This window comes from Saccoglossus kowalevskii, chromosome 12, assembly GCF_978046115.1.
Source record: "Saccoglossus kowalevskii chromosome 12, keSacKowa6.1, whole genome shotgun sequence".
Lineage (NCBI taxonomy): Eukaryota > Metazoa > Hemichordata > Enteropneusta > Harrimaniidae > Saccoglossus > Saccoglossus kowalevskii.
This window is the reverse complement of record NC_140652.1, coordinates 4,196,867-4,268,955: the sequence shown is the minus strand read 5'-3', so window position 1 is coordinate 4,268,955 and position 72,089 is coordinate 4,196,867. Positions and strand designations below refer to the sequence as shown.

General features: G+C 39.1%; 2 protein-coding genes across 5 annotated transcripts; both read right to left on the bottom strand.

Annotated features, from left to right (window-relative positions):
- Positions 1-22,274: 22,274 nt before the first annotated feature.
- LOC144344192 (uncharacterized) lies at positions 22,275-44,832 on the bottom strand. 2 transcript variants are annotated; one of them, XM_085506355.1, is made up of 2 exons: positions 44,223-44,832; positions 22,275-24,569 (listed from the first exon to the last, which is right to left on the bottom strand). In XM_085506355.1, exon 2 carries the CDS (start codon positions 24,536-24,538, stop codon positions 22,748-22,750), a length of 1,791 nt encoding a protein of 596 aa, XP_085362481.1. In that variant the 5' UTR covers positions 24,539-24,569; positions 44,223-44,832; the 3' UTR covers positions 22,275-22,747. The 2 variants fall into 2 exon arrangements, with proteins under 2 accessions (XP_085362481.1, XP_085362482.1); XM_085506356.1 differs by lacking the exon at positions 44,223-44,832 and adding an exon at positions 32,506-32,545.
- Positions 44,833-46,717: 1,885 nt separating this feature from the next.
- On the bottom strand, positions 46,718-66,009 carry LOC102807170 (calcium-responsive transcription factor-like). 3 transcript variants are annotated; one of them, XM_085506353.1, is made up of 14 exons: positions 65,953-66,009; positions 64,536-64,597; positions 62,353-62,511; positions 61,578-61,722; positions 60,763-60,944; positions 59,643-59,832; positions 58,221-58,326; positions 57,829-57,972; positions 56,891-57,094; positions 55,303-55,459; positions 53,126-53,279; positions 52,280-52,419; positions 50,961-51,174; positions 46,718-49,947 (listed from the first exon to the last, which is right to left on the bottom strand). In XM_085506353.1, the coding sequence occupies exons 3-14, from the start codon at positions 62,470-62,472 to the stop codon at positions 49,901-49,903; spliced, it is 1,803 nt and encodes a 600-aa protein (XP_085362479.1). In that variant the 5' UTR covers positions 62,473-62,511; positions 64,536-64,597; positions 65,953-66,009; the 3' UTR covers positions 46,718-49,900. The 3 variants fall into 3 exon arrangements, with proteins under 3 accessions (XP_085362479.1, XP_085362478.1, XP_085362480.1); XM_085506352.1 differs by lacking the exon at positions 64,536-64,597; XM_085506354.1 differs by lacking the exon at positions 64,536-64,597 and having other exon boundaries at positions 62,359-62,511.
- Positions 66,010-72,089: the final 6,080 nt, after the last annotated feature.

The following is a 72,089-nucleotide window of genomic DNA, read 5'->3' as shown; positions in this document are numbered from 1 at the left end:
TTTCTCGTTGCCCGGTGAGAGATTCTTGGTGCGGGCAACGGCGAGGTGATATCGAACTCAGATCTCGTCGGGCCATAGTCTAAGCTATCGTAAAAACGTTTTAAATTGATGTTTCTGTAGTTGATAGCTTCGCTCCCGGTTGAGTGTTGAGTGGCACGCATCACATCCGACGATTCCCTGCTCTCTTTTCTGGTTCCCAATTTCACATTGCTCGCACTGACCGTGAGACGTGACTCTCTGGGGTGAAGCGTATATGTACTGTAAGCTCGTTTTGAAAGAGCTTCAAACCCGTTTCGGCTCCGAGCTTCCTCTATGTCCTGCATTGTAGCGAGGTGTCTTTGGTACTGCGAAACAAAGCCTTTGGGTCGAAGGGTCCCATTCGCTGTGTTTGGTGGTATAACTTTCCTCACTTCTTTCGTCATGTGGTGGGGGTAAACCTCGCACGGCATTGGACCCACCGGGTTCAAAGGGGTACTGGTGGGCGCTAATGCTAGCGTCGACGGGTGTGAGGCAGCACTATTAGTCGGCGGTGCTAGGGGTGCGGGTGTATTGGTCGGGGACAGTGGTAACATACTGTTTTCCTCGAGTCGCTGTTGCCGCTCGGTGTGTCTTATATTCCGTGCCGACGCTTGCTTGAGCTTTATTTCGTTCTCACGAGTCACTGAGGCGTCGGGTCTCCAGTCTCCTATGTGCGGCACGATCAGCGGTACCTGGGATACTTTGGTCGCTGGTTGTTGCGGGGTCTTCCGTGTTGTCACCACAGCTGACGCGACGGTTTCTATGTCGGCCATCTTGGTCATAAACTTTGATGTGCCCACTGGTCCGTGGGTATTGTACACAGCAATTGTTCAACGAGTCGAGTATTCTGAGTAGAAAAACTAGTTATCAACACACAATAAGAATCTTTAAAGGTGGAAATTGAAAGAAAACAATTGCTGTTTCGGTAGAGAGGTCAAGCACAAAACTGTAAAAAAATATCAGCGTTGGTGGGGAAAATAAGCAACAACAGTCAAACAGCACTCGAAGCCGTCAACACAAATGACAGCCGTGTTTAAGTAATAGACCACGACAACGTGTTCAAGTCAGACATTCGAGCCGTAGTCGTATGCACTATTAAAACAATTAACGAGTCATGCGTCCATTGTTCCGATTGGTAGGTAGTTGAATGCCAAACTCGTAAAACGTGCGTTCGGTACTATTTTACAGGTACAGTACTTGACATGGTGACAGCACACATGGCATATCACGGGGGATACAAGTGTTGCTTGGAAGCCTTATCTATGACTAGCGGTTACGCGTCGTGTAATACCCACAATCACGCGGTGCAAAGTACTCAATCCATCGAGTCCGTAGTTTCCTGACTGCGAATAGTGTAGAATAACAACAGACAAACATGTCTGAAATGTTCAATGGTAATGCCACAGGACGTTCACCTCGTCAACGCTGTCATATACACGCACATAAAAGTCGTTTACGTAATTGGCAAAGCAGGTGTCCTTCATCAGTGATCCTTACGTAGGCGTCACTCGTGTCACTTCCACGAAGCTGTCTGACAACACCTAACATTGAACGCGGCGACTGAACGTAGCAATTCTGAACTCAGATGTGCAGAAATTAATTTCTTAATTCATAAACATCGCACACAGATTTTGAAGTAATTTTTGATATGAACTCCTCCCCCGGCCCGTCCATTCGCGCTCAATAAGACTTGCTGCTAGGTGCTTTGCCAAACCAAACCGACAATGTCCCCGACACGACTCAGGTAAATATCCCTGGCTACAAGCAACGAACAATCATGCTTGGCAACTTTTGTCCTTGGTTGGAATGAGCCTTGTTATTTTATCAATAGAGGCGATATAAAGGAGCATGCGAGACAAATCAACAAGGCTTTAACCATTTCTTATTTTTGTCCACTTCAATAATCGTTTTTTTTTTTTCATTGTTTTGTTCTATTGAGCAAAAGGAATAAAACATTATTGTTTTTTTAGGTCAGCGTCCACAAAGAGTTTTACCTCTCTTTACAAGGGTCGTTTTCGTCGTTGTATTTGTCCAAGAAGGGAGTGACAAAGACGTCACGGAGTTCGGTATTAATATAACTGTATATAGCACAATTAACACGCTGTGTTGCCGACAATAATGTGGTGTGACTTTGGGTCAACAAATTCACGCTTTGCCAGTAATTGGTGGTAAGATTTAATTTAGGGAATTTGTGTGAGGGTAGTGGGGCACAGGACGTGTACATACGCACTTGAGTACTGGTCTGTACTTGGCAACTCGTGCAACTGTTATTTGTCAATCAATCGATCAGGTCGCATTATAAGGGACACTCCTTGTTCTCAATATGAACGGTGTCAATCTAGAGACGCTTTCCAATCGCTGTCATTTCTGAGCCTACCAAAACTAGTGTAGTGCATTAAAACGCCCCAACATCACAGTCTTGACCACGCGCCGTGTACGTTGCGTACACATATATCAGATATACAACATAAATAACTGATATTTGTACACGCTTAGTATCACCCAAACAGTTATAGGCTCCTAACACACGTCGCAGACGTCGCTGTTATGACGTCACTCAGTTCTGAATACTTTCTCTTCGAAAAATTGATTCATTGACAAAACTATTAAATTGGCATCTATTAAACAATTATCAAAAGTCATCACGATTTCGTTCTAGAAAATGAATGACCGGGGTGGGGGTTGCGCTGTATGTGTTCGTTTCAACGATTCCTTCTGACGAGTCCCTGTACAAACATAGCAAACATAGCATCCACTTGTTTGGATCAAGAACTGACTTGAATTATTTGTCAGAAAAGGTCTACTTAAGAACACGACAGTCTTTTAATCCTATTCTGCGGAGGAGAAAAAAACTCAAACAAGAACAAACTTTTAAAGTGTTCGAGCCATACGTGACAAACGAACGCACCCAGTGTTTACCGGCAACAAGTAAATAGACCTGTTTTCTGTTGTTGCTTTATTGGTGAGAGCATAGGTGTGTCCACAACACAACTAAACCAAATTAGAATATCTTTGGAAACATACAACAAGCCATACTTTACAGAACTATGCTGTTTTCTTTTAGCAGCACTGACTTGTGGAAACATGTATACGTGGATTGAGCACTCCATGCATCAAGCTGGAGTCCAATGTTAATATACCTGAATTTGTGTTAACTAGATAAAGTCACGTGATTTGTATGGTCATTGGGATGCATGTATGTGTATGCATGACATCATCGTCATGGCAACTACTAAACCATCGTCGTTATAATCTATACCGGTATTTTATTTCAAATATGCACTATATAATAATAGTTTGTCTTATTAGTTGGCTTCGATTTTTTATTTGCTGCGCGTCGGTCGATACTCCCGCTGTACTGTCTTCGTGCATACTTTTCGGTATCCTCGTAATAACCTCATAATATGTAAATAATATAATTGTTTAATGAATTCCACCACATCCATTCACGTGTACATCATTTTATAGTTATATTCTAATTTATAATTCACGACGAGTGAACGATTGTAAGTAGTCTTGAGCAGTATTTCCGATAGTCATGTTGTGATATTAGACTAACTTCTCCGAGAACTACTCTGTTATGATGCTTAACGGCCATGCATTCATCAGAATAATATATATACATGACGTAACTGTGCTCTCCCGAGAAGGTACTTACTTTATAGCCTTAGTTAAATCACCGATGCTGGCAACTGATGAATTACGGCGCCGTGAAAGGAACTGACCAACCGTAGCTAACTCAATCTTCGTTTTCACTAAAATCGTTTTTCTACCTGGGGAGATCGTAAATAAAATAACAGCGCTGTAATTTCAAATCGATGAAATAGTCTAAACATCCCATTGTTGGTATGGATGGCGGTGTAAATCGACTGTAACATGTTATATTTAACAGGGTGTGGTGTTTTCATTTATCACACCCAAAATTACGATTTAATCTTTAAGTTATTTTATTTGTAAAGGGAATTTTCTTCGTCTAGCCTGCCTGGGGTCATTTTGGGAGTGATTGTACTGCCGTACACACGCAACGTTTAACATAAAACGACCAGAAAGAGTCGAGACAGCTTGGCATGGCGATGCAGTCAATTAGTGTTGTCAAGGCAACCATGACTATTGTATTAAAATTACAGACAGCAAACGCTCGGTTCTTGCATGTTCTTCACAATATTGTCGGACTGCACCGCGACGGCTTGTACGACGGCTACCACGACGGTTACCACGACGGCTACCGCGACGGCTACCACGACGTCTACCACGACGTCTACCACGACAGTTACCACAACGGCTACCGCAACGGCTTCCACGACGGAAATCTTGAAATATATTCTGTGAAATGTAATGCACGAGGGAAGTGCATTCGTTCGCATAACTGGTCTCCTCATGGGACTAGCGCCCTCGTGATAAATATGTGAACGGCACGAGTACATTATCTGACTCAAATATGACACAAGGAATTTTTTACTGGCCAATCACGTTCAACTGATTTTGTGGGTTATAAATGTGTACACGTGTTTCAGCCTTCGTTTCGATTATTCACAGTAATTTACATTTTAAAATAGCACAGGCTGAGTACGTTATACTGTATAATCAAATTATTCAAAATTTGGTATTTTCTATAAATATATGAAGTCATAGATAGTCGTGGTCTTTAAAATTGACACGAGTGTTGACTTTGCATCTATCCTGCAGGAAGGGCACCACCTAGATAATGTCCCACACCGTGACTGGAACAATCGGTCAGACAATACTCGCGAGAATAAAGAGGGAGGAATTCCACGTGCTATTTTCATTTTCTACATATTTTCACATGAAGAAAAACCACGCCTTGCACTTCATGATTTCTCCAAAAAAGAATCTTGAAAAAAATCAATCACCACATATTTACTGAACCTAGGAACAAAATGTGTTTACTTATCTGACTCAAATATGACACAAGGAATTTTTTACTGGCCAATCACGTTCAACTGATTTTGTGGGTTATAAATGTGTACACGTGTTTCAGCCTTCGTTTCGATTATTCACAGTAATTTACATTTTAAAATAGCACAGGCTGAGTACGTTATACTGCATAATCAAATTGTTCAAAATTTGGTATTTTCTATAAATATATGAAGTCATAGATAGTCGTGGTCTTTAAAATTGACACGAGTGTTGACTTTGCATCTATCCTGCAGGAAGGGCACCACCTAGATAATGTCCCACACTGGGACAATCGGTCAGACAATGCTCGCGAGAATAAAGAGGGAGGAATTCCACGTGCTATTTTCATTTTCTACATATTTTCACATGAAGAAAAACCACGCCTTGCACTTCATGATTTCTCCAAAAAAGAATCTTGAAAAAAATCAATCACCACATATTTACTGAACCTAGGAACAAAATGTGTTTACTTAACCCCGGGCCCAACACGCTTTCGTCAGCGATAAAATGAAGAATAAAAGTCATGACATAATACACATATACATGTATTAAAACAATCTAATTGGACTTCACACAATTATACGCACATCATCATCTGATAAATACTACTATTGACCAATGACATCATAGTGAAGGTAGAGTACCCACTTGTCAATTCATTGACGTAACGAATAGTTAGCCATTACACGCCACTCTGCGAATCGCATATCACCTCATTTACAAGCCAGCACAACAGCGCCCTCAGTGGGATTAACATACTAGTACGTTTTTGTTTTATTCCATACGCTGGTTCCCATCGTGCCATGATATTTGAGGCGGGAACAATGGAGCCAATGAATTCAAGTGCTTCTAGTTTTGGATTATGAATTTTCAAAGTGTATATCTTCTTCAGGACATTACTTCCAGTCGTGGAAGAAATTAAATCTTGCAGCGCGTGTTGGCACACAATAAAGTTTCTCGTGTGATTATAGTTACTATGCGTTATACTGTAAATACATTAATTATTCACTGGTTTGTAATTTCTCTATTTTCGCTGATAAGTAAAATCCGCTAAATTAGATTCATGTTAACATAGAATAACAATAGAACTCATCGTTTCTCTGCCAAGTTTGTGAACTCAAAACCCAGTGAAATTGCTAAAAACATCAAAATAGTGAAATGTTAAAATAAATGGTTTTACAGTTTTTAGATTAGAAGGTGTACATGTAGATTTTTTAAAATATATTATTGCAGTTTTTCTTTTATTTACTAGTATGAATTTATTTTCCTGCCAGGTAACAGCTCACAGTAGTATTATTGTTGTCACGTGACTCCAAGCGTTGTTTTTGATTGCAGTTCATTTTTCCAGGTAAAAATATGAATATAAACTTAGCTGTAAGTAAGGTACACATTTGTCAACCAGGAGAGGGCGCTATTTCATGTACGAGAACAAAGCAAGTATATTCAGATCAATTTATAGCATACAAATATCGATGGTTTTAAAATTGATTTGGTGTTTCAGATTTTAAACTATTTCGTGTTTTCTAGTTGCTTAGTTACATTGCGCATGAAAGGGATTGGATTGACATTGGTTCACTTTCGTTCATATGCGGCTTTGGACAGATATTTAATATACCTGCTTCAGTCGCGGGTTTTTTCTAACTTGTTCAATTTTAAATGTATGCATTTAGATCACCCTTTATATTCGAAGCCTACTCATAATTTGTAAGAAAATTGGACAGAAATCAGAGGACAATGTTCATTGGTTTATTTTGTACAATCATGGAGCTGTTGTTCCATGGCACAATGAGTTTTACAGCGAAGAAAAATGCATGTTTTGTCATTTTTTAAAACCGGAACTTTGAAATAATTCAAGACAACATAAAGTACCCCATCAATATATTGTGTTTTTTCAACTAGTATGGTACCAGCTTACAATTTGATATATGGCATAATACCTACTGCCCAAATGACAACTATCCACTCAAATACAACCATCTTTTTCTCGAATTAATATAACATTGTATTCTTATATTGTCTTAGATTGGGCGCGTGGTCTGAACGTAGTAAGCAGGTAACTGAAATAGTTTAAGTACAAGCCACCCGGCTGATGTTGTACGAGTTTCACTGCATACCTGAACAATAATCTAGGCATATTCTGAAGTACCATGAAGTACCATGTTCATATAAACCGAAAAATAAAAATCCTATACTTTTTACAGTTCAGAACAGAATTAGGTCTAAGTTGGAATGTGTTCACTATAACCAAGTATCAGGTTGGAATGTTTGCGAATATCGTGAACAAATGCAAAACTAAGATTGTCTTGGCAACTTGTTTGTCTGTGCATTCAATTTGGTTTCTGCTTTGAGAAAATAAAAAAAAAATCAGATACTATAGGGTAGGCTTTATGGTAAAAGTCACGTTGAATCCTTAGGTTGCGTGTATACTCACAGGATATTCGAGTGTCACATTGGAAGTTTGCACAAAACATCAAAACATAGAAAACAAACTTGAAAAATGAAACTCGATCGCGCCCCCTATCGATAGCTACACAAACCCAAAACGTTGAACTGATCACATTCGAATTACACTGTATTGCGAAAAAGGTGTGAACTTGTCCACTGACGTAAGCTGGTGCGCATGCGCATATGAGTGGGCACCTATATTATATACACACGTTCCTTAATGTTTCAATAGTAAGGATACTCATAAATGAAAATACCCGTGATTTATTCATTTTGTAAGAAATTATATAAATTATATTTATTTATAAATGCGTGTCAAGTTACCATAGAAACATAGCTCCATGATTGTATATAATACAAATATGAACATTGCATTGCGATTTATGACCAACTTTTCCAAAAATTATGAGTAGGTGTCTAGCTGAAAACTTTCTAACCGATGATCTGTATCATATCTCTAGACTATTAATAAATATAAATAATTCAAGACCTACCGAAATTCCTGTCTGAAATCAGAGTGTAAACAGGCCCTAACGATGGTGTTTGCATTACGACTAGAAAGTGAAATACATGGTAGACAAAGATATCAAGAATGATATGGTTATTAGACGTTCATACATTACAGGTACATCGAAATTAAACATCATGTACGCCAGCCATTGCTACACTGCGATATATTTCTTGAAAGGCAGTGCCAGGGAACTACGTACATCAAGGTGAAATAATGCCCTCTACCGACCTATTTCATGCATGACCCATCTCTACAACCCTCTACCGACCTATTCCATGCATGACCCATCTCTACAACCCTCTACCGACCTATTTCATGCATGACCCATCTCTACAACCCTCTACCGACCTATTCCATGCATGACCCATCTCTACATGCCTCTACCGACCTATTTCATGCATGACCCATCTCTACAACCCTCTACCGACCTATTTCATGCATGACCCATCTCAACAACCCTCTACCGAACTATTTCATGCATGACCCATCTCTACAACCCTCTACCGACCTATTTCATGCATGACCCAACTCTACAACCCTCTACCGACCTATTTCATGCATGACCCATCTCTACAACCCTCTACCGACCTACTTCATGCATGACCCATCTCTACAACCCTCTACCGACCTATTTCATGCATGACCCATCTCTACAACCCTCTACCAAACTATTCCATGCATGACCAATATCTACAACCCTCTACCGACCTATTTCATGCATGACCCATCTCTACAACCCTCTACCGACCTATGCCATGCATGACCCATCTCTACAACCCTCTACCGACCTATTTCATGCATGACCCATCTCTACAACCCTCTACCAACCTATTTCATGCATGACCCATCTCTACAACCCTCTACCGACCTATTCCATGCATAATCCATCTCTACAACCCTCTACCGACCTATTTCATGCATGACCCATCTCTACAACCCTCTACCGACCTATTTCATGCATGACCCATCTCTACAACCCTCTACCGACCTATTCCATGCTTGACCCATCTCTACAAGCCTCTACCGACCTATTACATGCATGACCAATCTCTACAACCCTCTACCGACCTATTTCAAGCATGACCCATCTCTACAACCCTCTACCGACCTATTTCATGAATGACCCATCTCTACAACCCTCTACCGACCTATTTCATGCATGACCCATCTCTACAACCCTCTACTGACCTATTACATGAATGACCCATCTCTACAACCCTCTACAGACCTATTTCATGCATGACCCATCTCTACAACACTCTACCGACCTATTTCATGAATGACCCATCTCTACAACCCTCTACCGACCTATTTCATGCATGACCCATCTCTACAACCCTCTACCTTCCTATTCCATGCATGACCGATCTCGACAACCCTCTACCTTCCTATTCCATGAATGACCCATCTCTACAACCCTCTACCGACCTACTTCATGAATGACCCATCTCTACAACCCTCTACCGACCTATTTCATGCATGACCCATCTCTATAACCCTCTACCGACCTATTTCATGAATGACCCATCTCTACAACCCTCTACCGACCTATTTCATGAATGACCCATCTCTACAACCCTCTACCGACCGATTCCATGCATGACCCATTTGTACAACGCTCTACCGACCTATTTCATGAATGACCCATCTCTACAACCCTCTACCGACCTATTTCATGCATGACCCATATCTACAACCATATACCGACCTATTCCATGCATGACCCATCTCTACAACGCTCTACCAACCTATTTCATGAATGACCCATCTCTACAACCCTCTACCGACCAATTTCATGCACGACCCACTGCTGCAACCCTCTACCGACCTATAACATGAATGACCCACCTCTGCAACCCTCTACCGACCTATTTCATGAATGACCCATCTCTACAGCCCTCTGCCGACCTATTTCATAAATGACCCATCTCTACAACCCTCTACTGACCAATTTCATGCACGACCCACCGCTGCAACCCTCTACCGACCTATTACATGAATGACCCACCTCTGCAACCCTCTACCGACCTATTTCAAGAATGACCCATCTCTACAACCCTCTACCGACCAAATTCATGCACGACCCACCTCTACAACCCTCTACCGAACTATTTCATGCATGACCCACCGCTACAACCCTCTACCGACCTATTTCATGAATGACCCACCTCTGCAACCCTATACCGACCTATTACATGAATGACCCATCTCTACAACCCTCTACCGACCAATTTCATGCACGACCCACCTCTGCAACGCTCTACCGACCTATTACATGAATGACCCACCTCTGCAACCCTCTACCGAACTATTTCATGAATGACCCATCTCTACAACCCTCTACGGACCAAATTCATGCACGACCGACCTCTACAACCCTCTACCGACCTATTTCATGCATGACCCACCTCTACAACCCTCTACCGACCTATTTCATGCATGACCCACCTCTACAACCCTCTACCGACCTATTTCATGCATGACCCACCTCTACAACCTTCTACCGACCAATTTCATGCATGACCCACCTCTACAACCCTCTACCGACCTATTTCATGAATGACCCACCTCTGCAACCCTATACCGACCTATTACATGAATGACCCACCTCTGCAACCCTCTACTGACCAATTTCATGAATGACCCATCTCTACAACCCTCTACCGACAAAATTCATGCACGACCCACCTCTACAACCCTCTACCGACCTATTTCATGCATGACCCACCTCTACAACTCTCTACCGACCTATTTCATGCATGACCCACCTCTACAACCCTCTACCGACCTACTTCATGCATGACCCATCTCTACAACCCTCTACCGACCTATTCCATGCATGATCCATCTCTACAACCCTCTACCGAACTATTTCATGCATGACCAATCTCTACAACCCTCTACCGACCTATTTCATGCATGACCCATCTCTACAACCCTCTACCGAACTATTCCATGCATGACCAATCTCTACTACCCTCTACCGACCTATTTCATGCATGACCCATCTCTACAACCCTCTACCGACCTATTCCATGCATGACCAATCTCTACAACCCTCTACCGACCTATTTCATGCATGACCCATCTTTACAACCTCTACCGACCTATTCCATGCATGATCCATCTCTACAACCCTCTACCGACCTATTTCATGCATGACCCATCTCTACAACCCTCTACCGACCTATTTCATGCATGACCCATCTCTACAACCCTCTACCGACCTATTCCATGCATGACCCATCTCTACAACCCTCTACCAACCTATTCCATGCATGACCAATCTCTACAACCCTCTACCGACCTATTTCATGCATGACCCATCTCTACAACCTCTACCGACCTATTCCATGCATGACCCATCTCTACAACCCTCTACCAACCTATTCCATGCATGACCAATCTCTACAACCCTCTACCGACCTATTTCATGCATGACCCATCTCTACAACCCTCTACCGACCTATTTCATGCATGACCCATCTCTACAACCCTCTACCGACCTATTCCATGCATGATCCATCTCTACAACCCTCTACCGACCTATTTCATGCATGACCCATCTCTACAACCCTCTACCGACCTATTTCATGCATGACCCATCTCTACAACCCTCTACCGACCTATTCCATGCTTGACCCATCTCTACAAGCCTCTACCGACCTATTACATGCATGACCAATCTCTACAACCCTCTACCGACCTATTTCATGCATGACCCATCTCTACAACCCTCTACCGACCTATTTCATGAATGACCCATCTCTACAACCCTCTACCGACCTATTTCATGCATGACCCATCTCTACAACCCTCTACTGACCTATTACATGAATGACCCATCTCTACAACCCTCTACCGACCTATTTCATGCATGACCCATCTCTACAACACTCTACCGACCTATTTCATGAATGACCCATCTCTACAACCCTCTACCGACCTTTTTCATGCATGACCCATCTCTACAACCCTCTACCTTCCTATTCCATGCATGACCGATCTCTACAACCCTCTACCTTCCTATTCCATGAATGACACATCTCTACAACCCTCTACCGACCTACTTCATGAATGACCCATCTCTACAACCCTCTACCGACCTATTTCATGCATGACCCATCTCTACAACCCTCTACCGACCTATTTCATGAATGACCCATCTCTACAACCCTCTACCGACCTATTTCATGAATGACCCATCTCTACAACCCTCTACCGACCGATTCCATGCATGACCCATTTGTACAACGCTCTACCGACCTATTTCATGAATGATCCATCTCTACAACCCTCTACCGACCTATTTCATGCATGACCCATATCTACAACCATATACCGACCTATTCCATGCATGACCCATCTCTACAACGCTCTACCAACCTATTTCATGAATGACCCATCTCTACAACCCTCTACCGACCAATTTCATGTGCGACCCACCGCTGCAACCCTCTACCGACCTATTACATGAATGACCCACCTCTGCAACCCTCTACCGACCTATTTCATGAATGACCCATCTCTACAGCCCTCTGCCGACCTATTTCATAAATGACCCATCTCTACAACCCTCTACTGACCAATTTCATGCACGACCCACCGCTGCAACCCTCTACCGACCTATTACATGAATGACCCACCTCTGCAACCCTCTACCGACCTATTTCATGAATGACCCATGTCTACAACCCTCTACCGACCAAATTCATGCACGACCCACCTCTACAACCCTCTACCGACCTATTTCATGCATGACCCACCGCTACAACCCTCTACCGACCTATTTCATGAATGACCCACCTCTGCAACCCTATACCGACCTATTACATGAATGACCCATCTCTACAACCCTCTACCGACCAATTTCATGCACGACCCACCTCTGCAGCGCTCTACCGACCTATTACATGAATGACCCACCTCTGCAACCCTCTACCGACCTATTTCATGAATGACCCATCTCTACAACCCTCTACCGACCAAATTCATGCACGACCCACCTCTACAACCCTCTACCGACCTATTTCATGCATGACCCAACTCTACAACACTCTACCGACATATTTCATGCACGACCCACCTCTACAACCCTCTACCGACCTATTTCATGCATGACCCACCTCTACAACCCTCTACCGACCTATTTCATGCATGACCCACCTCTACAACCTTCTACCGACCAATTTCATGCATGACCCACCTCTACAACCCACTACCGACCTATTTCATGAGTGACCCACCTCTGCAACCCTATACCGACCTATTACATGAATGACCCACCTCTGCAACCCTCTACCGACCAATTTCATGAATGACCCATCTCTACAACCCTCTACCGACAAAATTCATGCACGACCCACCTCTACAACCCTCTACCGACCTATTTCATGCATGACCCACCTCTACAACCCTCTACCGACCTATTTCATGCATGACCCACCTCTACAACCCTCTACCGAACTCTTTCATGAATGACCCACCTCTGCAACCCTATACCGACCTATTACATGAATGACCCACCTCTGCAACCCTCTACCGACCTATTTCATGAATGACCCATCTCTACAACCCTCTACCAACCTATTTCATGCATGACCCATCTCTACAACCCTCTACCGACCTATTTCATGAATGACCCACCTCTACAACCCTCTACCGACCTATATCATGCATGACCCACCTCTACAACCCTCTACCGACCTATTTCATGAATGACCCACCTCTGCAACCCTATACCGACCTATTACATGAATGACCCACCTCTGCAACCCTATACCGACCTATTTCATGAATGACCCATCTCTACAACCCTCTACCGACCAATTTCATGCACGACCCATCTCTACAACCCTCTACCGACCTATTACATGAATGACCCACCTCTGCAACCGTCTACAGACCTATTTCATGAATGACCCATCTCTACAACCCTCTACCGACCAAATTCATGCACGACCCACCTCTACAACCCTCTACCGACCTATTTCATGAATGACCCACCTCTGCAACCCTATACCGACCTATTACATGAATGACCCACCTCTGCAACCGTCTACCGACCTATTTCATGAACGACCCACCTCTGCATCCCTCTACATACCTATTTCATTAATGACCCACCTTTACCAACCTATTTCATGAATGACCCACCTCTGCAACCCTCTACCACTCTATTTTATGATTGACCGATCTCTACAACCCTCTACCGACCTATTTCACGAATACCCACCTCTACAACCCTCTACCTACCTGTTTCATGAATGACCCACCTCTACCGACCTATTTCATGAATGACCCACCTCTGCAACCCTCTACCACTCTATTTTATGATTGACCGATCTCTACAACACTCTACCGACCTATTTCACGAATACCCACCTCTACAACCCTCTACCTACCTGTTTCATGAATGACCCACCTCTACCGACCTATTTCATGAATGACCCACCTCTGCAACCCTCTACCACTCTATTTTATGATTGACCGATCTCTACAACACTCTACCGACCTATTTTAGGAATGACCCACCTCTACAACCCTCTACCACTCTATTTCATGATTGACCGATCTCTGCAGCCCTCTACCGAACTATTCATGGTCAACCCATCTCTACAACCCTCTGCCGACCTATTTCATGAATGACCCATCTCTACAACCCTCTACTGACCAATTTCATGCACGACCCACCTCTGCAACCCTCTACCGACCTTTTACATGAATGACCCACCTCTACAACCCTCTACCGACCTATTTCATGCAAGACCCACCTCAACAACACTCTACCGACCTATTTCATGCATGACCCACCTCTACAACCCTCTACCGACCTATTTCATGAATGACCCACCTCTGCAACCCTCTACCGACCTATTACATGAATGACCCACCTCTGCAACCGTCTACCGACCTATTTCATGAATGACCCATCTCTACAACCCTCTACCGACCAAATTCATGGTCAACCCATCTCTACAGCCCACTGCCGACCTATTTCATGAATGACCCATCTCTACAACCCTCTACTGACCAATTTCATGCACGACCCACCTCTGCAACCCTCTACCGACCTATTACATGAATGACCCACCTCTGCAACCGTCTACCGACCTATTTCATGAATGACCCATCTCTACAACCCTCTACCGACCAAATTCATGGTCAACCCATCTCTACAGCCCACTGCCGACCAATTTCATGAATGACCCATCTCTACAACCCTCTACTGACCAATTTCATGCACGACCCACCGCTGCAACCCTCTACCGACCTATTTCATGAATGACCCATCTTTACAACCCTCTACCGACCAATTTCATGCACGACCCACCTCTGCAGCCCTCTACCGACCTATTACATGAATAACCCACCTCTGCAACCCTCTACCGACCTATTTCATGAATGACCCATCTCTACAACCCTCTACCGACCAAATTCATGCACGACCCACCTCTACAACCCTCTACTGACCTATTTCATGCATGACCCACCTCTACAACACTCTACCGACCTATTTCATGAATGACCCACCTCTGCAACCCTCTACCGACCTATTTCATGCATGACCCACCTCTACAACCCTCTACCGACCTATTTCATGAATGACCCACCTCTGCAACCTTCTACCGACCTATTACATGAATGACCCACCTCTGCAACCGTCTACTGACCTATTTCATGAATGACCCATCTCTGCAACCCTATACCGACCTATTACATGAATGACCCACCTCTGCATCCCTCTACCTACCTATTTCAGTAATGACCCACCTTTACCGACCTATTTCATGAATGACCCACCTCTGCAACCCTCTACCGCTCTATTTTATGATTGACCGATCTCTACAACCCTCTACCGACCTATTTTAAGAATGACCCACCTCTACAACTCTATTTCATGATTGACCGATCTCTGCAGCCATCTACCGACCTATTCATGGTCAACCCATCTCTACAGCCCTCTGTCGACCTATTTCATGAATGACCCATCTCTACAACCCTCTACCGACCAATTTCATGCACGACCCACCTCTACAACCCTCTACCGACCAATTTCATGCACGACCCACCTCTACAACCCTCTACCGACCTATTACATGAATGACCCACCTCTGCAACCGTCTACAGACCTATTTCATGAATGACCCATCTCTACAACCCTCTACCGACCAAATTCATGCACGACCCACCTCTACAACCCTCTACCGACCTTTTTCATGAATGACCCACCTCTGGAACCCTCTACCGACCTATTTCATGAATGACCCAACTCTACAACCCTCTACCGACCTATTTCATGAATGTCCCACCTCTGCAACCCTATACCGACCTATTACATGAATGACCCACCTCTGCAACCGTCTACCGACCTATTTCATGAATGACCCACCTCTGCATCCCTCTACCTACCTATTTCATTAATGACCCACCTTTACCGACCTATTTCATGAATGACCCACCTCTGCAACCCTCTACCACTCTATTTTATGATTGACCGATCTCTACAACCATCTACCGACCTATTTCATGAATGACCCATCTCTACAACCCTCTATCGACCAAATTCATGCACGACCCACCTCTACAACCCTCTACCGACCTATTTCACGAATGACCCACCTCTACAACCCTCTACCTACCTATTTCATGAATGACCCTCCTCTACCGACCTATTTCATGAATGACCCACCTCTGCAACCCTCTACCGCTCTATTTTATGATTGACCGATCTCTACAACACTCTACCGACCTATTTTAGGAATTACCCACCTCTACAACCCTCTACCACTCTATTTCATGAATGACAGATCTCTGCAGCCCTCTACCGACCTATTCATGGTCAACCCATCTCTACAGCCCTCTGCCGACCTATTTCATAAATGACCCATCTCTACAACCCTCTACTGACCAATTTCATGCACGACCCACCGCTGCAACCCTCTACCGACCTATTACATGAATGACCCACCTCTGGAACCCTCTACCGACCTATTTCATGAATGACCCATCTTTACAACCCTCTACCGACCAATTTCATGCACGACCCACCTCTGCAACCCTCTACCGACCTATTACATGAATGACCCACCTCTGCAACCCTCTACCGACCTATTTCATGAATGACCCATCTCTACAACCCTCTACCGACCAAATTCATGAATGACCCACCTCTGCAACCCTATACCGACCTATTACATGAATGACCCACCTCTGCAACCCTATACCGACCTATTTCATGAATGACCCATCTCTACAACCCTCTACCGACCAATTTCATGCACGACCCATCTCTACAACCCTCTACCGACCTATTACATGAATGACCCACCTCTGCAACCGTCTACAGACCTATTTCATGAATGACCCATCTCTACAACCCTCTACCGACCAAATTCATGCACGACCCACCTCTACAACCCTCTACCGACCTATTTCATGAATGACCCACCTCTGCAACCCTATACCGACCTATTACATGAATGACCCACCTCTGCAACCGTCTACCGACCTATTTCATGAACGACCCACCTCTGCATCCCTCTACATACCTATTTCATTAATGACCCACCTTTACCGACCTATTTCATGAATGACCCACCTCTGCAACCCTCTACCACTCTATTTTATGATTGACCGATCTCTACAACCCTCTACCGACCTATTTCACGAATACCCACCTCTACAACCCTCTACCTACCTGTTTCATGAATGACCCACCTCTACCGACCTATTTCATGAATGACCCACCTCTGCAACCCTCTACCACTCTATTTTATGATTGACCGATCTCTACAACACTCTACCGACCTATTTCACGAATACCCACCTCTACAACCCTCTACCTACCTGTTTCATGAATGACCCACCTCTACCGACCTATTTCATGAATGACCCACCTCTGCAACCCTCTACCACTCTATTTTATGATTGACCGATCTCTACAACACTCTACCGACCTATTTTAGGAATGACCCACCTCTACAACCCTCTACCACTCTATTTCATGATTGACCGATCTCTGCAGCCCTCTACCGAACTATTCATGGTCAACCCATCTCTACAACCCTCTGCCGACCTATTTCATGAATGACCCATCTCTACAACCCTCTACTGACCAATTTCATGCACGACCCACCTCTGCAACCCTCTACCGACCTTTTACATGAATGACCCACCTCTACAACCCTCTACCGACCTATTTCATGCAAGACCCACCTCAACAACACTCTACCGACCTATTTCATGCATGACCCACCTCTACAACCCTCTACCGACCTATTTCATGAATGACCCACCTCTGCAACCCTCTACCGACCTATTACATGAATGACCCACCTCTGCAACCGTCTACCGACCTATTTCATGAATGACCCATCTCTACAACCCTCTACCGACCAAATTCATGGTCAACCCATCTCTACAGCCCACTGCCGACCTATTTCATGAATGACCCATCTCTACAACCCTCTACTGACCAATTTCATGCACGACCCACCTCTGCAACCCTCTACCGACCTATTACATGAATGACCCACCTCTGCAACCGTCTACCGACCTATTTCATGAATGACCCATCTCTACAACCCTCTACCGACCAAATTCATGGTCAACCCATCTCTACAGCCCACTGCCGACCTATTTCATGAATGACCCATCTCTACAACCCTCTACTGACCAATTTCATGCACGACCCACCGCTGCAACCCTCTACCGACCTATTTCATGAATGACCCATCTTTACAACCCTCTACCGACCAATTTCATGCACGACCCACCTCTGCAGCCCTCTACCGACCTATTACATGAATAACCCACCTCTGCAACCCTCTACCGACCTATTTCATGAATGACCCATCTCTACAACCCTCTACCGACCAAATTCATGCACGACCCACCTCTACAACCCTCTACTGACCTATTTCATGCATGACCCACCTCTACAACACTCTACCGACCTATTTCATGAATGACCCACCTCTGCAACCCTCTACCGACCTATTTCATGCATGACCCACCTCTACAACCCTCTACCGACCTATTTCATGAATGACCCACCTCTGCAACCTTCTACCGACCTATTACATGAATGACCCACCTCTGCAACCGTCTACTGACCTATTTCATGAATGACCCATCTCTGCAACCCTATACCGACCTATTACATGAATGACCCACCTCTGCATCCCTCTACCTACCTATTTCAGTAATGACCCACCTTTACCGACCTATTTCATGAATGACCCACCTCTGCAACCCTCTACCGCTCTATTTTATGATTGACCGATCTCTACAACCCTCTACCGACCTATTTTAAGAATGACCCACCTCTACAACTCTATTTCATGATTGACCGATCTCTGCAGCCATCTACCGACCTATTCATGGTCAACCCATCTCTACAGCCCTCTGTCGACCTATTTCATGAATGACCCATCTCTACAACCCTCTACCGACCAATTTCATGCACGACCCACCTCTACAACCCTCTACCGACCAATTTCATGCACGACCCACCTCTACAACCCTCTACCGACCTATTACATGAATGACCCACCTCTGCAACCGTCTACAGACCTATTTCATGAATGACCCATCTCTACAACCCTCTACCGACCAAATTCATGCACGACCCACCTCTACAACCCTCTACCGACCTTTTTCATGAATGACCCACCTCTGGAACCCTCTACCGACCTATTTCATGAATGACCCAACTCTACAACCCTCTACCGACCTATTTCATGAATGTCCCACCTCTGCAACCCTATACCGACCTATTACATGAATGACCCACCTCTGCAACCGTCTACCGACCTATTTCATGAATGACCCACCTCTGCATCCCTCTACCTACCTATTTCATTAATGACCCACCTTTACCGACCTATTTCATGAATGACCCACCTCTGCAACCCTCTACCGCTCTATTTTATGATTGACCGATCTCTACAACCATCTACCGACCTATTTCATGAATGACCCATCTCTACAACCCTCTATCGACCAAATTCATGCACGACCCACCTCTACAACCCTCTACCGACCTATTTCACGAATGACCCACCTCTACAACCCTCTACCTACCTATTTCATGAATGACCCTCCTCTACCGACCTATTTCATGAATGACCCACCTCTGCAACCCTCTACCGCTCTATTTTATGATTGACCGATCTCTACAACACTCTACCGACCTATTTTAGGAATTACCCACCTCTACAACCCTCTACCACTCTATTTCATGAATGACAGATCTCTGCAGCCCTCTACCGACCTATTCATGGTCAACCCATCTCTACAGCCCTCTGCCGACCTATTTCATAAATGACCCATCTCTACAACCCTCTACTGACCAATTTCATGCACGACCCACCGCTGCAACCCTCTACCGACCTATTACATGAATGACCCACCTCTGGAACCCTCTACCGACCTATTTCATGAATGACCCATCTTTACAACCCTCTACCGACCAATTTCATGCACGACCCACCTCTGCAACCCTCTACCGACCTATTACATGAATGACCCACCTCTGCAACCCTCTACCGACCTATTTCATGAATGACCCATCTCTACAACCCTCTACCGACCAAATTCATGCACGACCCACCTCTGCAACCCTCTACCGACCTATTTCATGAATGACCCACCTCTACAACCCTCTACCGACCTATTTCATGCACGACCCACCTCTACAACACTCTACCGATCTATTTCATGCATGACCCACCTTTACAACCCTCTACCGACCTATTTCATGAATGACCCACCTTCGCAACCCTCTACCGACCTATTACATGAATGACCCACCTCTGCAACCGTCTACTGACCTATTTCATGAATGACCCACCTCTACAACCCTCTACCGACCTATTTCATGAATGACCCACCTCTACAACCCTCTACCGACCTATTTCATGAATGACCCACCTCTGCAACCCTCTACCGACCTATTTCATGAATGACCCACCTCTACAACCCTCTACCGACCTATTTCATGCATGACCCACCTCTACAACACTCTACCGATCTATTTCATGCATGACCCACCTCTACAACCCTCTACCGACCTATTTCATGAATGACCCACCTCTGCAACCATCTGCCGACCTATTACATGAATGACCCACCTCTGCAACCGTCTACCGACCTATTTCATGAATGACCCATCTCTGCAACCCTATACCGACCTATTACATGAATGACCCACCTCTGCATCCCTCTACCTACCTATTTCATTAATGACCCACCTTTACCGACCTATTTCATGAATGACCCACCTCTGCAACCCTCTACCGCTCTATTTTATGATTGACCGATCTCTACAACCCTCTACCGACCTATTTCACGAATGACCCACCTCTACAACCCTCTATCTACCTATTTCATGAATGACCCACCTCTACCGACCTATTTCATGAATGACCCACCTCTGCAACCCTCTACCATTCTATTTTATGATTGACCGATCTCTACAACCCTCTACCGACCTATTCATGGTCAACCCATCTCTACAGCCCTCTGCCGACCTATTTCATGAATGACCCATCTCTACAACCCTCTACCGACCAATTTCATGCACGACCCACCGCTGCAACCCTCTACCGACCTATTTCATGCATGACCCACCTCTACAACCCTCTACCGACCTATTTCATGAATGACCCACCTCTGTAACCCTCTACCGCTCTATTTTATGAATGACCCACCTCTGCAACCCTCTACCGACCTATTTCATGAATGACCCACCTCTACAACCCTCTACCGCTCTATTTTATGAATGACCCACCTCTACAACCCTCTACCGACCTATTCCATGGTCAACCCATCTCTACAGCTCTCTGCCGACCTATTTCTTGAATGACCCACCTTTACAACCCTCTACCGACCTATTTTATGAATGACCCATTTATGCAGCCCTCTACCGAACTATTTCTTGAATGACTCACCTCTACAACCCTCCACCGACCTATTTCATGAATGACCCATCTCTAACCCTCTACCAACCTATTTCATTAATGACCCATCTCTACAACCCTCTACCGACCTATTTCATGAATACCCACCTCTACAACCCTCCACCGACCTATTTCATGAATGACCCATCTCTACAACCCTCTATCGACCTATTTCATGAATAACCCATGTATAGTGTGTGTCAATAAACTCTAGGGTCAGGGTGAACTATAAGTGAGTATATCAACAGCGCCCTCCAAGTCACATATCTGATGTCCAGATTGTCCATATAAAACCGTGCGACTGTACTACTCATTCAAAATCACGAATAGAAATCACGAATATAAATCACGAATAGAAATCACATCGATATTATCAACCACATGCATCCATACATAAATTGAATTGCATTAATAGTATATACATAAATATATATTGTTTTATTTGCAGAGTCGATATTTTGATAGAAGGTATGTCATCGTCAGCAGTTATAACAGCAACATCAGTGGTGCTACATGATATAAACTGCAGCTAAACTGTGTTGAATTGCATTAATGGTAATTGATTAGAAACTGATTGCAAGAACAAATGGAACTAAAATGCTTGACGTCAAAAAAACGAGACAATTTTGTAAATAAATCCCATAGTTTAGAAATAAAACACATTAAATATCAACATTCACCAGAAATCACCAAGGCGACATAAGAGACGTTGATCAATGAATTTTATCCGTGAATATTAGTAGTTGTTTAAAAAAAGTTGAGTTCCGTCCTGATCATATTAACTTGAATACTAGTCCTCATCAAAAAAATACTATTGTGAAAGAAAGTGTGAGTAATATATTCATGTCCAAAATACGTTGTAAATTTCAATGGCGCCACCAGCGGTGTCATATTACTGGCTATTCTCCGACTCAGTATCGATATCATCCTCATCGTCATCACTGTCACTATCATGAACTATGACCCCAAAGCGCCCCTGTCGTCGAGTTTTGTACTCCATTATGTTATCGATTTTCTTAAGTGTCATGGAAGCTAACATATTGTTCCCATCTTCGTCCTTCCCAACCTTGTCGTTCATCTTTTTTATGTGTTCCAATTGCATGGAGTACTGTAAATACGATTCCTTTCTAGTCTCCCTTTCCTGTTTTCGATTTTCCATTCGTTGCTTCATCTTTTGATACTTCTGGTGAGATGTCATCACTGGCGGTTCCGGTTCCGGCTCCGGCTCTGGCTTTATAACCTGGGCTGGACTAGGTATGACTGCCGCCGTCTGCTCAGCTTCTGAAATCCGTTTAAAAGTTGATTGAAGAGTTTGTGACGTTTTAGCCATCTTTTTATCAATGTCGTCCATAGTTATAACTATAGGTGGCCTTTCTGTTATCACAGGGGGAGGAGGAGAAACGACCGGAAGTTTGTATTCATCGTCGATGTCTGCTAACTTCTCTTCGTACGATTGTATAAGGTTAACGCCCCCATCGTCCACACTAGATGATGATACTATGCTTTCTTCTTCGATAGCTTCATCTTCAGGGGTTTTTCTGACGCTTTTTGCTGTGTGCGGTAGTGGTGGGTAAACATGAAGTTTGGAACCAGGCGAATCTACCGATTTCTTTTTTCGCTTTTTCTTTTTCGTTTTGTGTTTCGACTTGTATCGCCTTTCTATTGCATCGGAGTCCATATTCAGAAAGATTGTGTCATTGAGGTGATCACGTAGGAACTTCATATCAAAGCGAAATGAGAGTGACGGGCGAGGACGTACGAGGCTCACTGAAAAAAGCGGTTTACATTGCGTGTCCACGGCGTCACTATGACTAAACATCGACTCAACGTCACTAACGTCATTGTCCGACAAATCGGCAATATGTGTTTCAAAATGATCATTCAACATTAGGGTTGTCCGTCCTCGGTTTGATTCGGGAGTTGTCGACGGGAATCGTATGATGTCATGTGACGTCATTTCCGTCATGGCGGAATTATTGGTTGCTCGGATGCCTTCTCGCGTTTTAAGAAAATCTTTTATTTTTTTGGACAAAAGCGCGTCCAAATATTCTTTCGCTTCGATCAAAGCTATATAAGTCGGTGACTTGCTTCGCCTGTGGTAGCCGTGTTTCGAAGGTAACAAAACTGTCGGCTCTCGCTGTAAACTTAATCTTGTGATATCACGCGAGAGTCTTGTGGATTCGCGTACAAAGTCTCGCGTTGGTCCGTAACCGTTAACATGTCGCACTTTATCGCGATTCCAGAAGTCATTATTGCGAGAAGATAACTGCGAAGGAAGACTCTTTGTTTTCCTAATTGGTGATTCTACATCAAGGAAATTCCTATTTGTTCCAGGTCTAGATTTATTAGAACCAGGGAAGGGGGAAGACGACGTTGAGACATTTCCATTAGCAATTGTAGGAAAAACGCTTACATTATTAATGTATTTCCCTCGACTTTGCCTCGGTGAATCGTTATGCGTATTCCGCAGCGGACTTTGATTGTAGCGTGAACGTGGCTCCGGAAAGCTACCAGATACTGCAGCATTCTGCCGTGAAGCGCAATATGATAAATCTGTGTTGGCTCTCTTTAACAACAGTGCCCTCCCGGGGCGTATTTCTGAAGTTCTAATTGCAGGCACATGAAGTAGTGGGTGATTAACCCCGACAGGCCATGACCGTACTGGAGACATCTCTCTTAGCATACTATACTCTCGTAAACTGGAATACCATTATCTGCAAAACACCAAGAAAAGATAAAAATTACAATCAAGTGAATTTAAAGAAAAACTATCGTGGAAGGAGCTAATATATATACAAATACTCTAAAAAGCACGTTGCTATAGAAAAAATGCGTGAGGTATTTGGCGTGATTAGGACCGATTTCGTTCTGCCATTGACACGTGCAATGCGCAGTGATGACAGTTGTATTTACTCCACACGTATTCATATTGTTTATCGTCTGATACACAAATAAGCCACGCATACTAATACATGTTTAGGGGCCTTTTAAACTCCATATCCGTCCAGAAACGTGTATATGAATAAAATTAACTAAATCTGCCGTGTTCAACAGACTAAATCTAATAGCATGTGACGCAACCTTCAATGTATCCCACCACCTGCTTGTAGAACTATGCTCCGAGTCTCATTTTGCTGGAGGTACGCATATTTTTGATCAAGTAGCATTGAATAATAAGTTCCGATCTCCGGCAACAGCAGTCGAATAATCAATGTAAATATCTCGTGTATATCGTTTTATTCCTATACTCCCTGCATGCATTTGTTCCCCGACGCCTGTCAAAATTTGAAGATCTCGTCGCTTTGGGCGAAAACAAAATACAGACATGCGAACATACATATTACATGTGATGTCCGGTCGCAGCTGGAAAAGAGAAACGAATTTGTTATGGTATATATTCAACGGAACTGTTCAATCAAAAGAGGGCCAGTTGAATACTCCCTGTGAAGCCGAATATAAGCCACGTATACGATAGAAATAACCCTACAGACCGGCGTTACAAACCTTAGCTGCCATCTTGGGCTTCTATGAGACAATATCCCGTTTTTGCGTGGAAAAATGACAGTCAGTTTGAAAACCCTTCAAAGCGTATTGCTGGTCACTCATCACATCTCTAATCGGTCAATCTAGTTGTTTTCGTCGATGTATCCAAGGAATGATTTGTTATCGGGATTCCTGATCACGCCCAACTATGCCGACCTCGAATCGAGTTTATCAGATTACACGCCCACCACTTCATTATTGAAGTTGACCATTGTGTATATTTATTAATTTCAACAAATAATATATGACTATGAAATACATCATTTGTTGAATATTAAGATATAAGGCTGACATATGGTGTCTGGAAACCCGCGTAAGATAGACATGAAATGTAGCACACACAACTTAACTATCTATCACGTGCTCGCATTCAATTGGTGATAAGATTTCTAAATTCAACTGTTATCAATTTCTTACTTTGGGTGCAGCATCATTTATGTCCGATAGTTGTTCACAAATATTTTCAGTGTTGCAGTATGCGGGTTTATATTTTATGATTTTGTTACGGCGTGGTTACATTGTTTTAAAAATGTAATTGCTTATACTACCTCCTTACAATAGTCAGTCAAAAAAACTTCTAGCAATTGATGATTAGTAAAAAAAAATACATAAATATAAACAAATATTTTTTTAAATGTAAATGAACTAACGACCCAGACAGAGATAATATTTTAATCAGATTGGTTATGGTACGTCATCTGTTGACTCCAATCCGCCATCTTTGTTCATCCTTGTTATATGCATATTTCAGTTTGTCATCGTTGTAATATATCCACGAAATGTATTCCAATATATAGTCATTTGCCTGTATACCTTATTTTAGCAGGTTAATGTTTGACTTAAATACTGTGAAATCACGAATTACGCGTCGTCACTTGATGATAATCTGGCTTTTTGTACAGAGGCAGCGGTTCGCGCCATAAAAGCAAGTTCGATCGTGTTTTCGAAATACAAAAGTGATGTCCTAGATACGACAGAAACTCGAAAGCTAGAGATTGAATGATGTTAATGAGCATATTAAATGTCTTGAAATTCAATAAACTTAAAGGTTGTCAGGAAAACTGATTAATTAATCAAATAAATCATGGTAGAATAATAACAGAAACTAATGTCCTTGGTAATTATCATTAAATTGGTGAGTGTGCTCGAATAAATTTGTTTTAAAGGCAAAATAAATGGGGTAGATTTTGTTCATTAAATTGAGTTTTCAAAAACTGTCACATACTCGCGTTGTGGTACATGTGACACGGCTTTACGTTGAAATTATTAAAGAAGCTGAGGAGTCGTCACCTACGCATGTGGGAGGCGGCCATCGTTGTTTACAAACAAGCGCCTATCCACGAGCCTTTGCGTTTTAAGCATGCGTTGTTATCGTTACCCCTCCGCTTTAAGTTGTAGTCATGCTTAGCGCGCCTTTCCCTAAAATCCGTATATACCATGCAATGTGGTAATGACGTCATTGTAAAGGTGCGCTCACTAACTGAACATCTAACAAGGTTTATAGAGGAACTGTACTTATGTTAGTTTTGTTGAAAATTGTGAAAAGGGAAATAAAAATGTGACTTTCAGCCACACAGAAGAAAGTCGTCAGTCGCAATCCAGACACTATTAATGGAATTATTGAATAGCAAATTAGGTTGATAAACAGAAACAGTCGGAAACCACTTTATTTAATTCGCCTGAGAACAATGATCTTTTGGTCTTGAAATTTTCAAAGAATCGTAATACAATTTAGATTTTCCAAATACACACTTAAACACAATACAATGAACCAAGTACTGTAGATAAGAACATGAAATGTATTACACTTAATTCAAAATACGCACACGTATTAATAGGGAGAGAGACTTAATGGATTCCAAACACACTAAGACATAATCCCAGTCATGGCATTGCAGAGTAGTGATTGTTATTCTGTCTAAGTGAATTCACATCAGTTAGTGAACCATCGAGACTACATTGTGTACGTGACAGTAATGTATTGGCAACAAACTTAAAGGATTTGATGTTTGTACCGAAAAAAGTGACAGCCTCTCCGAATTCCGGATTTCAAAGTAAAACCGTTCGGATGCAATAAACTGCAGTGCAGAATTAATTTAATCTCGTTAATGTAGGTTGTCATCCTTCCTCACAGAAAGCGATTCTATTTCAACACTGTATTTATTTTTCGTATGAAGGCATTTGCGGTAACATTCAATTTGGTGACAACTATGATGGTAATTTAAAATTAATTTGACTAATTATTTTTTTTTTAATATTTTGGGAAAATTCATTATGATGAACACGTTCCGCGAAATTATTTTATTCCTGGTAATTATTCAGATTATATTCTGAATTGCAATTGGTAACACAATATCCGATTCACCGTCCTTCAGAAAAGGAAAAACTATTTTGAGCCATGAGTATTGAATGGTAGAACCGCAATAATTATCAATAGAAACGTACATATATGAGACAGTGATTTATATTAAAAAAAGGAAAATAAACTTGACGTTCTTATGTTTTTATTGTAGCTTCATGAAAAGTAATAACCGGAAGTTGGATCAACCGGTGGTTGCCATGCAAGGAACAAACCGAAGCTGTGCTCTCCATGCAACGTACAACGTACACGCGATGAATACATGCGCAGTGTTCCACAAAGCGAGGATCAGTCAAAAAAGTTTGAAATTATAGTGATTGCCGACTAAAAGAATCAGCATCACGCATAAACGCATTCCACTTTTTCAAATTTAAAAAGGTACAATATAATGTAGTAGACTAGTAGAGCCGGGGATGGCGCTGACAGAAAGTTGACGGACGGGATGATATCCAACGCGCTTACCCCCTTAGCTATGTAACAGTATGGCTGGTTAGCTAAAACATTGGGAACCTCCATAAGCATCTACAACCGATTCATAGTATAGTACGTTCGTACTAATTCTGAATATTATACTAGCCGTTGTCTGAACAGTGTTACACATTTAAAGCGAAAGTCTGTGCGACACTGAGTATCTGACATCATGACATTTATCTATTCAGGAGAAAAGTTGAACAAACCAGATAAGTGAGAGCCTCGGAACCTCTCGTAAATATACTAACCGAGACAACACAGAACACAATACAAAGTGTGCAATATATTGAATTAATAAGCATAAGCTTATCAGCGTTTCGTGGTGACAGAAACAAACTTAGTTCACACTTGACTGATTGTTGTTGCTGTTGTTGTTGTTTTTGTTGTTTTGCTAGTTGACCGGTATGTTGGTTATGTGACCTTAATGCCCAGCTTGACATTCTCCTCCTTAACGAACCCTAAATGGACTTCTCGCGTGAATGAGCATATGACAAGATATCCATAGATACGATACACTGAATGCCATTGGGTTTGATCAGCATCTTTATTGTCATTGATGCGCTGAATAGCGGATGAATCCAGCATTTTGGAGGCTATTATCTGTTGCAAAGTGTTTAACCAAGAGTTCATGCCCCATGGGGCTAAGATACCTATTTAATTTGCGTTATCAAGTGCTGTGGGTATAAGTGCACTTTGGTAAACACATAAATTCGTCTTGGTATTTCTTTTGTCAACTTTGGTCCACCAGTACTAGAAACTCAAATAGTTTTACAGAACTATTATGTTCTAGCTCGTTTTCGGTTCGTTGAACTCGTCGGATGCATTGATACACTATACCTACGCGAAGTCATAAGTTCACTGCCGAAAAAAAAGTCCAAAGCCCGCAGGTTACCTTTAAAAAAATCGGTCTCTGATGCAATATGAAGTACTTTGCCCAACAATTAGATTTCCAAGTTCAAAACTGTGTGACCAGGTGCGTGTGGTATTCTGTTCGATTACGTCAGTGACGCCGCAGTCTCGTTCCAAGTTTACACATGACACCTGACGCACCGTCAACAGGTCATGTTCACCCAAATTTATACAAAGCGACATCAGATTTCTAGGAGCTCACGTTACTGTAAGTTAAAAGTTCACCTGCAAACACTTGGTGTTATATAAAATTCATACTTGGGGGATTATTTCAGTTGTTTTATAAAAATGAAACTACAAACAGGGACGACAAAATGGAGGACACTTGACAATGAAACGCCTAATCGAGAGCTAATATCTTGAGAAGGTTCGAATTTCTATAAACGTTGGAATCCTATCTCGTTATTTTGATGAAGTTGTGAATACATTGACACGAGCGTAATTATTAATTATGAGTTATAAACACTCAACTGTCTTATTTGATCTTATCTATTTAAGCACTGTAGCATTTATGACATACAAACATTTTGGCTGGATGCCATTTGTATTGAAATAATGCGGCCATCGTATTTGTAATCTGGTACGTAATATACTTATTAATAAATACAAATTACAATTGAAAATAAAAGAGCTATATATTATTCTGGAATATTTGTTGTATGTCCGTTAAAAAGGGCGTTGATTTATGTTAACAAAAATGGCGTGAATGTTGTCCTGATTGGCCCTATATATTACATGTATAGTTATAGCATTCAAATGACACTAGCCAAAGGTATGTATAAAGATCTGAAAGTTTCTTGAGACTTGACTAAATTCAGTATCTTTATTTATATGGCGTGATATTAGTTAGTGATATGGTCAGAGACTTTCCTGTTTTACTTACGCGCACGTACCAAACCGATCCTCTGACCTGTGTTTCGTTAAATTCGTGCCAAACGCCATGAGGTGAACCCCCGGGGTGAACCCCTCTTCTATATGTGAGACACTGCAACGATTTCCCGTGATGTCCTTTGTCGTCAACTGACGAAGTTGACGTGCATGTAACACGTGCATAGTTATAGAGGTAAACAGTGACCATTGCATCCATGGTAACAGGTGAGCACAAGTTGACAAACGAGTCATTGTGGCTTACCTCAAATGTATCTTAGCATTCATAGTGTAGATGATATCGATTAGTACATAGCCTGTACTGAGCTTGTCTGTTTCCATGTACGACACATTTCATAGTGAAATCAACAAGCTGATTTGTAATGCAATCCCGTGACCGTCGAAAGGCTCCGAGCACGCTTACACGCGAGGTCGATCGTACTAACTACATTAGTTGACGCCCAGTTGATCGCTTATATGACCTATCACATGGTATATCTATTCGGTATGGCCGGGCAGTGTGACGTCACAATGTCATATACTTTATACACGACGGTTATTCACGAGACTCTAAACGATTGACGTTGTGATACACACCGATCATATAACAATAAACTACATGTTTTCAGACAGACCAGTATATTGTAATTCACGTGTCGACAATGTTTGAGACTGTAAAGATAGACACCATCCACAGCGAGACACATGTATTTATAAAGAGGTCGGTCTATATAATTCGAACGCCCTTTCCCATACAACTAGAACAGTTCAATACAATGACATTCGCCTGTCAATTGAGGTCGAAAAACATCTTCAAGTGTTTGCCAGCTGGAAATATGTCTTCGTGGTTAAAAAGACATGGATTGTACAATGTATAAAAAGTATGATTCACTAAGATGGTACTTTGTCAGTTGCGTAGCAACGGTAAGCTAGTTGAAAGATAGCGGTCAATAATAGCACAAAATGCACACTTGTTATGTTAACACCCAGGGTAAAAACTCGATTTACTGCGCACTATACTGCGCATTTAATAACACTTCACATCACGTTAAGAAGTTGCCAAGACATTCATCGAAGCGAAGAATATTACGCGATGTAGCGAATGTGTATTGTTTAGGTCAAAAACAGAGAGAATCTCCATGAATTGTGACACTCTCGCCCACAGGAAACTGTCAAGTTAAATATAATTAACGAGGCAACATTGAATTTCGCTAGAATCGATTTTACATCTGAGCGTCAATGACGCCAGCCTCACAAACAACATGAAACACGTATTGTTATTGTTTTATTGGCCTTGTCACATGCTGTGTGTTGAAATTTAAAGGTGAGTTGCTAAAGTCATCGTATATACGTGAATTGTTTACATAGAGTATTGATGGCGTCCTCGTAAAAAGACAATACTGTTCTGAATACATCAGAAAGTCAAGAAAGAAGAACTTCGCACATGGTTGTTTACATTCATTTGTTGCAATATTAAAATATAGCAGTGTTAGTATGAAACACCGAAGAAAAATTCCTAGATTCCTAGAAATGTTAAATATTTTTAGTGGGTTTTCATCGAGGAAATGTTTACATTGTAGTTCATGAAAATCGCTGCTAAGATTGAATGTTATTTTATCGCTTTTTAAAAGAAAAACAGATTGACAGCGAACCAAAAAAATGCACATACAGTTGACTAATACTAAAACGACTAATTATAGTCCGATTTTGACCCAAAATATTGCTACTATCATATGCTCTAAAATATGAGCACGTGTAAAAAAAAAACTCTCGAGTAGCATTCTACCTTAATTTATAATGTCGGTGTCAACAGGTTGAATACCGGGGTTTATAGAAAATAATGACCAGCAACTAATTTTAGATTGTCTGGAAGTAGACGTTAAACACGATTCTCATCTAGTGTATGATGCACGGGACATAGAGTAATCCAAGGTGCATGCGATCACCTCATTGAAAAATGCCACCATATCTGATACTGCATCTTTTCACTTCATCTGCTTTAAAACGCCGAGTATAATAGAAACGGGTGGGTTATTTTAAAAACTAAAAAATACTGCGTGACTTTAAAGTTTAACGGTTAAAGAAATAAAGCGGATTTCTTTATGATAAGAGCATTTTAAATGGTTTGTAGATTTGAATCAAAACACGGCGTCGCGATTCTCGTAAGTCTGTCAATACATATACACAACGGATCCGTCGCGTATTACCGGGGGGGGGGACAAGAATGTGCTGTCAACTAGAAACAAACACGATACAACATTTCAAAAATGTCACAGTTGTCCATCTCCGACCGTCAATAACAATCGTTAACGAAAAGAATGAAGAATGACGGAAGTTACAAAACTGTAACGAGCACTTGAATATATGATCCAAAGTTCAAAATAAGGTGATTTAAAGACATTAAATCACTGCGGGAATACCCTTTCTCCTCCTCGAACGATGATCCATTTCCGAGGTGACAACATTATGTACAAAAATCATTGACAACGCACGGATCTCACCTGTAGACTCTCGCTTCAAGACCATGACAGCACAGTGCACTAACACATAGGCGATTGATCGGCAACTCAACGTACCCTAAACAGAATTGTTTACCTGCGTCACAGACCAAATTAACTATCGTCTGCGCATATTCTATAATTTAAGATTGAAACCAAGTGGCAATAACGGTAGACTATTTTTTTTTATTTTACGACACAACGCACCCTCTTGCGCCATACACTACCTACAGTAATTAACTTGAGCAATATTCCAACCCTTTGTCCCTGATACGCGTATTTCTATTCACATGGCTACCGGTGTTGACTTTTCTGGAGTAAATGTGAGTTTGTGCATTGTTGAACGGTGCGTAAGTTGATGTTGCCGAGATAGCACGCCGGTATCCTAGATACCGCAGTATTTGAAATCAACATGACTGGGCATATGTCGAGTGTGGATGTTACACTAGCACTACACATAACAGGTAAACATATCGTCTGATTCACTCATTCTGTACATCGTTGTATTTACTATAAAGTTGTGCACGTAACGTTTCTTATAATGCGCTTATCGTTTACATCTGTGAAAATAAAATGAAAATAATTAAGGGGGAAATGTTGTAAATAACGAATCTTACTCGTATCTACGTCACTAGATGGCGCGACTTAAAGAAGAGGTGACAAATTCGACGAGTGTCGTGATTTCATGGAATCTTGAACAAGTTTTTAACATTGGTGGATCGAACATTTTTTTCTTTATTTCGCCAACACACCGTGACAAACTCTTTTTCGTTGATGCGTGACGTCATTGCGGATTTTGCACCTTAAACACCCGAGGTTATTGTGCCCGTGCTAAAAACACGTCTATGATGTTAATTTCAAAATGTCCATACTTACAGGTGGTTTCAATGTGACGTACCTGATTGCTGGTGAGAGCGGACCTATTGTTAACATTGTGAACAATTTGTCAGGGATGGTACAGGTTGAGGTAAACATATCTTGGCTGATGACAAGGACTAATCCCCAGTTCGAATATTGTTTCGAATGATACGATATAATATAATGAACTGACGCCACTGTATCAATTGTCATACATCGGCTGTAGATTTATTGGGAAAACTAATTCGAGATTGAAATGTAGTAATTTAAAAGTCAAATTAAATAAACATGAAGAGCTGACTTCAAATGGCGCCAATTCGAAGGATTATTGCCTCACCTTCTTGACCGTTGTCAGATGTACCAGAACGTGTACTCAAGGGTTACATAATAATTGATGTGAAACACGCCCTCAATGTAAAATTAGACCACTGAATGATGGGTTGTCACGTGTCTTTATCGCTGCAAGACATATCAAGGACGATACTTAGCGGAGAATCTTTTCATCATAAATCATTTTCTTTGAGAAGCAACTGAACACCATTTAATACTGACGTGAGTTGAACAAAACATTCTTTTCGGCCGGGACAATTTGATCACGTGTTTCTACATTGTAGATTACGTACCATATATCCAATGTGCTAAATGATATTGAATGTGTTGATTACGAGTGAGCCCGGGCTTTGGGCATAAAACTAGAATTGCTACGCATTTTTTATATTTTATTTTATATTTATATAATAAATCGCCAGGATAAGAGAATTTCACGCGAAGTAAAAGAATGTATTTTATTCAAATTACTCACAGTGACGTCTATGAATGTGACTGTCGCCCGCAGGACAGAGGCAAGTCAAATATGAACGGAACACGTTATATTGTCAAAGAATCGATCTTACGTCCTAGTCCCAGTAAATTGCGTATGGAAAAGCCGATATCGTAGGTACGTCGACGTGGTGTATACCGCTACGTACGAAACGGATTATTTTGGGTTGAATGAAATAGGGTGTTCTATGGGAATTGGTCCCCAGAGAACAATGTGTCTGCAATATATGACTAATAAATTGTACACGAAGAGTAGTAAAACAAGTTCACCGTATAATATAATGAGGTAATTATACACAATCATTTACTAATTATTGGGAATCGACCAGACTCGACTTTTACGGTCACCACATGATTCGTCTTCATTCCGTCCGTCAAAAGAGGACGTTGTATGTGTCATGAATTTGTTTTTGCGTATCTGTTGACCGACTTAATTAACTGATTATTAGCTGAATTGCTGTGTTACGTCTGTCATCGTTTAGGTCTATTTGAAGTTTTGGACGGAACTTGGCTCAGTGGTTTGGAACTAATTACAAGATACCGTCGCTATTCTGACATCCGTAGTTATTAATGTAGTGAACGATTAATCAAAAGATATGACGTATTCAGTACTTAGTGTGATTGGCTTTATGATTGAAGGTTACGCCCTAGAGTCTTTTACTGTTTTGTAATTGGTTAGAGTTTTGAAAATGAATAAAGAGAGTTTGAGTTGGTCTTGGCGAATACTCCACGACAGACGCAGTCCTGGAGAGACTTGGGGCGAGCCTTGACGCAGTCTAAGAGAGTCTTGGGTCAGCCTTGCGATATAGTGTTGGGGACTTTTCCCCAGGGCGCTGTGTTTTATAGAGTGCTCCAAAAGATCGACTAAGACAAGAGCTGAAACGTATTTCGTTGTGTGTGCCTTATTTGACTGTAAAGTATAAGTGACTTTCCCGATCCCGTACCTCAAGGGGACGAGATAGAGAGACGAGACGAGTTCCCCCCCTGACAAGTGTGGAGAACCCCAGAGAGAGAGAATTTCCCCCTGATACGTGGTGGAGAACCCGGGCAGGTGTTTAACACACATTGACATCCTGTGAAGAGAAGTGAAATGGCGAAGATGTGTCTTTCTTGTGAACCGAACTAACCAGCTCGATGGCAGAGACGAAACTACGTTTGACGACTAACGACTTTACCCGAATGGCACCGATGTACAACGCTGAAGAGATGAAGATTTCAGAACCCCTTATACGAAGGATGAGTACCGGATAGGACTGTATAATTAAGAATTGAGCGACATTAAAGACAAGAAGATGAAAGAACGACCCGGACTAACGCGACAAGAGAGAAGACGCTTATAGACTTTGACTTTAGCTATCTGTGTATTGCTTAGAGAACCGCTCGTTGGACACTGTAACTGACACTGTGTAACTCAAGACGTTGAACTCTTTTCCACATTCCTAACCCTATTGCTCAGTAATGTAATGTATTGCTTGCTTTTCCTATTGTTTCTACCGTTTTTTTTTTTGTGATGTCGAATTGTATGTATGTAAGCGCCCAGATCTTTGTTTTGAACTGATATTTGGTGACGTTCGAGGTCCTTTATAACGATTTAAGCGCGTTTCAGTGGACGAGTATTTGCAACACAGTGTTTTGAGTTTTGTGAAGTTTTTATGGTGTTTTAATGAGTTCATGAGTACGGATATGATGGGGAAAGTAATGCCCCCACGAGTTTTTCAGAGTTTTGAGATTTGTCGAGTACAGAGATATCGCCGTTTAAGAGTTGTTTTTGTTTATGTGTTGTTTTCCGGAATACTTCTGACGCTTTTTTGAGTTGATAGCACCTTTGTAACGTTTTTTTTATGTCTTTTGGGGATGAGAGTTTGGTGCGCTTATATACGTATTGTTTGATATCGCAAGCTTTTGTTCATGATTGACAGGTTTATATGTGACTCAGTAGTTTCTATCGTTTTAGCCTTTTCGCCAGAGGAGTAATGTGTTATGAAAGCGAATTTGTCTTTGCATTCTGTTACCACGCCGTATGACTTTTGTTTTGATTAACGACTTTTGAGTTCAGTTGAAGTTTATAAGCGTATATGACAGGAGTTTGATTAATAGCTTTTCATTCATTCTTTATTAGTTACCGCTTTGCAATGCTTTAACCGAGAGACGCATCTATGGTAATCACGTGATCATGCTGTAGACTGCAGCGATTGGCTGATCGCTTGGTTACACCGCCACGCCTTAGTTTTTTTAACCTTTTGATATAGAGTTTGTAACCTTAGTAACGGAGACAGTGAAGCGACGGGTTATCTCAGCGAACCGTTTTGAGAAAAGTGAGTCGTTTGGTAGCCTTTCCCTTGTTTTTGATTTATAACCGTTGATATTTGTGACTTTATAACCATTGTATTTAGACTTTATAATCATTGTACTTAATTAGTGTTTTACTCTTTCGATTTATACCTTTTATTAGTATTGTATTTAACCCTATAGTGGCTGACGGTATCTTTGATTTATGAACGTGTAATGCCGAGAGGCATATCTCAGTTTGGGTGAAGGGATGTGTCATGAATTTGTTTTTGCGTATCTGTTGACCGACTTAATTAACTGATTATTAGCTGAATTGCTGTGTTACGTCTGTCATCGTTTAGGTCTATTTGAAGTTTTGGACGGAACTTGGCTCAGTGGTTTGGAACTAATTACAAGATACCGTCGCTATTCTGACATCCGTAGTTATTAATGTAGTGAACGATTAATCAAAAGATATGACGTATTCAGTGCTTAGTGTGATTGGCTTTATGATTGAAGGTTACGCCCTAGAGTCTTTTACTGTTTTGTAATTGGTTAGAGTTTTGAAAATGAATAAAGAGAGTTTGAGTTGGTCTTGGCGAATACTCCACGACAGACGCAGTCCTGGAGAGACTTGGGGCGAGCCTTGACGCAGTCTAAGAGAGTCTTGGGTCAGCCTTGCGATATAGTGTTGGGGACTTTTCCCCAGGGCGCTGTGTTTTATAGAGTGCTCCAAAAGATCGACTAAGACAAGAGCTGAAACGTATTTCGTTGTGTGTGCCTTATTTGACTGTAAAGTATAAGTGACTTTCCCGATCCCGTACCTCAAGGGGACGAGATAGAGAGACGAGACGAGTTCCCCCCCTGACAAGTGTGGAGAACCCCAGAGAGAGAGAATTTCCCCCTGATATATGCAAGAACGTACTAAGATGACAAACCATGGCGGGTCGGGTATCAACGTGGTTAACCTTTGTATAATTGCTCTTTAAACCATTCACGGCGATCAATGAGACGTTCTATAGACGATTAAAACGCTACCGATTGTTATTGTAGGATACATTGACGCATTTCAGTTATGAAATACCGCCAATGTCGTTTGCATGTGTGGTTAAATGTTTCCGAGGCATTGGCGGAGACATCATAAGGTGTCAACTATTGATGAACGGCGGCTGTATCGTGATCACATTTTGTAGTAAACAGACGAGTAAACGACGGGGCATACACCCGCAGTGCTCATAAACAATCGCAAAATGAACGAGGAAATGTGCAAGTACAAACAGTGAAATACAAACATACGCAACGTACATAGCGTTACCTTAAAAGTATGTTATTCCAGTGGGCGGGATGCGTATGTCATGTCACACTCGGCGCAGAGCTTGTTGATTTCAGCAATATTTGACTTGGAGACAGCGAGCCCGGCGGACAGGGAGTTTCATGTACACGCTGCTCTGCCACATATTGGGTGCCACAGCTCAGCCTCTCAATCGTTGCCGTAGTTGTATTGTAAACGTAGCGTGACATGGCTGACATGGTCATCGTAATTACGACACACAGATTGAATATTTTGTTTCGCGCACTCGAATTATTTTATTATTATCGGCGTATTTGCTATATTATAATTATGTGGGATTATTACAATGAATTACGTTTATATTGTTCGTTATTGGTACCAATTTAGGTTTGTAAGCGTATATTTATTCAGAATGGATCAAATTCAAATCGGAATACAGTAACGGTACATGGCAACCGAGTCTGAATAACTGCAGTTACTAGTAGGAATGCGGAATCAAGCAATTTCTTATTCTTATTTTATTATATTTTTTTTTAGAATTCAACACATTTGTTTATTTCCATCCCCTCTGACATAACGCATGCGAAGACCACTGGCCGATGTGAGACTCTCAGAACTCTGTTGCATTTCAAAATAGTCCATGACTTAGCTCCAATACCTACAAGAAGCCCTCCGACAGTGATTAGAAACACGACACCGTCTGCAAGGGCGCAACACTACATCATGATATCACACACATACATGAATGTTGTTAAAATGTTCGTATCATATTCTCAAATTCACACTATACTATTTTGCACAACAAGAAATTGACTTATAGAATGGAGCTAAAAATTTGCTACATACTTGTATTTATGCGGGATTTAAAAAAAATGTAAAGCGTTGTTCTCGTAGCAAGTCTCGCGGGATGTTGTAGAAGCTGTGCGTGGCCGTTGTCATTCAACAGCCTACATACGAACACCCATAACATAATATTGCATTTTGCTAAACGTGAATATACCATGTACAACACAGAATTTCCTATTAAACCATTTACTCCAGGCACTTAAAACATTTGAGCTTTTCAAGAAACTGACAGGAAAGCGACCCCTTCTGTTAGGGGACCACTTATTCGCTCGTTTTCAAACAAACAAACAATCATACCACTCGCTATATGCCGAATTCAATAATTTAATCACACAAAAGTGCTATAAATTATTCGTAATCTTAACACGCGAATGCTTTTAAAACATTTCGCTTCCCTCAAATGTTTCCATGGCAACAATCACACATGAGAGTCCCGGCGTACGAGAACAATTACTGCGGAATAGTTCATTTGCATATTAGAAGCATTAGGTAATTGAGTTGTGTTCCGGTGAACATGCCACACTCCGTACTGTATTGAAACTTGTCGACGTTTCTGTATTAATCAAATAAAGGTGTTTTAGGATCACGTCAATCTTATTTTACATTTAAACACGAGAGTCTTAATGTACAGTGTTATAAAGTTGTACGGCCGTCTCACCCGTCCAGTCATCGCGGTATCAATGCGCGTAACACGTAGCACCAGTTGCTTAAGATTTGAAGACACAGAATAATTGAAAATATGGTTTAACATTAAACCTCGCCGAAAAACGAGGGCGCAATTCTAAACGACGTTGGGAATTTATTTGTGGAAAAATTGTGCCTTATTGTATTGCGATTATTGGTTGAAATATCTTGATTGCTCCACTTAAGTTGCCTCAGCCTCGTGTATTGCATTGGTGAACTTAAAGCGGGGGAGTCGTCACCTGCGCATGCGTCAAACAAGCCTCTACCCATGATCCTTTGCGTTTTAGCGTGTGTTGTTATCGTCGCTTGGGACTCAATTCTCACGCGTGCGCAGGTGACGAACCTCCCGCTTTAAATCCTTGTTGAAAGTCTTTCTTTCTTCTAGTCGGATTTCTAAGCAAATTAACACTGTCGGCGATTGTTGTTGAGTCAAGGACGAAAGGAGAATGTGATCACCGTACCTTGGCGTAGATCTTGGTGTGTTGTATGCAGTCTCTAAGTATTGACTATCCAGGATGCTTAGCGCATTCTACAGTACACAGTAAAACTAGTTCTCGAAATATGTGACAAGTTATAAATCTAAAGCATGAAGTGTTTTTAAAATGGCAGCCATTTATTTCAATAAGTTTATTTTAAAACAAAATATCACTGAGATAATTTAATTATAACTTAATCATATGCGGTCATGTGCCATAAATTATTATTAACGTTAACGCGTAAATTATTTATTCATCAGTCTCTCATCGTCATGATCGCATCCATGGAAACAACCTACATTCTGAGGCTATAATGATGCACAGTCATTTCCATCCCAATTGTATATTAGCCTAATACGCATGTACTGATAAGATTTTGTTTAATTTATTCTAAAATGATTACTATTCCGAATCCCAATTACGGATGGGTATCAGTTTTTACGGACGTCACAATTTTCCGTTACCCCGGGTAATCTGACAGGGTGCTTTATTATGGCCTTTTTATTTTGTGCGCTACACAGATCTGCCAGTAATTTGATTTTCTCTCCAATTTCCTGTTCATTGAGAATTGTTTATTGCTATCAATCTTACTATACGCCTAGTATGTTTAATAACGTGAACTGTCATTTAGGCATAAGGATTGGAATTTCAATCATTTGTGAATAAAAATCCTAAGTACAAGTTCTTATGGCGATAATCTAAATGGCACTGTTGTGAATTAAAATGGTATTATTATGCTTATCGTCATTTGTATTCATATTGATCCTATTCACTAGATTTCAAGTTCCAGTGGATTTGCAAGCGAGGTAAATTAGCGATTGTATCGATTTCATGTTTATCGACTTTGTTGGGTTATCATTGTATTTCATACAGTATTATCGCACAACCCTGAAACATTGGGAAAGATATGTATGGGTCAGAGGTCAACCGAAAACAATGGAATGAGATAGAACTAGTACGTCACGGGCATTATTGATTTATCTCATCGGACGTGTATGTATGATATGATTAGTTCACATCTGCAAGATGTCATATACTCCCTAGTGGTCTAGTGGCTAGGATATGTGGCTTTCACCCAGTTGAAGGCCCGGGTTGAATTCCCGGCTAGGAAATGTAATGTTTTCGTAGAATTACGTAGAACTCATTGTCTGTTGTCGTTGTTAGATTCAGTAGTCACTCAGCACGTTTTAGTGAAATATGATTTATTTGCGGCATGATGATGTTTCAATCTCAGCCGGGTTTTCTATTTGCATGATTCGTTGATTTATAGTATCATTCATTTACTCGTTGGATAGTTGAGCCCGAATGAAACAGCTATATACAATTTTGTTTTTCTTGCGAAGATTGAGAGAGGCAAACAAACCATTACAATGCATAGAAAACATGTACGGAGTAATGCCGCGTTAGAACGTCCTTGACCAACATCACGAATATAGCATTCCTATTATTTGCGCCCCCTAGAGGCGAAGCGCTTATATGACGTAAGTGAGTGAAATGGAGGCTCACAGTGTCCATGTTGTATTGATCTATAATCTTCCGCAAATAAAACGAGATAGTTATAATTAGAAATTTGTTATATTCTAAATCGCGAACTACTGCATAACTAAAAAGTTATCTTATTCAACGACATTAATATAATTGGTCTACGTCAATTTGATGTCACAGAATTGCTTTGTCTCAAGAGAGCGTCAGATTCATTACATCCCATGATGGCCCACATTCACATAAATCAACACAGTTATGTGCGATAAACATTTAAAGTATGTGTGTGTATTGTGTGAGATGATCACCATGTCAACGAAACAGCTTCATTGTAGCCAGGACATTGCACCGATAACAAAACAGCACTCCCACTAGTGTGTGTGTATAGACACAGAATAGAAACGTCTTTCAGTATGGGGCGTCCTAAGTGAAGACATAATGCCGCCTCGTGCGGGAATAACCATCACTGACTACTGCGAGCGTTTTGTCTTATAGTACTCTCCCAACCTTTGTACATGAAAGCAGGATACATGTATATACATGCAACCATGGTGACCAAGTGCAAAATTTAATACTTTACACGTTACTATTGGATACATCCCAGAATGCTTTAATACAGATGAATTGAATTGGTACCATGAAAGAGCCATGACCCACAACACACCTTGACTGTGGGGTCACGGTTTCTTTACAATACAGTACAATGACAGCTTGAATGTCCATGGAAATAAACCATGCAATTTTTGATATGGATTGAAGGCGTTACCCACAAGGCGCGGCGAGTACTCACGTTGTCATTCCAAAAGTATACACACAGAAAATATAATATCGGGTAAATTTTGTTATACGACAATATCGAAAGCGGCTCGTTGTAGAATAAAACAGTGGTTGGCTCGAATTCATATTAAATAGTTAACACGTATACACGAGTATTAATTTTTAGTACGTACATTTTATTGAAATCGATACCCCAGGTAACCAAAGTACTCTCTGTACAGCCCCAACAAATTACGTAGTAGTTGCATCATGGTCACGTGATGGTTACGGTGAAGCACGAGTGGTTTATTACCGTCGCCATGATCAAATGACCGTGATTTAACATGGCTGTCGCGAATTGTGCAGTTTCGGCCAATCGAATTGTTATTATGATTACGCGTTTTTACGCGTGTCGTATACGTCGCGTGAGACCCATAAATTATAATATAGGACGCCATCTAGCGACTGTGGCGCTTTATGTCAAACTATCCGGGTGATAAATTCAATACATGTATGTTAGAAAACAAGTTTTGTTTGCGTTTGCGTTGTTGTATATGATTCCATTAAAGAGGTGACTCTGCGATTGCCTTGGTGATGATCCTTTGTTGTCATAGTTCAGGGGCAACACCGTGGCGTCTAATACGACACGGGTGGTTTATACACTGATAGTTCATATAGTTGACACATGTCAATGCCACGTCTATGACGATTGCGTGCATACACGGTTTTAACGGAATTCCAGCTGTGAAGTGTCGAGTATGTATGCCCATGTATGCATTATGTACACCTGAATAAAATACGTTGCCTTTCTCTTGTTGTATTCAAAATAATACTATTATGTTTTCAACTCAATTCGACTCAACTTGCTATTAATTCAACTGGACAAAATTCGGCACGTCTCCAGAAAGTACACAGTTAAGCTAGGCATTGTTTAACCAGCTCGGTGTGTCAGGGCATCTTTTGACCCGTTGGATATCAACATGGCCACACCTCCAGCTATATACCGCTATCCACGAGGTCATGACCTACGGGGCCGATAAGAAGTCCGCTACCAGCAAATATGCGGCAGTTAACAGTAGAGTAAATCGTATATGTCATTCATATGCGCTGTTTTACTATCTCACTTGACCCTGAATGACCTACATACAACCCCGATGAAGCTGTATGTGCTACCTTTCAATCGCTAAGTAAGACGCAGACATCAAATACTTTTTTTTATTAAGAACACGCAGGCAGCCCGTGACAATAAAGAGTATACCAGAGTGGGCATGTCTTCGTGCCATCGTTTCAAATCCAGGGCAATTTTAACTGCTACGGAACATATAACAGTGATATGTTCGATTCAAACAAACATTGCCGATGTACTACGACCAGGACGGAGACACTTGTGAATAATACGGCACATTGACAGCATCGTGAGGGGTGTGTCATACTCTAGTTTGTTGTTGATTTACTTGTGGCTGTAAACCCAGTTCACCATTGCATAGGCAAAGAAGTTCTGAATCTGTCAGAACATCTTTTTTATTTCATTACAAACAGCGATTAAACTTAGGAAAATAAATCATTGTCGGGCAAAATAACGGTGAGTTGATTTAGACTTTTTGGCAGAGCAATAAGTCCAGCATTCAGAAATACTCGTATTGTAACATTGTAGAACGACGTGTAATTTAATGAAGTCAGCTTAAGAAGTGGGCTTATACCAGGCAATCGAGAGAGATTAGTACGGTCGATACAAGGACCGTTTTGTCAGCAAAGAATGCTAACGTGTTCAACGTACTGTAAATGTGAAAGTAGTCCGGCCTATTTTATTGATATCCCTAGGGTGGCTATTAAGCTCGAATCAATTGGATTGACTAAAAAGACCGATCCAACCGAGAAGGGAACTTTTTCAATTTCTTTCGCTAAATTGAAAACATAGCGTTTGTATACTAAACAGTTTGCGCTACCCTATATGTGGTTGTACCCTTTTTATAGTTAAAATGACGCGTATCTGGCAGGAAACGTCTTTAGTCAAAATTTTTTAAGCAGGTGTCTGATCAGCAAATATTTACTTAGGATATTTGAAAACTCGTGTTGCGAAACCGTGACGTTTACTGCCACGGTAATTGCCATGAGTCTCAATATTATGGATGTACTTAGCCCTAACTGTTTTATAAACCGCTTGATAGCAAGTTACTGTAATGGCGCCATAAAAACAAAAGAAAGTTTACACTGTTCAAATATAATTAAGATCACCGTACCTTTTCTGTTGACCGTGATATCTCGTTTGTCTTTGTACAACAACTGGTTCATTCTCAATACTTTGTCAACTCTACACTTCGTACGTCAGTATTTATACCATGTTATACGCCGGACAACGCGCTAAACCGCCTGTTGGTACACACCGCGTATAAAATCACGCACTCACGGTCGTCACGGTCGTGTTTGTTGTCTTCTACGCGTTAACTGGTAGCATTGCTATGTTGTTTGCCACTACCACTGCCACATGTCTAACCTTGAGAAAGAATCCCGTTGGGATTAAACTCCAACAGTATCATTCGCCGAAATCCCCAACAACCAAGCCTTTAGGGCACAGATCAATGCTTGCATGTAAGTAAGCAGGATGTTATCGGCCACGGTCGCTAGTTCACAGAACTGCTTTCCACGACCTCGGTCCACAGACAAGGACAGCCGTAAATCTCATACAATGCGTATAACAGTAAGTGTTGTTTCAGTGAGTGTTCACAATTTACACTGAGCAATCCGTGCGTATACTTGTACAGTGACAGTATAAACATGGATTCCGACAATCGCAGTAGAACTTAAGTCAGATGTTTTCTACCAGTGTGTGGTGTACCCAAACAACCAGTGAATCGTAAAGATTGATCACATTAGCTCCGAAGACGGTTGCAAACATGCATAGTAACTGTAATTGAGGGCGGTGTTGCTACTCTAACTGCGCATATCAATCTTTCAATTGACCAAATTGCTTCCTTTGCTGTGCCTTCTAAAATCATATCACCCCCATTTTAAGTTATCTAAAAGTTACAATTATGGTACGGTCTTTCTAGAATTGTAATACCAAAAACCATTTTTGAGTGTTTCTATTTGCTCGACGTGAATTTTGCATAATTTCTACTTTCGCGTGAGGTTTTAAAATCGGCACCGATCGCGTTCATGAATGTTACATGGTGCGTGACAAATAAACGGGACAGCCTTGGTGTAGAGACGAGTTGTTTTACGTTCATCTGAACGATTGTTCTGTTATGGGTTTTGTGGGTGTAAGTTCCTCGTGAATCAAGTACAGTCTTCACGCTTTAACAACATCTATGGACGATAACAAACAATGACACAGCCCAAAACAAATAAAAGTTTGAACACCGTGCGTTGGTTTAATTAGCTGTGTTTCAATATACGATTGTTGTGTTCTGAATGCAGCGCTGATTGTCAGCGTTCACAGCTAGTTCAATGCGGGCTTCAACTACTGTGTTACACATTACCGTCATTTGGCGAGCTTTTCAGTATGTCGTCTTACACGATACTGATTACAGTTAATGGGTTTCTTTTTTGTAGAGTAACATCGTACATTGTGTACGGTGGATACTGAAATGGGAGTTAGAGGGCGCTAACAGAAGTGCTGTCTTTTGTGGGCGCTCGCACTAAAAAGTGGATAGGGAGGGGGCAATGCGTGCTCTAAGCTAATCGCCGCGCCACTGGAGCACAACGATTTGCTGCGACGTAACGTGGTGGGTTATTAACGCAGCCGAAATCACACACTAATCTTGTAAAACATCCACGCGTCTACACATTTAAGAATAGATTCACGTAATGAATGTATTCCATGTGTATGTGGGAAGAAAATCGGTGAAGAAATGTGAGAGATATTGCACCAGAACAACATTTTTTAAAACCAGTTGGTCATTTTGAATCTGGTTCCAAACAATCTGGTTCCGAAATCATTATGTGTGGCCAGTACTGTCATGTCCTAGGGTTGAGGACAGATGGATGCACAGTGATCAAAAGTCTCTGTTTTCAGACTAATAAAACAGTTGAAAGGATAAACATGCAAAAACAGGGAGGATTCCATTTGTGGGTGCCAATGCGACACCATGGTTTGCTACATTATAATTGTGGTGTAAAACCTATATCAAGATAATAGTAGATATAATATCAGCCTTCTGTCGAATGATTTATATATCATTAATGCGAGATACAAGTCGTTAAAGTTGTAAGGTTTGCTTAACTTAATTTCAATTTTAGTAATTGACCAAAAATCAAACCTGAAAGTTGAGGCATTTGCAAGTTAAACAGCGAATATAATGTGAATTTTGTAACTGTTGTATTTGTTACAGTACACATATATAACTTGACATGTTAAAGGTTTAAACTGAAATTTTGTCAAAAAATACAATTTTAAACACACGAGTCATTATGCTGAGCATGTTCAACTTTTGTGTATCATATTTGCTTGATTGAAAAAACATCTCCAAGAACTGCAGATAAACCATAAACAAAAACACTTGCTCGTTAGAGTAGATAAGGTAAAAGTGTTATATACATAACATGGAAGCCACTCCAAACAGGATGCAACTCGGTCGGAGTTCAACCTTGAGGGTTTATTGGAGCCGAACTTGACTTGAGCCGAATGTGTATATCCAGGCTATTTTTGCTGGCTTGTTAGCTGGCTCGAGCTGTAGGGCTCTGATAAAATGCTGTTGTGTAAATGTAGCAAATGACTGTGCTGTTTAAACATGAGTATATTTACAATGTTGCAGTTTATTCAAAGTTGCAGGATATGCTTCACTGTAAATAGCAATGTTACATTGTGAGTAAAAGATGACATGAAAAGAGTTCATTACATTAAACATGAAGTCTGCATACATTATACAGTGATCTGAAATAAATATAATGTAACCATTCACATATTCAGCTGCTGTACTATAGAATCGATCTCATTTAGTCAAAAAAACAGGTGTGACCAGTTTTGATTTGCATATTCAGAGTTCCCCCCCCCAGCAAAACGATCAAGCATTACAACTAAATTGCATATGATTAGCATATGATTTGCATATAATTGGCAATTATTTGCATATGCTTTAATAGCATATGAAAAAGATGTTTTATTGAAGTTGAGTTGAAGCAATAATATACAATTCAGAATTTGAATCGCTGAAAACAAACTGGACACAATGAAAGCTGCTCTATGATTGGTCTGGTTGTTAGGTGTTTGGGTTGGGTAGCCAATCAGGTACAAGCTGCTCTATGATTGGTCTGATTGTTAGGTGTTAGGGTTGAGTAGTCAATCAGACACAATGCAAGCTGCTCTCTGATTGGTCTGATTGTTAGGTGTTAGGGTTGAGTAGCCAATCAGGTACAAGCTGCTCTATGATTGGTCTGATTGTTAGGTGTTAGGGTTGAGTAGCCAATCAGACAAAATGCAAGCTGCTCTCTGATTGGTCTGATTGTTAGGTGTTAGGGTTGAGTAGCCAATCAGGTACAAGCTGCTCTATGATTGGTCTGATTGTTAGGTGTTAGGGTTGAGTAGCCAATCAGACAAAATGCAAGCTGCTCTCTGATTGGTCTGATTGTTAGGTGTTAGGGTTGAGCAGCCAATCAGGCACATCCTTGTAAGTAGCTCTGCATTGACTCAAATGTCCTGGTGCTTGAAGGGATCTTGGAATAACTCTGAAACGTATGTATTATATTTAAATGCAGAAATCAGTAGTTAACGGGCAGTGGTCATCGCATCGCACATGTATGTCATTTGTGTTGATAAACATTAATTTTCCCACAATCCAATGCGCTCTTCTAATGTAAATCACAAGTACAAGTTTTGACCTTGGTGTAACATGCACAAATTACCGTTGATGACTCCTTCGATACCTTCCAATCACGAAGGAAATTTCATAGTTAAAGCTTATCAACGTCCAAGTTTGTACTCGTTGGTCTGCACAACAGTCAAAGTCGCCATCTTTGTTCATACAAGTCCTATATCTTGCGCATGCGTGGCACGGCGATCACCGCCCATCAACAATGTTTGAAAAAGGATTACATTGCCTTAGATATCATGAATTAATTAATAACTAAATAAAGTGGTTATGTTTGACGGTGATACAATGTATCACTGAAAAAATAAAATTCATTTGGAATATGTTCAGTCCTGTAGGACTGGTTGTGAGTACAGAGCATTCAAATATTAAAAGGGGAACCTACTTACACTGAATCTGATCTGAAGCATTACAGTATCATATCTTGTTTTTTTGAATAGATAGGATTAACCAATTTTGAATTAAACCACAACAAATGAATTATGTGCATCAGTAAGCTGCATGAGTTAGAACACCAAAAGTGGATGAAACTTGATCAGACACCGTGACAGCAGAGAAATGACATGTTGTACACATGTGTGTTTGAATACCATTGTGTTGTGTTTTATGTATCAACTCGAAAAAAAAAATGTAAAAGCATGTTCTGAAAACCCACATGGCCATCATTCAGCCATTTTGAATCAAGTCACAAAAAAATGATGTGCACCAGTAACCCATCATGTGTGGTGTTCATACAAAGTTTTAACAAAATTGACCAATCCATGCAGAAAAATGGTCAATGAGCAGATGTCATTAAATAAGAACCAGCATACATATGTATACCATTTTTACTTTTATTTTGTCTTTGTTTTTACTTTACAGTAAATCGTCAAAGCATATCAAAGAAATCGTTAAAAATAATACCAACATAGCCTCGGGCTCCAGTCAGCCATTTTGAATCAAATCACAAAACAAACAAAGTGCATCAGTAACCTATTATGTGTGACTTTCATACCACGTCTGAATAAAATTTGTCCAAATGTTGTGGTTTATGCTTTCCTTTGACCAAAATAGACAGCAGGCAGATAGGCCCATGTAACCTGCCGTATCTTGCCTTTGTATCAAATTTAAACAAAATCTGTATAAGTGCATCTGAGAAATGGGAAGGAGACTTATAAACAAACAAAATGGCTGACAGTCATGCATATGCGCATATATATATATCCATTATGACTTGTCTTTGTTACAATTTTCAACAAAATCAGATCCAACATGTGCAAGAAGCGATGCAGGACAGACAGACTGATGAATGGACAGAACCCAAAACATAAGTCCCCATTGTCTTCTAATCTGAATGAGACTCAATACGAATACAATTTTGGGGTAAGGTTCTGATTGTGCTATGGGTGGAGTGATAGGATACTATATACATGTACACACATCATAGACCAGACATTCAATAACTTACAATGTCATACTGCACTAAAAATAAAAAATATTTAAAAAAAGAATGGAAAGACTGTTGATATTCAAATTCAAATGTATACTGATCATATTCATAGAATAGAAGTCACCATAAAAACGAATATCTCTGCATTCGCATTCTGTTTTTGTTGGAGCTTACATGAATCAAACAAGCATACTACTTTATCTTTGGCCACATAATGTACAGGATGGACTGACCAATCATAGCACATGTTCTGGATGGAGTAACCAATCACAGTATATGTTCTAGATGGACTGACCAATCACAGCTTATGTTCGAGATGAACTGACCAATCACAGGACATGTTCTAGATGGAAAGACCAATCACAGCACATGTTCTAGATGTAAACTGCACTACCATTAGTTGATTAGTCATGCAATTCAATGGACAAGATTTTTTGAAGCGATATTAACATATTATGCGATATTAACATATTATTTCAAAAGAACTGTCTAACATGGAACAAGGGTCAAGGTGTTTAACTAAGAAACAATCCCTGTCATCTTGTAAAGCTGGTATCAACAATTGACATCTGATCTAAATGCTTTACCCTGAACTACCGGTACATATGTTTATATGACAACATACAAATCAGACTGTACGATTATTTTATTTGATTGTCACTGTCGATGATAAAGCATCTCATCAGTGTTCCGTTGGCATAATGATTTCACCTGTATCACCATGGTGTTCTAAAAAAACAAAACAAATGAAAGTCTTGTTATAAACTAGGATTCACAAACAATTATCTTCGCCACACAAAACTTCTTTCTTTATAACTTGTGATAATTGGAATGTTTATACCAAACTTCCTTGGTAATAGACCCAGGGGTCTCAACATGTAACATCAGGAAAAGTAAGGAATGGACATACACCGAAGAATATTCTACTAATTAGGTTTCAATACAGGAAAAAAAGGGATTGCTTCTTGTGATAAAAACAGGTCATTTTATTTGTCTGCAAACCATCAAAATACTGTACTACTCCATGTTTTAACCTTTTCACCACCAGACTTTCTTACCCAAATTTTTTGGCATTTTTTTTCTTATATTCTTCAATGTTCCTGGAAATGAACCCTAATTTTGGAGTCAACAGACAAAATTTGAATAAATTTTTATTTTTTACTTGGTTATTTATATTTCGTTATTTGTGTCCCAATCTTGTGAAGGAAAGTGCAGACTATAAACTGGACTATTTTGCGAATTTGTGATGAAAATTGGGAACTGGTGGTGAAAAGGTTAACACAATGAGTGCCATGGATGCATGTAAAATAATTTATTGTTTACACAAAATTAGGCGCCAAAAAGAGCTCCATTTAGTGACAAATTTGAATATAATAAAATTAGGGCCTTTGTTGAAATATTGAAATGAACTGTTGTCAAAAGATCACAACTTAAAATTTTGTTGATCTCTTGATGTTTTTCAAGCAATGGTTAACATAAATCATAAATACTGCCACAGTCTCTGATCATTCTTTTCTTTAGATACTATAAACTTTTGTTCTACTTTGACATTAAATCTACCTTCTGTTTTGCATAGTTGATGTTATCTCATGGTGTACATTTTTGCAACAAAAGCAACTACTGAGAGTAGACATTCCATGAGATGACATACTCAGACAATATTTCATCATAATTTCTAGCAAGTGCGAGATATCTATTCTATTGCTAAAACAGTCTTTGTAAAATTGATGATGCCTACTTACCAACCACGCCCTCTTGTGGCTGGGTTTGGAGAAGCACTTGCTCGACCTGAGACAACCCCGACTGCGGTGCCATGGCAACTGCCATCATGGGAACCCCTGCAGGATCTGATGGAGGGAGTGCAGTTGTTGTGACTATTTTATTGGTATCCATAGCTTCATCTTCCTGTATTTGATGTATTTGTATTTGTACTGTGTCTGGTACGTCATTTTTATCCTAGTTAATACAAAAACATAATCAATCTGAATAAAATAAGATCCTAATTTGTTTTGCTTTTCAAATTCTTAATTCATGTTTTTTCAAATATTTTATTTTATATATGAATTCATTTTTTTTTTAATTTTTCAAAATCATTTAATTCATGTTTTTTTTCCATATATTTTATTTTATTTGAATTCATTTGATGGTAGGTTTTTATTAAAGTTTTAATAATCATGAAAGCCCCAAAAGTGAATAAAATAAAATAAATGAAAAAAAAAAAATAAGACTAAAGATAGGATCAATGCAAGTATCAATATAGTTTTGTTTCTCCCCTATTTTAGGTGCTTATGAGTTTCAAAAGGTCAGTAGCATGACTTGGTCATCATTGATTAAAACTTTTGTGATCAAGAGATAAGTGTCGTTCAGGGAGTGAGATAAATAATGAGAAAGTTATTAAATTATTATTCAATCAAAACTGGGGTATATATCCATAAGTTGGAATAATATTAGTCAACAACAATCTGAATAGAAAGATTGATGCTGGCCAATACTAATCGAACAATCCATGCATGGCACAGTTCCCGTTGGTTATAAAAGTTATACAGTTTTGTTTATAGTAATATAGTTTGAACATAAACATGTCAGAAGTATGGATCCAGAAGTTGATGCTTGATTAAGATGATTTTTTAACATTAAAATGATTGTCAAAGAAGTACTTGTCCATATCGAGGATATTGCTCTGGGACAGCATTAATTAAAATAAAATGGCGGTCATTCAGTCATTTTGAATCTGATCTGAAAAACAACATAATGTGCATCATGGATCCATAATGTCCAATGTATGTACCACATTTGAACAAAATCATGTGAGTGAAAGTTTATTCATTGCCAACAAAAACATTGATGTATTTAATTCCAAGGCAGTTTATTTTTTATTTTTTTTTCATCTCGTGTATTCTCTTTAGTTTGGTGTATTCTTACAAGGTAGTGTATTTTCAATTACAGACAGTCTTTCATAAATGACCACAGCTGTAATTTAAATTAAATGCAATAATCCAGCATAAATAACCATTCACATCAATGGTTACATTACATGACTTATGGTAAATGCTCAACTCACCCTTGCAACTTGTGCATTTTCAAATAGTTTTGGGTTAAGCTGTGACAGTAGATGTGCTGTCTTGGGTGAGAGTGTACTGCTCACTTGGGTGGTTCCATCACTCAGAGTTGTCTCTATCAATGAAATTACGGCACCACTGTCTGAAAATATAACAAAATTTACTTTACATTAAACAACAACAAAAATCAAATTGGGTGATTATATACAATTGGAAAACAGAGTGAGAGTAAAGGGAGAAAATGTCACTTTCTCACACCTCAGTTATTTTAGGCTTGATAATACAAATGCTCATTGTTTTATTTGTACTTTTTATTCTCAGCTCTAGAAACTATCTGAGCCTTGTATATACATACAATTGGAATCTGTGATGAGATCTAATTTTTATATCTGTGAATTAAAATAGAGATTTTGCTGTAAAACGTTTGAATAATTCTTCTATATTAAAATAATTTTCATTCTCAGGTTTATCAAATATTTTCAAAAACACTAGTCACACTAGTGACAATATTTTCCAGGTAGACAATAATGTGAATAAGATGTTAGCACATAACTTTTGTACACATAGCAAACATTGGCCGGATGTATCAAATCATTTCAAATGATGCACTGGTGCAATTTCAAAGACTGTGGAATCAAGATTTAAGCCATGCTGCAAAACCACAAATATATTTACTCTCTCATTTTTTTTGCAATCAGTTATGGCTACTGAAAAAATACACTGTCTGAGTTTGTGAGTTAGATTGTTTGACAAACTCCTGCAACACTCTTGAATGGCAAAACGTCATTTCTTATTTCTACTTCCCCGCTCTCCCCATTCAGAATAAATGAATTACCCCTAGTACATACCTTCCCCTGGATTCTGCGTCAGAGTGACTGTCACTGTCTGTGCTTGCGGTTCCTCACTAGTACTACATGTAGGCGCCTGCCAAAGCTGTTGTTGGAGCTGATTAGCGGCATCTGCTGTGGCTTGTTCCTCTGTTGTTGGCAACCCTTCAGTCACCTACAGTGAAGACATAGAAGAAATTTTGAGTGAAATAGGAAATGTAAGTCTGTCAAAAATGACCAACACATAATCTAAACCCTATTGATCCTTTGAGTGCCAAAACCAACTTGTGTCATCATTAACAAAATTACATTCATGTTTTTTATGAATATTTTTTTCAAAAATTGTATTCCAGTAAACAATTCAAAATTATAGGAAAAAAATATGGCAGTTAGAATTAAAAGTAAATGGTTTATTGAAACACAATATTAATCAGAAGGAATTAAATTGGTTACATTACACTAGAAAAATAAATAAAACATTATCATGCTATATCATCAGCATGTTTAATCTGCAATGGTATTATCCATTGAGGCTTGTTTAATGCCCAAAATCTGATTGGTGTGTCAGATGATATGTAGCATAAAATGCTGTGGCCTGGGAACATGAATGCACATATCACTCATCATATGACTCACAGGGGAAAATTCAAACAAACATTTAAAGTTGACAAGTCTTGAAGTACTTTGTTTGTTTACATTAATATTTTTTCTCATTTTCAAATTTAATGTCAAATGTTATGCAGATTCAGAGCCGACAAAACGCAATAGAGTGATATGTGCTGATAATGTATAGCAATAACATAATGCAATGCCCAAATATGGGTAATGATAAATGTCCAAATATGAGTAATGATAAATGTCCAAATATGAGTAATGATAAATGTCTAAATATGAGCAATGATAAATGTCCAAATATGAGTAATGATAAATGTCCAAATATGAGTAATGATAAATGTCCAAATATGGGTAATGATAAATGTCTAAATATGAGTAATGATAAATGCCTAAATATGAGAAATGATAAATGTCCAAATATGAGTAATGATAAATGTCCAAATATGAGTAATGATAAATGCCTAAATATGAGTAATGACAAATGTCTAAATATGAGTAATGATAAACGTCCAAATATGAGTAATGATAAATGTCCAAATATGGGTAATGATAAATGTCTTAATATGAGTAATAATAATGTCTAAATATGAGTAATGATAAATGTCTAAATATGAGTAATGATAAACGTCCAAATATGAGTAATGATAAATGTCTAAATATGAGTAATGATAAATGTCCAAATATGAGTAATGATAAATGCCTAAATATGAGTAATGATAAATGTCTAAATATGAGTAATGATAAACGTCCAAATATGAGTAATGATAAATGTCCAAATATGGGTAATGATAAATGTCTAAATATGAGTAATAATAATGTCCAAATATGAGTAATGATAAATGTCTAAATATGAGTAATGATAAATGTCCAAATATGAGTAATGATAAATGTCTAAATATGAGCAATGATAAATGTCCAAATATGAGTAATGATAAATGTCCAAATATGAGTAATGATAAATGTCCAAATATGGGTAATGATAAATGTCTAAATATGAGTAATGATAAATGCCTAAATATGAGTAATGATAAATGTCTAAATATGAGTAATGATAAATGTCCAAATATGAGTAATGATAAATGTCCAAATATGAGTAATGATAAATGTCCAAATATGAGTAATGATAAATGTCCAAATATGAGTAATGATAAATGTCCAAATATGAGTAATGATAAATGTCCAAATATGGGTAATGATAAATGTCCAAATATGGGTAATGATAAATGTCCAAATATGGGTAATGATAAATGTCCAAATATGGGTAATGATACATGTCCAAATATGGGTAATGATATATGTCCAAATATGGGTAATGATATATGTCCAAATATTTGCTCATGATACATGTCCAAATATGGGTAATGATATAAATCCAAATATGGGTTATGATATATGACCAAATATGGTTATTAGTAATGATATATGTCTGAATATGGGTAATGGTATATGCCCAAATATGGGTAATGGTATGTCATAGTACAAAACTGACCCAATTAAGCTTCAGTTCTTTCTGTACTGCAATGATGTCATAGATGGATAAATAAATGAACAGCAGTGTGTATACATATATATTGAATACTCACAGTAACAGGTGTACTTATAACTTGCAGTTCACCGGTGTCTATATCTTTAATTGCTTTATAAATGTGATTCTGTATATCATGGATTGTTGGAAAATATGCCAAATTATGCCTCTCAGGAACAGTCTCACCATGAAATAAATCCCTCTCCACAAACATCCTGGACAAAAAAATGCCACTTACATTAGGTTGATGAATTTTCTGGATTTCAAAGAATTGAGTACAGGAAAGTTATATTTTCTAGCAGTGAAAATTTTCCTTGGGGTCCCACAACACAGTCTTAGTGACTTTTGCAAAATTTTGTCGAATAGAATAGAATTTGATAAATACTGGGCTGGTAACTTTGTGGTAGGGCTGGTAGGTAACTTTATGGTAGGAATGGTAACTTTGTGGTGGGGCTGGTAACTTTGTGGTAGGGTTGGCAACTTTGTGGTTGGGTTGGCAACTTTGTGGAAGGTTGGTAACTTTGTGGTAAAGTCGGTAACTTTGTAGTAGGGCTGGTAACTTTGTGGTAGGTTTGGTAACTTTGTGGTAGGATTGATAACTTTGTGGTAGGGTTGGTAACTTTGTGGTAGGGTTGGTAACTTTGTGGTAGAGTTGGTAACTTTGTGGTAGGGTTGGTAACTTTGTGGTAGGGTTGATAACTTTGTGGTAGGGTTGGTAACTTTGTGACACTGACACTTGTAAACAATACAACGTGAATAAGCATCGCGGGCAGGATTTCAAGGATCGCGGGCGAAACAAAAGCGACGCGGCTGTTTGTCTAAGCGATGCGGGCCCGCAGTGCTTGAAAGGCCTGGGGAGAACACTGGGTAGTATTGATAACTTTGTAGTAGGGTTGGTAAATTTGTGGTAGGGTTGGTAACTTTGTGGTAGGGTTGATAACTTTGTGGTAGGGGTGATAATTTTGTGGTAGGGGTGATAACTTTGTGGTAGGGTTGGTAACTTTGTGGAAGGGCTGGTAACTTTGTGGTAGGATTGATAACTTTGTGGTTGGGTTGGTAACTTTGTGGTAGGGTTGATAACTTTGTGGTTGGGTTGATAACTTTGTGGTAGGGTTGAAAACTTTGTAGTAGGGTTGGTAACTTTGTGGTAGGGTTGGTAACTTTCTGGTAGGGTTGGTAACTTTGTAGTAGGGTTGGTAACTTTGTGGTATAGTTGGTATTCATGTGGTAGGGGTGATAACTTTGTGGAAGGGGTGATAACTTTGTGGAAGGGGTGATAACTATGTGGTTAGGGTTGGTAAATTTGTGGTAGGGTTGGTAACCTTGTGATATGGTTGGTATTCATGTGGTAGGTGTGATAACTTTGTGGTAGGGGTGATAACTTTGTGGTTAGGGTTGGTAAATTTGTGGTAGGGTTGGTAGCCTTGTGATATGGTTGGTATTCATGTGGTAGGGTTGGGAACATTTTGGTATGGATGGTAAAAATGAAAATTACCTACCCTGTTGTCTGACACACAATGATTACCAAATTTGAAACAAGGAAAAATATAGTTGCCGATACTGTCATACAAATACATCACATATATCAGCACCCTCCAAGAATATAAATAAATAATTCTATAGCAATCTCATCTGTTTTACCTCACCTTAATATTTTTCTGACTTGGTATTCATTTTGAATGCCTTCAGCGACAAGCCGTCTTATTTTATCAGCGACCCTGGGATGGATTCTAGCACTGATATCTGGAGATGGTTGGCTTGTTAATGGAACATTCACACCTAGGTACATGTGATGTGGTGGGTCATCGTGATATTCATGTGCCTTGGTGGCTGGAAGCTGAACATAGAATCTGAAAATATATGACATTACATTAGACTATGAAGTATTTATTTAATTGCTGATGAGTCGATCCTGAGTCAAAATAGAATCCTCCAAAATCATCTTGAGTCAGTTTGTTTACTGTGGGGCAGGGGGGGGGGTCTTCAAGAAACAAGTTAAATTGTATGTGAATGTAGTAACTTTATGCACAAACAAAAATGCTATGATTCGTCATTTTCGTTTTAAACTTATTTTATTTTGTTTTCAAGATCACTAGATCAATGTACAATTTCTGTTGTGTCAATGATACACCAGTGAATTAGAACAACAAGTTACATCACAGCAAATCAGCTTAGAGGGCACATTGCACCCAATGTTAATGTGTTCATCATGAGAAATGATAAAGTCAGTTGTACTGGCAACAAATTCAGAAATAATGGAACACAGAACATGTCCAGCACGAAACAAGGTTATGGTAATTAATAAGCAAATCAACATTAAGTTATTAATTTGATTAAAACATTTTTTTTATATTATAATCACTCACATATGAGGAATGTCAATTATTATTAAGGGTATTAAGCAATGATGTCATTTGATAATGTTTAATGTTATTCCATCGCCAAAAGAAACATCTTGTTTAAGTTTGAATTGTGAAATTCATAAATATTTAGATAAAAAATAAGAAATAAATTAATACCACCATAACAATCACAGAAAATAAAGACACAGCTACATTGCAAGGTGATACAAAATGATGCTCACCTTTCAACACCTTGGATATCATCTCCTTTTTCTCGCAGTATTGCAAACGCTCTGTCTTGCTGTAAACGCAGTGCCCTTCTATCTACTGTAGGACTGGTATCTACAGCCAACTCAGGAAACTTACGTACCTTCTTGATGTAAATTCTGTGAAAAAAACAAAACAAACAGCGATGAACATCATGAATCAAATCTCTTTTTCACACAATAAGTTCAAGATTTTATTTTAGTGTTATGGTAGCTGTTCTGTCCATATATTTCTGCATTTTAATATAGAGTCTGTAACTTAAAATTGTTATTTTTACTTAATACTCAATTGTTACACTTCTTAATAAACTACAGACGCATGTATCAGATCACACAAAACTATCATTCAACTTGACCTTTGAACTCACCGTGCTGGACATGTAGCTTTGAATGCTTTGGCTTCTGCACTTTTTTTATTAATGGATCCTTTTCTGCGAGGCCCATACTGACATTCCATTACAATAGCTCTACTTCCTAAAGATAAAAACAAAAGTACCATATATGATAGGTATTAGGCACTGAGGGTTTCACACCTGTAGTTAAAATTGTATCATTGTACGTTTCAAAAACAGACGAATGTAACTCTCTATTTTTATTTCTGGGGTAGCAATAAGTTGTATTTTTCATTACATCCAAAAATTTTAGGATTATCAGTTCGAAACATGAAGGTTTTCTTTCTCTGAATTTACTTGATTTGTGTGCTTTGATTAATGCAGGGTGCATTCATACCTAAGGTCTTCATAATGGGCAAATGTTATCGTTATCGTAAATTATTGTTGCTTGAATAAAAAAAAATAAAAAATAGTTTGCGTCAACCAGCAACATTATTTGGATGGCTTACATTTTTACATTCCACTTTGTTATGATCCTGATGGCCTACTCCTATACTTAGGGTTGTATACATTTGTTGTACAGAACAGAAAGTTTATAGATATGATGCACTATGTAGGTAAAATACAGCCTATTTTCATATGCATAGATTAACATTAGATTATTTATTAGAATGATTTAAATGATTATTATTGTAAACTATAAATCAAATCCTATTTACATGGAGGATATCATATGAGTGATACCATATTTATTTCTCTTGTGACTCAATTTTTTTTTGTTCAAAGCTTTCATGTTCTAAGCATCTAGATGTATCCCATTTAAGGCACCATATATTACAAAAACATTAATAATTATTATATTTCAAACAATGATGCATTTAACCAGTTACTGGTAGCATGGTGGTTGTCGCATCAGACTCATGATCAGTAGACCCAAGTTCAAATCCTACCTTAGCCTGAACATCTAATGGTCTAACCCTTCCCTGAGTGAGTGTGCCACAGACTCAATGGGAAGGCCTATTCCACTGGCTGAGATTCATTCACTAATGAATGCGACTTAGATGCTTGTGTTCGACCGAGCCTGGTTGATGCCACGATAGTGAAATAAATTGCCATTTGATAAGGAGATGGCCGCACAGCTCTATCATTTAATCCCAAACATGAATATGACTTATGTGGCAAAAATCTGCAATTTGCACATATAAAAAAAAAAGCCTGGCACAAAAAACATTAAAAAAAAAAAAAATAGTGATACATGGATATATTGCCTAGTCAATAAATGATCGATGGTGTCTTTGGAGATGACATCATCAGGCTCAAGTTGCATTTACAGACCAATCAAATTGCGGATATAGTAAGTGATACTGAGGCTGTAATATCACTTGGCTTTGAATTACCACGCAGATTTAGCTTGACACACATAATAAATACTTATATGAACAAACAACGATTGTTTACCTGCGTTTAGAAATGGTATCCCATCATACGGGACATACTGTGATTTCCACATCAATCGTTTAGATGGCTTATTCTGACTCGGTGATTGCCGTGTTCCCCAAAATGTTCCTGTCTGTTGTTTGTGATAGGTTAACAGTAAGTCTAGTTCTACCTCGCTCTCCACAAAGCCTCGGTATGAATCACCAATCGCCTACAGACAATTATGTATTGAATTTCAAATATAAGTACATATTGGATTACATGTTCATTCAATTACACATCATACATATGTATTCATAGGTATATACCATATTTCAGGTCTTAAATTAACAAAATTCTCTTCTTGGAAGCATGGTAGACTACCAAGAGCCTACTACCATACAATCTGTATTAGAAGCTGCATCCATTATTTTTGTACAATTAGGAACAAAATATTCATTATTTCTCATATGTGTAGATGCTCTAATAGAAGCCGCATCCCCTCTGTTGCAATATAACATTTTATTAGAAGTCACAGCATCTAATACAGATTTCACAGTAGTCATGAGATGTAGTAGAAACTTAAGGCATGTAAGAAAGTGCATGTAAACACAAATAAATAAGACACACACTTAGTGTAAAAACAAAGTGTATTTTTTTTTGTAAATTTTTAGTAGTGTATTTGGTCTAATTCATTTGAAAAATGGCAGCCCTAACACATGAATTATTAGTCTGTATAATCTTCTATAAGTTTGTTCTATAATTTTAGCAGCTGAAGAAGCTCCACACTCTGAGTGAATGTTTTGAATACATTTTGTGAAAGTTGTAGGAAAATAGACAAATTTTGCTTCCAATATAAATTCATGATTTTTACTGACTTGCGAAATTTATGAAAATTTGTAAAATTAAAGCAGTTTGCAGTAATAATAGTGTGTAGGCAACAATGTCTAAATATAAAAAAAAGCAAAAACATAACAATTTTAACACTGGGCATTCATGAACCTACAATTCTACCTCAAATTATTATTACAAAGCGTATCTACGATGTATAATAATAACGTTATCACGAGAATACAGCAAAGTATGCACTCAGGCAGTACAGAATCACATTCCAGTGAGAATAATGTATCACTGGATTTCTTTTATCACTGAATAACCCTACCTCAACATCTTTGAGCCTAGCTGCCCATGCCGGACACCCTGGTGGCAATTCTTTATGTGGCGTGGATTCCTGAACTTGTTGCACAACAACACTGCTAGCCGTACTTTCTAACAACGCTGTCACAGAGTTGTGACAATGTGTTACGTCTTGTAATTGCTCTAAACTACATGTACTGGTAGGAACTATAGATACAACAAAACATAAACAAAGATAAGCTCTCTGATTCCAATCAGACTATGAACAATTAACAGTAGCGACGTATTTATGTATGCCACACAATAAAAACAAAAATGGATATATTTGTACATATGCACAGTTTAAAGATTAATAGTAAATAGTAGATTTTCCGGTCTCTGCAAGATCTCACATAATTCAATTCAACTTGATGATTTTATTCTAAATTTGAATTTCTTAGTAGTTGCCTATCGTTCAGAGAGAAACATGACATACACTCACTTTATCAAAATAGATCATCATAAAAATAGTATAGCCCATATCCAAACACTTAGTGTTCATAGTATAGCCCATATCCAAACACTTAGTGTTCATAGTATAGCCCGTATCCAAACACTTAGTGTTCATAGTATAGCCCGTATCCAAACACTTAGTGTTCATAGTATAGCCCGTATCCAAACACTTAGTGTTCATACTTGTGAAATCCCACACGTTGTTTTGACATCACTTCAAGGACGAAAAATGATATGTTGTCATAAATTGAACAATCTTCATGATAAAAATGACATAGATCTCATAATCTGGTGAAGCCTATGTTATTGCTGTACCACCAAAAACTCCATTATATTGTTAATTCTTACCATGATGCTGTGATGTTCCTTCCTGATGTGAGTGCTGGGAAGCCTGCTCTGTCACGGCCACCACCTGGTATATCTTACCTTGGGCCACATCACCATTCTCTAACTGTACAACCTGCAGATCTGATTGGCCACCAGATAGATGCACCTGGGAAATAATTTGCATAACTTAAAATCTAGAATAATCTCAGAAGCTTTTTTCAACAAGCGTGCTCTAACTAGGACATATTTAACAAAACATTAGACATGGTTTGCTTAATACCATGTAGAAGCACATCTCTAATAGAAGCACATGTAAACCAACAATTTTATACTGCATTGTTTTGATATGTCTAATTTGATTATAGATATGATAAACCTAAACCCCAATCTCAAGTTTACTAAAATATAAAAATTATCTAATCTTGTGGCTATGAACTCTAGAATTGAGAGGTATTTCAAAACTGTTACCAGGTCGCTTAGTATGACAAAAAGTTCTAAGAGGCCCTCTAGTATTTCACAACTGTTTACCAGACCCCCCGGTATTTCAAAACGGTTAACAGATATCTGTCATATTGGAAGGAAATATAATAAAGTACTGAGAAATATGGGAAATAGTTCCTTAAGAACCCTTCATCTCTAATCTGAACACTCAGGTTCCCCCAATGTAATTGTATATGCCCCTCCAGTAACTATATGTGTTTCAAAGAGAGGCATATAACATGTAAATAGGGGAGGGGGGATACTGAAGGGGCAGGGTTAGGATTAGGCCTTAAGGAACTGTTATGTTTATGATTACCAGTACCTCCTGGTATGTTTGCGATGTGTTGGTTATGTCAGCTGATACAGCTGGGATGACCTCCGTGACCCCGGTCACGTGATGATGAACAACCTGTACTTGGTCTGGATTAGTTGCCATAGCAACTGTTTAAATGTCAACATATGCAACGTATACAAACTGAAAAATAAAAATAAAAAAGATAATGAATAGTTAGAATAACTATTGCTACGTTCATGTTATGGGATTAATTAATAAAAATTGCTATATTTAAATTATATCCATTTGTTGTTATGGTATTTATTATGAGTCATCGTGCACATGAACAGCAAAAGAAATTAGAAAAACAATTATTTTACACATCGATGTGGCATTGCAAGAAAAAAACAGATCATTTGCATTCATTTTATTGATTACTACAACATCTGACCATAAATAGCTACACTTCCCTCTATCGTCAAGTCATACTAGTACAAGTCAGTATATGTTCTCTTAAATTCATCACCAAGGGCGTCATTTCAGTTCACGCTGAGTGTTCAGATAGCAAATCTTGGCACATAACACGTTTCGGTCCCAAGCATCTATGGGAACCAGAATCGGCACGTGCTGACTCGGTCTTGACCGTTCACCCACATGTTTGAGCACATGCTGACACAGTCCAGAGTCTCGGCACATACGGAGATCTCTAACGTGAATGCCACTTATAATTATAGTGATACAGAATTTTTCCTATTTTTGCTGGAAGAATGAATCAGTGAAAATAAAATCCAGTGAATACACTTTCATTCCTATATTTTACAATAATCTCATCAAAAATCAGTGAAAATAAAATCCAGTGAATACACTTTCATTCCTATATTTTACAATAATCTCATCAAAAATCAGTGAAAATAAACAAAACAGTCTTTTCAGCAAAAATTAATTCCAGTTAAAATAAAGTTATATTAATAATTTTCTGTCATCGTCAACTTTACATTTTTTAAAAGTTTATTTGCTTTGAAATGTATCTCAGGTGAACCTCTCTCAGATCTATAATTTTGATGAATATTTTTGGTACATGTAAATAGTGTCATTGTTGCCGTCATTTTGCAAACGGTTACCCTGAATGCTTCAATATACATATACTATATTTAGATAACTTGAGTGGACCTCTGTCAGATTTGTTCATTTGGTATTTGTTCAATTCTCTATTTTAACAAATATTTTTGTCATTTTTGGTAAAGAATGCTATTTTATGACACTACAAGAAGAATTGCCTTAATTTTCTCATTTTAGTGAATATTTTCAACTATACAGCTGAGCTGTATCAGTCAACATGCTGCTTATTTATAAATATGTTTAAAAACTAAAACACAACTTTCTGTCGTTCACTCATCAACATAAGTCATATTTTCTTGATCCAGCATACAATTATTTAGTTTATTACTAGGTAATATTTCTTTCTATTGTACATCTGTATTTCTACCAGTTATACAGTGAAGGGCAGAAAACTGTACTTTAGTTTATAAATGTATTTATAATAATTCGTAAATACCGGTCATTCAAATATTTAAAGGGTGGTGGTCGTCGTGCCGCACATGCGCAAGGGTCTCATATAAACAAAGATGGCAATTTTGACTGTACACCAAGTACATACTGAGAGGTTACCAACTTGTGATTTAATTAGAAAAGTGCATTGGATTATGGGAAAATAAATGTTTATCAACATAAATGTCGCACATGCGCTGCACGACGATTACTGTCCTTTATTAACGATTGGCTTAATAGCATCACATTGTCTACACCCATTATGTGCATACAAGCCTTTGAGTGACATAGCAACTGTAACCGCCCACTTATTCAAATGAAGGGCTTGCTGATTGGATGTTGTTGAACTAGCTCATTAATAATAATTAAACTCATGATGATGTTGCCATATCATTTTTAGGTTGGTCAATTTGAATTCTACCAGTCATTTCGGTTTTATACAAAATGTATATTTATAAAATATTAATAACATCCCCAGCTTTATGCCTTTCACTCTGGAGCAAATACAATTTAAAAACATTTACTGGTATAGGAACAATTTAGTAATGTCCATTACCCATGAGTCTTTGGCTCTTTCCCTAATTTACAATTGATTTATGCGGAACATGGATATAAAAGTATTTTAAGGGAAAATTTTCTCAATTTCTGACAACAGATTTTATGATGTCATACTTTACCCACAATCCTTTGCTGAAGAATCAAGATGGCGGACTACATAAATTGATGAAAAGTTCAATATCTAAAGAATAAAAAGTGATATAAAAAAACTGTAAATTGCATGTTCTTACATTTGCCGAGCTCTTTTATCTGGGAGTATTATGTTGTTAGCATTATGTTTCCTTTAATGCAGTTTGAGCCAAATTCAAATTTTGTACTACTGAGCATGTTACTGCACATATATGCAATGCATTATGGGAGATAACTCCCTATTATATATAATGGGAAACTATCGCCCTGGAAACTCACTAAACTATATGTAAATTTTTGAAATGATTTCACATTGTTAGATTCCAGATCAATTTTGAGAAATGAAAAAAAACACATTTTTCATGATATTTGAATCATCTTTTTTTTCATTTTTGGTATTCTGATGGTTTGATCTCAGTAACGAATGTATAACAAACATGACAAAAATAATCTTCAATTTGAGGCAACCTCCTTAATTTGACATAAAGATGTTCACCCCTGATAAGTTATTGTATAAAATTGACAATTCTCATCACCACATCACATTTGTAAGTGACTAAGTTTTATTAACATTTTAAATATAAAAACAATCCAAGTTAACAATTTCAAATTGAAGGTGTGTGCATGCCTCTGGTTTTACATAACTTTGCCATGTGGATGAATTTTCTCTAAAGGAAAGGTATATTATGATTCACTCCATACAGCAAAACATTAATAAATACACGGGGAACTACGTAAACGTCAAGTTTGGATATAACACGAGATTAGATCATGAATTGCGAATACAAATCTTGACCGACATCTTCTCTATATCAAATTATAGGCCCTAGCTTTATAAATGATACAATTTGTTGAAATAGCATAATGCAAATGGAAAAAAGTGGGATAATTCCAAGTCTTATAGACGCGGGGGTATCACTAGGCAACACGATTGGTCATTCACTACATTTAGGCCGGCACTGGATGTATAGTAGTGCACATGACCGTGTATATATCACCTCGTCTAATGGTGTACGTGGAAATATACATATGTAGGTCAACATCGTATAATAAAACAGCGACATCAACAATAAAGCGAAAACTATCAGAACTAATATTTGTTTAGCGACGGCATTCAAATTTACCCCCCCCCCCCCAATAAAAAAAAAACGACCTTAACAACTACTACTATAAATATAGCGCACAAAAACGGAACAGAAATATCACATTAAAAATCGGCCATTTTGTTTTCTCGTTTTCAATACAGCTCGTCTTCGTCGTTCCCTTCTCTCCCCGATCTGTCTGACAGATCTCTAATCATTGGACCCATGGGCTAAAACAAAGAGGGTTTTTAAACCATCACCACACGTGTAAACATCCCGGCAAATTTTAAAGGCAATAGAGAAAGGCTGAAAACGAGTCACCAACCTCGTCTTGATCTACGCAACCTCGACTTGGACGCCATTGAAGTCGACCCGATCGAATGATTTATCAGGGAGTGGGCAAATCTCGAACATAAAGCCACGTAAAACGCGAGAGTTTGGTTGCCGTTGACAACGTTACACTCCTTACATTGTACCGTTAGGGACGTAATGTCAATGATTGTACCACGGTTTTTAGTAATCGTGATTGTACATACATGTTCTCTTTCTTATATTCTAAAAATAGAATAGAATAACATTTTTTTTACTATTGTCAGACATAAATGCCTGTCATAACGAAATGTTATTTCTTCATACACGCACACAATAGTACAAGTAGGACAACATAATTTATAATATCTTTGTTTCTGAATGTACCTGCGTAAGATATATCTGAGGGATCGTGACATTTACATACAATAATGTATGTACAACTTATGAAAAACTCATGCACACGGGATCACTAACGACTGGTTACAAAAATCTCCTTCCGTTCTGGGCGCATGCTCAGTAACATGTCAACCATGGCAATGTATGTCCATACTGTACAACACCAGAGGTACCTCTGACAACACCCGGACGAAGGACTATAATCTATTTTGTTTTTAATTTCCACGTGTATTTATTGTTACTTTTGTTTATTTATGACTATTTAAAAATAACAAAGACGGGAAAAAATTAAGCCAATGCCCGCATTGAATCGATTGTGTCAGTCGATGAGGGCGCTATACACAAAACCTCGTTTATTGCAACGAGGTTGCACCATCAACACAGAATACTTATATACGACATTTATATTGTTATTAAACGTGCTGGCTAAGTTGGTTGGATACTTCGTCTTTAGAACACTGGATAGTTCATCTGCCTTCACGCTGAAGAAGTGGGTTCGATCCCCACAGGACGCTTCACATTCTGACAACGCAATCCAGCACATTTTGCCAACATGTGCCACGACAGAGGGCGCAACACGTGATATGTTGCTTGTACATATCCGAGTACAAATGTAAATAAATACTAAATTCCTATCTGTATTATAAAACCTCGCAGTATTTCATAATATTATTTGAAACGCGGAATGTGTTTCAAGTGTACCAAATTAAAGTGAGCGTAAATTCACCATAAACGAAACAAATTCCTCGACCAGGTAAAACTCTTAGATGATGTGAGACTTGGAATTTTACCAGGCTTCGACTTTTTTCTTCACAACGCATTCATCTGAACTACCAGTTTAGTCGAAATTAACCATTAGCATATTTTGTACTCACATGTTCAAAATGACGGTTTCTTCTGACAGTGCGGGTAGCCAATCAGCGACCGCGTTGCTACTGGTGATTTTTCTGCATTAATGAGATATTTGCCATTCAAGTTGGCCACAAATCTTAAAAGTGAAGTCACAAGGCAGGCTTTTGAGTGGTCGGTGTCAACAGATGGTGGTAATTAGAGAATGATTTTCGTCGTCCGTGCCGAGTACTTCAAAATAAATTGAAGCAGCCAGTGTATAAGTCCTACGGGCATCGGGGATGTCGGCCACGTCCTAACAACACCTCTGTCCCGCGGTGTTTGCTACCCTAATTTGTAGATACTCGTCGATTTCCATCATAGAAAAATATAAAACACACATGTTCAACGACAAAATTAATGCAAACGTATGTCCAGTGAGATTATGATAAATCATTGATGTAATTGAGAAAACTTTTCAGTTTCTTTTGTTATTGTTTCCACTTCGCTCAAGATAACAAAAGTATTTATATCTATATGAAAATTATATAACTTTGTCTTAAAGTAAAATGACTCAAAACAAAATTCAGTGATATAGGTACGAGCGACACAAAGTTAATAAAATCACATTTAATTATGCGACACTCTCTGACAATGAACTTGAAGTTCCACTATACCCAGTTTTGTACCTGTGTATAGTGAATGCGTTTGAGGTGGGAATTCAGCCTGAGTCGAAGTACAATAATTTATGTAACATTGCCTAAAATATGTGTCCAGTATAAGTCACCAAATCGACGGCGTTGTAGACTCTTGGTTTCATGTTAAAAATAAGATTCGGTGATTCAAAACTTAGTTCAGTATTTCTCGTTCATATCGTTTTATACAAAACGACCTGTGTTTCCACTACATTGCACTTAGGTTAGGGTCATTGTATCAAATAATTCTTTTTCAGAAGCATAGAATATTTTAAAATCACGCTTCGCCAGTTTCTGTTACTTAAAAACGTAATGTCGATAAACATGCTAACTGTGATATAAAATGCAGCTTGAGTTGGCAAAACAATTCTTGTTCAGCTTCATAAAGCATCGTCTATCATACAGCAACAGTACTCGTCATTTTGAGAAGGAAAAAGCTGGATAGCGTCAGTGGGGAAGAGGGTGCTAGGTGGGATTCGAACCCACGCAGTTCTAATTATGAGTTAGATCGATTACCATTATCGTACAAGCGAGGTACCCACAAGACTAAGCCAGCACGGAAGACTTCGCAGCTATAACTGCCTTTTATAATGCCAGTAAGTGTGAGTGACGTCACGATGTCAATAGCAACACTGACGTCGATATTCTGTTGTCAAAGCGGAACACACTCGCTGAATGAGTAGGTATTCAAAGCTGCCGTTGGTATTACTATAGTGTTTTTTTTACTGTATAATATCATAGACCCTAGACCATATACACTCACCATGTCTGTACACTACGATTTATTATACTAGACCAAATCAATGTGATCAACGAATGCGCCATTTTGAATTGCGTTGCCACGGGGATGTCAGAAGTGTCTTGATGACTCGAATATTTTTTTTAAACAATGAGCGTATCGTCATAGTTTTAATTTGGAGAATTCACTAATTACCAGAATGAATCAACAACCAGGTCATAAATCATACTAGTGAGTCAGTTTACGAATCATACTTCCTTCAATAATAGTTTATTTGACGAACACACCATCCATATATGCTTTAATATATTACCGACAAAAACATTACTTCCGTCCAATCATGACCCTTGTTACAAAACTACTATGAACGTACTATACTTGCAATAAATAGCCTACAGACGATGTAAGTAAACAGAATAACGACACAAACGATGCGTCGATGAGGGCGCTATACACATAATCATGTTTCTTGCAGCCAAGTTGCATCATCCAAGAACAATACTGATATATGGGATTTGTAATGTAACTAGTCGTGCTGGCTAAGTATGTTGGATACTTCGTCTTTAGAACAATGGTTAGTTCATCAGCTTTGGGTGCCGAAGAAGTGGGTTCGAATCCTACAAGACTTTCCAACAACGCAATCCAGCATGTTTTGTTCATATATAACTCTTATCTAAAAAGAATATTACTCTTAACAACTTCTAATCATTTGAATTCTTTTAAACCGAGTTTTTGCAATGGTTTGGGTTGCATTGCTTTTCAATATCTTAGATATTCATACAGGTAAAACCGGTACCAGGTATCGGTTTCTAAAAGTACATTTTGCATGTCAATATTCCTCACCCATGCGCCATTATAAATCAAATTCACACTAACTAAAAATGACGTGCCATTACCGAAAGTTTACTGAAGAAAGAGATGAAAATTACTTCCCATCCTTAAAAGGAATTCACACACAGCGCATCCCAAAGTAAGAATTGTTTTTCATATAGTCTGTTACAATTGTTGACGTCTATGAACAGAAAGGCCATGAAACATCCGATGAGTTAAATAACTATTCAACTATTTAACTATAACTATTTAAATTTTCACGCAGGTGTCACTTCCAAGTCACATGGAAGGTGGGTTTTGTATTTAAAACTTACGTCCTAAATAATGCACACAATACAATAAATGCCGTATTACGCATGTATATTCTGTGTGAGTATTGTGTTGACAGTAAGCAGTGATTAGTTGGAAATTATGTACGTAGGAAACGTGACGTTTTCGAACATATCCGTGGCATAAGAATAAATAAGTAAAACGTCCTGACAAATATTTGTTTTACATAAGGTTACAAAAGGGGTTGAATTAATCTAACATTCTCTAAAATTTAATAAGCATGTTACTATTGTACATATAGAAATATATGCCACGAACAATCAGAACACTCTGAGACGTAACATCGTGAATAAATAAACGTTTACTCAGACGTTGAATATTCTTTACTCTATACAAAACAATATTTACTATCATTATTTGACTCTGAAGCATCCACAGTGATCCGTTTATTGGTTTTCTTGATGGCACATTTTGAGGTCTCCGCATTTTACATATCAGTAATTTTTAGTTGTCAGTAGCATGACATGTGGTTGTATGTGGCATGTACTTATTTAGTCGTAGCTGCTGGAAACTAAAGGCATATCAAGAAGAAAAATAATGCACGGAAGTCTAGCCTACGCTTTTACGAACACCATGTGCAATTCATAGTTCATTTAAGTGAATGAAAGTGTTTATACTAATCGGAATAGTTAAAAAGCACAATGGCAAAAGCGATAATGAATAATATAGTTTATTCGACCATATCCAAGCTTTCAGCTGATGTTTAGGTTGTTACAGTAGCATTCTTAGTAATTTCTAGAGAATATCTTTAGCACAGATCAATATTTCACTCGTGTTTTTTTGTTATTTTAATCAACAGATGTTTTCAAACAAATAAAAACAACATTCGGTGGAGTGGTTATTCTCTCTTGTAATGCTGTTATTTGCAACGAATATGAAAGGGAGAGAGATATACTTGGTTTAGTTAGTATTTTCCGTCTCATAATAATTCGTCTTTAGCTCAGCCATGTATGCAAAACTAGCACAGATATTCAGAATGGTCTTGTCACAAGTTTTCAGTGTGTTGGCGTGTGATATGCATAACCCCGCACGTAAGTAACACATAATTAATTGAGTTATTTAATGATTGAGTGAAAGGAAGAACGAATGGATGCTTGCTTGCTCGCTTAATTGATTGATTTGTCAAGCGAAAGTTTGTGTTCCGTGTTACGTATACAACACGTGCAAAATATGTTGTTTACATGTAATACGAATAATCACTTGCCGACGACTGTGGAGCTGTGATTGTTTCATACGCTTCTCGGTGATATGCTGAATTATAAAATGTGGTATGGCCTATTTTACTTGTTCGCGATGTGGAAATAAAGATTGAACACCGTAAATATATATTAAAGCAGTTATTCACGACCAATAAACAAATACCGGGCACATCGCTTATTTTGAAGTTCAATATTTCTACACATCGCTATGAGCGACTCAAAAAATATCAAACTTTAAAACTAGTGATACCGCGGTATGTTCATTAACGAATAATCTCTAAGTGTCCTCTTGTAACACAATATTTTTGACAAGGTTTATTGCCCCTCCGATTACTCCAGGGTATGCGGCCACAAAGAGTGGTTTGATTGGATTTGCAAGAAGTGTGACGGTAAGGAAAATGTGCATAATAATATATAGAAAATAGTAGAAAAAAGGTAATCGTAGTTTTTAGCATTTGTAGGAAACGGTTCTACTTCAACGAAATATTTCAAGCAGCACTTGATTCATATATTTTGTTGTATTTTGCTAATAGCTACATCGATATGAAATTTGATCTAATTATTCACCATTTGTGTTTACACAGTTAGAGCCCATGATGACTGAAAACGCTACCCGGGTTGCGGCGATTTGTCCTGGGGCAGATATATATAACACACAGATATATTTGACCGTTAGAACACGCTATGATGATAAAGTAAAAAACGAGCAAAACACGTTGTTGTTTTTTAGTAAGGTAAATTCAATACATTTCATCATGATAAAAAACGACTCTGCTATACATATTGCGTAATATACATCATCAAGCAAATGTCTTTTATGAACTTTGCACGCAATTTTGCAAATACCAACACTGCACGCATCATTGTGGGCTTTCCCGTACCTTTATCAACCTTGCATGAAACTTTGCAGAATCTTCTGGCGCAACTTTTCAGACTTTCCTTTTAGCAATACAGACTTTTCACGTAACTCGTCAATGTTGCGATCATCGTTGCAGACTCTTTACGTAACTATACAAGCTTTGCACATAACTTTGTAGATTTGCCACGTAGCAATATAGCAATTGTACGTAATGTTGCGAACTACGCCCGCTGCTTTGCAGACTTACTAAGTAGTAATACAGAATTTGCTTAA

What these genes read in the sequence shown, in the direction of transcription:
- LOC144344192 (XM_085506355.1), bottom strand. Translation starts at nt 24,538, where the DNA reads ATGCTAAGAGAGATGTCTCCAGTACGGTCATGGCCTGTCGGGGTTAAT.
- LOC102807170 (XM_085506353.1), bottom strand. Translation starts at nt 62,472, where the DNA reads ATGGCAACTAATCCAGACCAAGTACAGGTTGTTCATCATCACGTGACC. An exon ending in AGGAACATCACAGCATCATG is followed by an intron (nt 60,945 to 61,577) that starts GTAAGAATTAAC and finishes TTGTATCTATAG; the next exon opens with TTCCTACCAGTACATGTAGT. An exon ending in AAAGCTACATGTCCAGCACG is followed by an intron (nt 57,973 to 58,220) that starts GTGAGTTCAAAG and finishes TTTTTTTCACAG; the next exon opens with AATTTACATCAAGAAGGTAC.